Raw genomic sequence first — 60948 nt, 5'->3', positions numbered from 1 at the left:
GATATTTTAAAGTATATTAATTAAGTATATTAATTAATTATTATGTATTATTTATATATGTATATAACCTCTGACATGGAGAAGAGAGAAATCTCCTCACATGACCGCTACAGAACATCTGAACATAACGAAATAAATGCATATGATGGATTCTTCCGTCTATTCTGCAAAATGTAAACAAATGTAGCCTTTTATTTCTGCAACGTAAATATTGTGAAAATATCCACATTAATTGTGTCTAAGCAAAGGCATTCCTCCTGGAACTAACGCGGGTTTGGAGGGTATTAATTTCATACTCTGTGACAGCTTATTTAATGAATAAATTCTGGATTGTATTTAATGTATAAGGTACATTTACAAAAAACTGGTAATACATTCTATATCTGGAATATCCTTCCTGCTAATGTTCGGAGTTTAGACACACGCTCTCTGTTTAAATCTAGATTAAAGACATTAAAGATCTCTTTAGCCAAGCATTAAATATAATGCATCTCATAATCTTGTACTGCAGTTATATCAAATGCACATTATTATTCTTTAGCTTGGGTTGAACAAATCATTTTTACTTGGTTGGAACAGCAGCTACGCTAATTATGTCTCTTATTTGTTTCTCTGTTTCTGCCACGGGATGCCAACTAGGAATTACACAAGCTTCAGTCTGGATCCAACCCTTAAAAGATCTGATATGACTGAACACCTGAGAAGAGATGATGCCAACCCCTCAGAGGACCTCCCATCTGAGCGTAGCGCAAATTAGTGTAGTTGCGAATAAACAATAAAGAAATAAAGAATCCACAATGCGTTGAAACGAACCAGAGGCCAAAACTGAAGGGTTGCGAGAAGTTATAGAGCTGGTACACTGTAAAAAAAAAAGTTGACCTAACTCAAAAAAATAAGGTAACCTATCACACTCAACTTTTTACTGAAAAAGTAACTTTTTTTTAATTAAACCATTAAAAAATAAATAAAATCATGCAGCAATGCATGCTGGGAGCCACTGATGAGTTTTGTCCTATACTAGTACCCAGCATGCATTGCAACATGATTATTAGTTTATTTTTATTTTTTAATGGTCACCATTGTTGAGGGTCACAAGCTGATTCTTGATGTCTGTGTGAGTCTAGCTGCTCTCATAGATTAAAACTTTTTTTGTGGACAAACTGTTTGGAAAGTCCTTTATGTTAACTGACTCTCACAGAACCACTGGCTCTTAATCGCTTTTACTATAATCAATACAACATCCAATTAATCAGAGATTAGACACACAGTGAGTCTATGTTCACTCTCAATGATATCAGTTCACTAATAGATGATTGTCATTATTACCAAACAACCAATAATAAAAAAGAAGAACCCCCCCCCCCCCCCCCCCCCCACACACACACACACACACACACACACAAATGTCAAGGGTCAAAGCCCACCTAAAGCAGATACTGATGTCTAACATGGTTACTTCAAATGAAAATAAATCAACATCTAAACCTTGGTTAATTCTCAATAAGTTCTTCTTTAGATGTCTGACAGAAATAAAGTCAGTCTGGTTATTAATATGTGTAGCTGGTGATGCTGGTTGTTTAGATCTTGAGATTTAATGTATTTTATTTCAGTTAGTTGTTGTTCTTGTGTTTATCTTTCTGTCAGTGATTCTGTTTGTTAACAGCAGGTGTTCATCACTAATGCTCAATCAGCACTTAATTAATAACTTAATTACTTAGTGAACTCAGCTGAAATAAGTTCAGAGCACTCATAATTGTTAGTTTTAAAAACGTAAATGGTTTAAGGCAACAAGTTTCCTCAAACGGTTAGAGTTACTTCAACTTGTTGGGTTTTACAATGATATGAACTCTGATCCACATGACAGCTAACCAACAGTAACAACAGCAGCAGTAACATAAATTAAGCCAGCAAAATGTAAAACAATGATAATATTTTAATAATAACTAACATAAAATGTTTTCAAGCTGCAATGCATGCTGGGAACTTGTGCAATGTTGTTCAATGTAAAATTGTTTGTTCAGATGGATCTTGAAGGTCTGTGTAGACCAGTTGGCAGAGCTATTTACCACTATTTTCGACCACTCACTATTACAGTCTGCTGTCTCCACCTGCTTCAAGTCAGCGACGATCATCCCAGTTCCAAAGAAAACCACAATGAACCGCCTGAATGACTATTGTCCAGTTGCTCTAGCCTCTATCAACACCAAATGTTTTGAGAGACTCATACTCTCTCACATAAAAAGTGTCATCACTGCCGACTTCGATCAAAACCATTTTGATTACCGAGCAAACAGATCGTCAGAAGATGCAGTCATCAAAGCTCTCCACATTGCACTTACACACGTGGATGACAGAAACACTTATGCAAGAATGCTGTTTGTGGATTTCAGTTCAGCTTTTATTACAGTCATCCCCCACAAACTCATTCAAAAACTGAGCAGCTTGGGCCTAGTCAGCTCACTGTGCACATGGATACTGGACTTCCTGCGCAACAGACCTCAAAATGTCAGGATGGGAGGTCACACATCATCAACTCTCATCCTGAACATTGGCACACCACAGGGATGTGTCCTCAGCCCCCTCCTCTACTCGTTTTTCACCAAAGACTATAGAATACCCAAGACGTTTCACTCGTATAGTTTTGAATGGGGAAAGATGCAACACTCAATATGGCTGCTCAATTGCAGGAAGCCCCGCCTTCTGAATGAAAGAGCAATCGCTAATCGGTAAAGTCAACGTGTGACTGCAGCTGCAGTTAGAAGTCCCGGTTGCTATAGAAATAGTCAGCGTTCTGAGACGTGCGCCTAGGACTGCGCATGTGCACTGGCTGGTCTAGCCTGAGAAATAAGCTTCTTATGCTATGCTATTTGAGCAAAAGAAACAACATTTATGACACAGTTGTTATCAGATTTCTTTGGTGATTTCAAATATGAAATTTAATCGCATGCTTAGTGAACAATTTTGGAGAATTTGATGTTTCCCCATACAAAGAGCCTTCTGACCTACTGCATCACAGTGTGTGTGGTTCAGCAGCTGCACAGAAGAGAAAAGACCTGCAGCAGGTGCAACCTACCAATCCAGTAGTATCATAATGGACCCCATTCATCCTGGACATCACTCGTTTTCCCTTCTGCCCTCTGGGAAAAGATACAGAACAGATTAAAGAACAGTTTCTTCTCACAGACAGTCAAATGCATAAATCCTCCTCCTTCCCTCCTTCCCTCCTTCTGCTCGCAAGCATTATCGAATAATAAACCAATGTCTCAGGTCTACAAGTGCAATAGTACACATGCACACACACCACACTGGAATTTTGAAGTAGAAAACTTCACCTTTTGGAATACCTCTCTTCTTGTCTATTTTATTTTTTATTTGTTCAAAACAATGACAAAAAAAATCTATTCTATTCTATTCTATCATTTATCTACACACAAAATACCTTTCTGCTACTTCGAATGACACATAACCTTTCTCACTTCCCTTTGTAAGTTTTGTGTCATTGTCACTTTTCACTGAAAATACTGAGAGGTTTGGTTATCACACTACCAAAACCACATGGAGGTGTCGTGTCTTTTCTTAGCATGTAACAATGATGACTAAGGACTTGAATTAAACCAAAACTAGCTGTTTACTTAAGTCAGGGTTGTCCAAACCTGTTGCTGGAGGGCCACTGTTCTGCAGAGTTCAGCTCCAACCCAGATTAAACACAGTTGAACCAGCTAATCAAGGTCTTATTCGGCATAGAAACAGGTGTGTTGAGGCAAGCTGGAGCTATATTCTGCAGGACAGTGGCCCTCCAGACTTACCCCTGACTTAAGTTTTTGAGCAGTGTTTTACCATCCATCATTCCATCATTTCTACAGTATTCGGGAACTTCTCTTCCTTACGGCACGCTCACTTCACCAAAGCATTATGAGAAATCTTAAAGCATGTACTGTTTCTTACCTTCTTACCTGAAGAAACTGTAACAAATGTGCCTCTTTATTCCATCTTAGCTCTATCAAAACTAACACAATAGCTTCTTCCTCAAGATAAATGTGCGGCTACTGTCATCTAGTGGTTAGTCTATATAAATGTAGGCTACTCTCTATTATGACATCTAAATAGCAATCATATCAAGGCAGCTTAGACAATTTATTATTAAATATTTACTACTACTATTATTTTAATTCATAACAGGGGATGCTTAACGTGTGCATGTCAGGTATTTGCGGCATGCAGCTGCATTTACTCTTCTGATATACATATTTGTTAAAGATACAGTGTATCTGGTGTGACTTAGTATCAAGAATTAATTAACTGATGTATTTGTATCTGCAGATTCATATTTCCATCATCAGCATTTGCCTATCACAAAACAAACCTGTTTTCTGGTAATGACATGACAGGAACTGTCCTGTGTGAAACCACATATAAACCAGACTCTCAGAGGTGTTGCATTTTGAAGAGCTGGCAAATAAGCTGACCATGATCACACTTCACCTATTGTTTCCCGCAATGCACACAGAAAGACATTTGTAATTATATAAATAACCTTTCTCATCACTTGGTTTGTTGTCTGTGAGCGATTGACTTTTCTGATCTTCTCCTCTCGTCGTTGTTCCTGAACTTTTGAAAAGTAAAGTTAAACAGACACAATATTCTCAGGTAATTTTGGGGTCAGTATAGGTCAAGGTCAATATATCAGTGAACATCACAGGTTTAATTGCATATTTGGCATGATTTATTGTCAGAATTTGATGAACACTTTTATTGTGCAGCATATTACTGGGATAGATTTAGTATTTGTGAAATTCTGTTTCTTGTCTTTCAGCATCTGTTCTTCACTAGATCTACTAGATCATCTGAGGGATGTCTGAATCAAGATGCTGCTGATCATTGAAGCAGCTCTTCTCATTTTAGCTGCTCTAGGACAGGCAAACTTGTGTTCTAGTATGAATATTACATTATTATATGAATATTATGATTATTATATGACTGATGATTGAATACTGATGATTGATCATTATGATTCCTGTTGCTGCAGGATCACAGAGCAGCTGCTGAAGGACAGATATTTTCATTGGATATGGCAAATAATTCAGTTGATGATCAATATAAGGTCTGTAGAGAGAAAATGGCAGAACTGGTGGAGACAAAATATATGAAGCAAGAAATGTCTAACCCTGAATCTAAATTTGCAATTGCTTGGAAACTTGCTGAAAAGAATTACAAGCCACCAGGAGATAACTTGACAAAGAATCATTCATTCGCTATTTATGTGTATACTAACTCAGGTCTTGGGGTACATAAGGAGTTTAATGAAGCTGATCGTAATGATAAGAAAAGATACAAAAACAAAACATACAAATGGTATTCACTTCACTTTCTGTTAACAGATGCGATACAGATTCTGAAGAAAACACAAAAGAAATGCTATTCAACTTGTGGTACAAATCTTAAATTTATAGAGAATGATCAGAAAAAGTTCCTTTGGCTCATTTACTTCTTCCTCTATTAAACGTAACATAGCAAAGTTTTTTTGGAACTGTATCTTGTTTTGAAATCTACACTTGTGAAGGTGCTGATCTAACAAAATATTGTAAGCTTCTTCATGAGAGAGAAGTGCTGATTCCTCCATACGAGATGTTTGAAGTCACTGCTGTTAGGACAAAACGAGATGAGAAAGATCTCTGGTGTGACACTGTGTTCACTTTGAAAAGCTCTGGTAAGAGAAGTGACCTCAACTGTGCTCTATTCAAGAAACAAGAAGCCAAGACCATAACAAAATACTATCTTGAGCATTGAATAGTGCTTTAAACTTCCACATGAATCAGTGTAAAGAATTTTTTCCTCTCGGTTTAGTTCGATAATCATTCTTTGTCAGAAAACACAATTTGTTCAAAATAAAGTTCTTTTTAAGTGACCCAATTTAGTGGCCTCAAAGTGATTTTATATGTGTCTATTAAATTTCTTAATTTATACTTAAGTCTTTTTGAATCACAATAATTGAAAAGAACCTATTCATTGCCATTAAAGTGAGATTACTGAACCTACATATAGGAATAAATATTATAAATTAATAAAAACTCAAAACTCACTTTTTTCAGAGCATATGTTTATTGTCAGTAGTATTTTTACTTTGTGTGTCACTCAGGTTATCCCTACTCAGATCTGTCCTCCAGCTCGCCAGGTTCATTATGTAACCACAGCTGCCATCGAGAGGTTTAAGACCTTATTTTCTGAATCTGACATTTTTGGAGTTCTTGATGGCTCTTGTGATGTAAATGCGGCCTTTGATATATTAAATTTTACCTGTTAATTTTTTCTAAACTCTATAGCCCCGTTAAGGGCTAAGAATGGTAAGACTAAATCTGATCCTTGGTTAAACGAGGATACACAAAATTTGAGACGAGCTTGTAGGAGAGCAGAGTGTAGGTAAAAGAAGGATAAGTTTCAGGTGTCATACTAAATTTTACAGGATACTTTAGTTACCTACCAGAATGCAGTAAAAAATAGCTAAAATTAACTATTTTGCTGGGTTAATCTCGAGGTATAATGGGAATTCAAAAGTGTTGTTTAATACGATCAATTCTGTACTAAATCCTTCTCCCATCTGTTCTGCTCTTCCTACTACGGTGTGTGATGATTTGTTAAACTTCTTTGTTCAGAAAGCTATCGATATTAGAATGGAGATTGTGCCTTGTTCTTTTAACTCTCTGTCTACTAGTTGCACGTCTGTGATATTTAATCAATGTTCTCCTCTTTCACTTCAGTCTTTATCAATGATAACTGGTCAGTTGAAACCTATAAATTGCTACCATGATATCATCCCATCAAAAATTATTAAAAAGACTTTTGAGATGATCGGCCCAAGCCTATTGACATTAGTAAAGAAAAATCTTACATTAGGAGTAGTTCCTGCAAGCTTTAAACATACCATCGTAGAGCCCCTCTTGAAAAAAAGTCTAATTTAGATCCGAGTGTTTTATCAAACTACCATCCCATTTCTAAATTACCTTTTTATCTAAGGTCCTAGAAAAGGCCGTTTTAAATCAGTTACAGGCTTTTCTACTTCAAAATTATATCTTTGAAATATTTCAATATGGATTTAAAGCAAACCACAGCACAGAACCACTGCTCAAAGTATTAAATATCATTTTAACTCCAGTTGACTCTGATGATTCTGTGATTTTAATTTGACTAGATCTAAGTTCAGCATTCGATACTATTGATCACAATATCTTTATTACTCGTTAAGAAAAGACTGTGGGTATCCGAATCATAGCTCTTGAGTGGCTCAGATCTGGTTTCTTTCTAATAGGACCTTTTCAGTTAATATCAGTGTCACGGTTGGTGGTTGTAGAAATCGGAGCGCTCGACAAAGAATAACAAAAGAGATTTTATTTAGCATCAACTCACATAAACCATTGATAACTTAAGATCCGACAACTAAACAAGGAGAACTGAGGACTTTTAAAGTGAGAGGAACAAACAAGGAAACAAGGTAATTAATCGAACACATGTGATGCATATAACTAATTAACAGAACTAGGTCAGAAACTAAAACAGGAAGAACCAAATAAGGACAAAAAGGAAACTAAACAAACAGTTCTGTTACAATCAGGTAATCTTATTCTAAATCTGCTCCATTGAATTGAGGTGTTCCCCAAGGTTCAATTCTTGGTCCAATCTTGTTCTTACTGTATATGCTGCCCTTGGGTTCTATTTTTCAAAGGCATGGAGTTTCTTTTCATTGTGTTGCTGACGATACTCGGGTATATCTACCTTTTCAGAAACAGGATAAGAGAACAATTACATCTCTAAAATGTCTGCATGAAGTTAAACTATGGATGTCAGCAAATTTTGTAAACGTAAATGAAAGTAAGACCGATGAAATTTGGTTTGGAGAGTCTCAAGTCCTCTCTGATTTGGGGAACTTGGCTCCTTTCTGTATATCGGTAGTTAAAATCTTGGGGTTCAGTTTGATGTCTCTCTGAAATTTGAAAAACAGATAAACACTGTGCTTAAGTCTTGTTTCTTTCATTTGATATTACTAGCTAAGGTAAAACTGTAATTCTCTTTATGCAGGTGTGAGCCAATCGCTGTTAACTCGCTTCCAACAAGTGCAGAATGCTGCTGATAGATTATTGACTATAATCAATTGATTATTGATTATTGTGTTCGTAAACACTAGCATATAACAACATTTTAGCTACTTTACATTGGCTTACAGTTCACTACAGAGTCGATTTTAAACTACTTATCTTAGTATATAAAGTCTTACACAATCTGGCACACTCTTATTTAACTGATCTTTTAGATGTACACAAACAAAGGTCATCAAACCAGATGATTTTAGATGATTTTCCCTAGGACAAGATTAAAACTGAGTGGTGACCAGACATTTTCAGTGGTGGCCCCAAAGCATTGGAATAGCTTGCCTTTATATCTTAGACTTTTACCTACCTTGGGTTCTTTAAAAAAAACTAGGCACTTAGAAGCTTTTGCATTTGGACTCTTCATATAAATATATATGAAGGGTTTGGGAGCTAAATGACCAATAGTTGCTAAAAATTGTGCAATGAGATGCATCTCTTCATGTGAGGAGTGTCTGTCCATTACATTTAGGCAAAAATGTTATTGCTAGCGATCAGTTACATGTAAATGGAAAAGACTTCAGTAGTAATTAATTGAGAACTTTAATTCAGTTTCATAAGCAAAATGTTAAGTTTAAATGAATTTTTCTAGTCTTGTGTGAATTTAATTGTGTAGAAACCATTTAAATAAGTTGATAAAACAATTTTTTGAGTGTAAGATTTTGAAATATGTAGGTTACATAAGTCTCCTATTACTCATCTTAGACAGACAGACAGGAACTCAGAGTTTGTCCTGCTTGAAACTACAAAGACCCTCACAAGTATTGCATCAGATGAGCTTGATGCATCAGGATTAATTCAGCTCTACTTTGATCTCACAGTGCCTGAAATATGTTTCGAAATATTAAAATTAACTTTGTGGTACCACAAATCTGAAAATCTGAATCTGAACAAAAAGTTTCATTTTGGCTTATTTGCATCATCGTCTCTTGATCGTAACAGAGTAAAGTATTTTGAATCTAAATATTGTTTTGAAATCTAAGGAGCTGATGTGGAAAAATATTCTAAGCTTCCTCATGAGAAAGAGGTGCTGATTCCTCCATAAGAGAAGTTTAAAGTCATTGCTGTCAAGAAAATAGGTCAGAAAGATATCTGGTGTGAAAATGTGTTCACTTTGAAAAGCTCTGGTAACCTGAACTGTGTTCAAGGAACCAACCAGTACAATAACAAAAGACTGGCAATGAAAGTCCTGAAAAAAGTGTGTTGCATCTAAGATATAAGTACACAAATTCCAACATTTGGCCCTCTTGGTTTAGTTTAATAATTCTTTGTCAGAAAACACTATTTGTTTGCATAATTTTAACATTATTAATTAAAGTTACTTTTAAGTGGCCCAATTCAGTGGCGTCAAGAGTGATTTTATATATGGCCCTAGCCTCAGGGGCGTAGCCATCATTTCAAAAGTGGGGGGGGGGGGGATGTCTAGTGTTATACCTGTTTTTTTTTTTCAGTTAACCCTTGTCTAATTGACAGGTTTTATTTTTAATCATACCTTTTTGCTTAATATGCTTTATGATTATATTATTATATATGATTATAAAACAGAAGGAAAGAAAGAGAGAAAAAAGAAAAAGAAAGAAAGAAAGAAATACAACAGCTTGTCACTGGGACATTACCCTTAAAAGGATATCTTTGTACCTTATTTACCCCAAAAAGTTTCATAGTCGTACATATTGGTACTCTAGGGTACTAATATGCATCTTTTTGAGTATAAGTTACAAAGATGTCCTTATAAGGGTACTATTGTTTACATATTTCAGATTGTATTTTGTGTGTGTTGTATGTACAGTACATGGCACACAGTAATGGATACTTGCACATTCACATACTCCTTTATTCTGTTCTGTTCTATTATACATTCGTCTGATTAGTCTATGTTAAAATAAATATCTTATCATAGACAATGCTGTAAATAATCTTTACCTCTGAAGCCTCACTGAAACTGTCTGCCTCATTCACTCTCAACTCTGTATTCACTTCTGCCTCCGTCTATAGCAAATAAAGCAGTGTTTGAAACATGTACATACAGGGAATAGTGACATACAGAAGAAAATAACACATTAAGTACACTGCTGGACAATAACCAATCATTTTTATCCTAAATTATTATTTAACACTTTAGAATGGGGAACACATATTCACTATTAACTATGACTTTTACTTCAATAAACTCTTAATTTACTGCTTACTAATAGCTTGTTAGGTAGTCGCTGTAGTTGTTAAGTTTAGGATTATGGGATGCAGAATATGATCATGCAGAATACAGAATTAATATGTGCTTAAGTACTAATAAACAACCAATATGCAAGCTAATAATTACATACTGTAGTTAAAAATTATGAGTTGTTCATCATACTAATGTTATTTTTTTATATATATATTTGACTAATTATGTGTTTTTTATGATTGGTCCATATATAATACAAACACTTGTGTATTAATAGATTTTATACAATGTAAAAACAGCCAGGTGTTAAAAGCCACTCTATCAGTTCTTCTCACCTGTGAAGTGAGTTTTTCTTGTGTGTCGTCCTGATTCTGCTCTAACAAACCTAGTATTACTGTTTCTTGTTCATTCTTGACAACACATAAAAATGTCAAATTAGTGCAATAATGACAGAGCACCCCTAAATGAAGATCGGTCCATCTAAGGGATCAAGATGCTGCTGATCATTGAAACTCTTCTTCTCATTTTAGCTGCTCTAGGACAGGTAAGCTGGCCGTTCTGTGAATATTACAGACATGAATACTGATGATTGATTATTATGATTCCTGTTGCAGGATCACAGAGCTGCTGTTGAAGGACTGAAATTGGATATGGCACTGAAATCTGTTGATGACCAATATAAGGGCTGTAAATCGAAAATGACCTGGTGAAGACAACATATCTAATGAAAGAAATCAATAACTCGGCTTAATTTAAAATTGGTTGGCAAGTGGGTGAAATGTTTGTCAAGTTCCCAAAAGATTATTTAACAAGGAATCATTTAATCGCCATTTATGTGTACAGTCATAATAATATATATCAGCATTTCAATCTTACAATCGTTACGGTAAAAAACAGTACAAACACAAGATATACAAATGGTATTCACTTTACTTTCTGTTAACAGAAGCAATACAGATCCTGAAGAAAACACAGTATGGATGCAGGTTAACTTATCGTGGTACTAGTGTTGAATTTAATAAGTATGTTCTGATCAAAGAGGTTCGCTTTGGCTCATTTACTTCATCTTCTCTTGATCGTAGCATAGCACAAGGATTTGGATTTAAACCTTGTTTTGAAATCTACACTTGTGAAGGTGCAGATATTACAAAATATTCAAGGTATCCTGATGAGAGAGAGGTGCTGATTCCTCCATATGATAAGTTTAAAGTCACTGCTGTTAGGACAAGAAAATATCAGCCTTATCTCTGGTGTGATACTGTGTTCACTTTGAAAACCACTTCAACAAGAAGTGACCTCAACTGTGATCTATTCAAGAAACCACCTAAGTACAATGTTATTTACTGAAAAAATTTTTACACTTTAACATTTTATTTTAAGGGGTCAGTGTAATATAAATAGGACACCTTAATTTAAATACTGAGTAATATTAATTAACTACATGTACTCACTATATGGTTAGGCCAGGGTTAAGATTAGGGTTTGGTTTAGGGTTACTTGCATGTAATTTTGCATAATTTGTTGTTTTCATAATAGTAAGCAATTTATCAGTTCCATGCAAATATTTTTGCCTCTCTCAGCTCTTTCCTCTTCAATAATTCTTTGTCAGAAAACAGATTTTGTTTACATAATGAACATAATTAAATAAAGTATACAGACACTGTAACAAAAAACATTTTTGGTCATTTTCTTTTGTTCATTTGTCAGCCATTTGTTCAATGTCTATGTTTCTCGACCCTCTTTCATCGAACTGTTTTGCCCCCTGCTGGTCAGATTTGACAGCTGTTACCTCACAAACAACTTTACATTAAGGACTGCTATCAATATCAGATATCAGATAAAGAAACGAGATAGAAACCACTGTAACTTGTTGAGTAGGCTATAAAGGCAAATAGACTAAAGTACAAACTAACGTTACCAGCATAGGCCTAAACACTGTTTTGTAAACCATACATAACAAATGTGATGCTGTGCAAGCTAAAAGTAGCCTACATCTGAATTTGTGATTATTATTGGCTCTGTCGCTCTCTCTATTTGATTGCAAACTCTTTATGGTTCGACGTTCATTTGTTGTGGCTGCCAGTTTGTATATGTCCTCCTTCCACTGCATTTAGTAATAACCTGTCCATCTTCAGGCCTATTTACTAATATCTGGTAAACACGCATAGGAATGACAGAAGTATGCAATTTCGTGCGAAATCCATCCTGACAGCTCATAGGCTTACCGTAGTGATTTAGGCCAGGGCAAAAATACAATTATTGTAATATTTATGTTGTATTCGATCATTATTTAACATTTGCTCAATTTCTACCAAAAAAAGTTGCATAGGCTGGTTATATTGTAAATAAAAATGTGTTTAAGGTCAGACAAAAGTTTCAGTCTAATTTTATTTTTTAAACATTATACTTGTTTTAATGCTGATTTATAAGCATTTATATATATATATATATATATATATATATATATATATATATAGTCATACCATTTATGATAAAAATATTTATTTCTAAAACAGACATTCCTATTTCAAACTTATAACATTTAGAATAAACTGTACCTGTATGAAACATCTAAAAAATAATAATTCAACAAACTTTTGCTGTTTTCAGGTTTTCATATTCCAAACCAATGAGTATTTTACCACACATTTCTACAGATGGTTCGATTCTGTGCTTAAATAAACAGAAATTCAAAAATAACAGCACAAACTAGGTCTACTGATATTTATTTTCATTTCATATAAAAAAGACAAAATTACTGTATACAATTAAATAAAATGAAAAACATGGGAAATTTTATTTTTTACATCTCTGGGAAGCTAAAACAGTTGTGTAGAATAAAATACATTGTAGCCCAAAGTATTTGGACCGTGAAGTCCAGATTTTAGCCATTTATCAGACGTTCTCCACCTTAATGATGTTCAGCTCGGGCTCGGGCGAAACTGGAAGACTAGAGGACTGGTTAGGGGGGCTACAGGCCTGGAATGACCCGTCTGCACTGGTGGAGGGCATGTCTACTGATTTATTATCCATCCCTGTAAAGGAGTCTGTGTGCGGCTGTGTGTACTGGGGTGCAAATGTTTGAGTGTGGGTTTGCGTGAATGTTGGCGTGCGGGTGAACGGGGGCCCGCCGGAGGTTGGGCACTGCTGAAACCCATTCATGCTGGGTGGGCTGAGCTGGTCTAGAGAAAACACCTCAATGCTCTCTAGACCAGAATCATGGATTTCGTTGTATCGCGTCTGAGCTTGGCTGCACTGAGCATAAGCACCCTGACCGGTCACAGTCTGGCCAAAGGGCGCAGAGGAGGCCAGGGAACAAGATGCTGGTAACGCTGGCGCAGATGTGGACGGCAGAGGCTCGAATTTGGATGCGAGATCTTGCAGGGTGCTAAGGATCTGCTTTTGGACTTGAGTCTGCTGGGCTTGTTCTCTCTCCAGTTGGCCCTGATGGTCCACCATCATTCTCAACGCCAGTCCCAAACTTCTCAGCTCAGAGCCCAACAGGTGGATCTGCTCCTGCAGGCCGCTCAAGGATCCAGGGTCCAGGCCGCTCCGCTGAGGAGGAGGTGAAGGCTGGTTGCTCACGTTTTGGACCCGTGCAGGGGGGGCTGGATTTTGGGATGTCGTCCCAGAGGTGGATGGGTCGGGAAGGCGGATGCCGACACGCGCCGGGGGTTGAGGAGCACGAACGGGAACGCCAACCCGCTGGTGCAGCCACCTCCTCTGAGGACTGGCTCCTTGGTGCAATGATCTCTGGGAAATAAAGATTTAATTAAGCCCTCTTTCTATATAATGATGAGAAATAATAATAAATGAAACATTAATATTACATTTATATTTTATTAAATTATTTAAAAATCATTCTGCATATTGGTTATGGGATGGTATACTTAAAGTCACCATGAAATCAAAATTGACAGTTCTTTTATTTTTATAAAATATTGCACTATTTATTATAAATCATTTATTCGTAAACATCATTTATTTTTATTAATGTGGCCTCGTATTCAACTTTCTTTCCCTCTTCAGTGACATCTCTTCTCTGATGACATGTTTACTGGCATGAGGGAGGGATCAACCTGTCACTCACATCATGAGATCCACCAATTGCAAACCAATTAATTCCCCATGGACAAAATTAAGGCCCGACCCGTTTCTTGTTCGAGAAGCCGTTTCACTTGATTTATGTCACAATAGGGAAGAAAAGACAAATTCCAGTTCATGCCGACTTTAATCAACAAATAATTATTATTGGTTATAAAAATATATTTTTATCTACCTCTAATAATAATAGTACTGGATTGTCATAACTTACTATGTTTGGAGGTCTGGCTGTAGTCAGGTCATAAGATGATGTCTGAGGCAAGGCAAGCTTTCTGCCTTCAGATCCAGAGAAACAGGATGGGTCTCGTCTCACTGACAGCGACACCTGCTGGCCGCTCTGAGGAACGCTGTCTCTGACCTTCACAAATCACATTATGGTAAAAAACTTAACCACAAAAATGAAATATGATTAAACTCACAAACACACACGCACACATAAATAATTAATAAACAAATATATATATGAATGACATAGTGACACTTTTTTTAATTAACTGCATTATCCTGAAATGTGCACATTTTAATTTTAATTATTGCAATAGTAATTTTTATTGTAAAGAAATGACATAAATAATTTCATTTTTAAAATATACTTTAAAGCAATTTAATAATCCCATAATGAAAAAATGCATTGCAATTTACATTTTTTATATTACTGTAATGCACTATTACTATATGTGACTTCGTATTGTTACTGTACTGTATATATTACATACATTACTGTAATGAAATTTGTCATTAAATAGCTTTTTTGCATTACAGTCATGAGAATTAGAGGAGTAATGTGCTTAATTATCATGAAAATAAAGGTACACTTTCAGCATCATTCAGCATTATCCAGTCTTCAGTCACATGATGCTTCAGAAAACATTCTAATATGTTGATTTGCTGCTCAAAAACTATTTTTGATTATTATCAATGTTGAAAACACATTTGCTACTTCGTATTGTTTTTTTGGAAACTGATACATTTTTCTTCCAGAATTCTTCGAACAGAACGTTCAAAAGACCAGCATTTATTTAAAATTTAATTTTAATTTAAATTTGTATTATAAATGAATTTTGTAACATTATAAATGTCTTTACGGTCACTTTTGATTAATTTAATGCACCCTTGATGGATAAAAGTATTAAGTTCTTTGCTAATAAATGTAACGCAAACGTTTGAACAGTGGTGTATGTATATGTAATGTATATCAATACACTGCACCCACCCGTGCTCTATGGAGCAAAGCCTTATCCAGCAGTCGTTTGCGAGCCACTAGCACAGGATTGGCAGGTGAAGGCGTGTGTCGTCGTCTTACATAATTGGCACCACTCATCGCTCCGGTTCCCACTCCTGAACGCAGTCCTTGGACGCCAGCGTGCTGCGTACCCTGTGCCAACGACGTGACGCTGACAATCTGGATATCCTCATCTTTTTCCCCACTTTGGGTCTCTCTTATGCCAGCCGAACCAGTCCCAGACGACTGCCCTCCTCTCACATCCAAGGACACCCCAGCCTGCTGGGAGGCAGCGACTTGAGAAGCCTCTCTGAGGAGGTTCCTCAGCTGCTGATCGCTCCAGCCAGTCGGCCGTGTCTCAGAGCTGCCCACCTCCCTCGCTGACTTCGGCACCGAATGACTGCTGTTAGCAGCTGCTCCATCCTCCTTTCGAGCTCTCCCTTGAAACTCCTTCAGGAAAAGGTAGATGGCCTGCGCAGACACCTTGATGTTCTCCTGCTCCAGCACGGCTTTGATCTTACGGAAGCTCAAACCTGCTTCCCGCAGCTCCACCACCTTGCGTTTGGCAGCGTCATCCAGTCTACCCATGCTGGAGACCACAGGGCTTACACTACAAAGCTGGCTGGTTCAAGCAGATCCTGAAATCAATGCAAAAACAAAAGTGATGTTCCCTGAAAACATTATATTTGATGCTGTTTACGTATCCCCTGCTAGTAGTTATTAGTAATATATATATATATATATATATATATATATTCTTGTAATTTGCAGATTTTTAAATACACACACGTTTGTTTCTGTGAATTGTGGTGACTTTTCATAGACTTCTATTACTTTTATTCTGACCAAACGATATTTTCTATCCCCTAAACCGACCCTAACCCTAAACCTACCCCTTACAGAAAACCTGTTTGCATTGTTACACTTTCAGATAGACATTATTTACTATTTTTAATCTTTTTTTGCCCTCGTGGGGACCACAGGTCGGTCTCCACAATGTCAAAAAAATTTAGGTTTTACTATCTTTGTGGGGACATTTGGTACACAACAAGTACGCAGACACACACACACACACACACACACACACATAATAAATTAAAAAAGTAAGAGGGGTTTTGTTGGATTCAGGGTTTAACTAAAGTCAAAACTGAAACTATTATAAAAACCATTAAAAACATTTTTGGTACTTGAAATAATGTTAACAGGAATAAAATATCATACAGAAGTGAGTACACCCCTCATATTTGTAAATATTTTATTATATCGTTTGATCATGTGATAACACTTAAACAATGTAAAGTAGTGAGTGTACAGCTTGTATAACAGTGTAAATTTGCTGTCCCCTCAAAATAACTCAATACACAGCCATTAATGTCTAAACCGCTGGCCACAAAAGTGAGTACACCCCTAAATGAAAATGTCCAATTTGGGCCATTCTCTCTCCTCGGTGTCATGTGACTTGTTAGTGTTACAAGGTCTCAGGTGTGACTGGGAAGCAGGTGTGTTAAATTTGGTGTTAGCGCTCTCACTCTCTCATACTGGTCAATGGAAGTTCAACATGGCACCTCATGGCAAAGAACTCTCTGAGGATCTGAAAAAAAGAACTGTTGCTCTACATAAAGATGGCGTAGGCTATAATAAGATTGCCAAGACCCTGAAACTGAGCTGCAGCACGGTGGCCAAGACCATACAGCAGTTTAACAGGACAGGTTCCACTCAGAACAGGCCTCGCCATGGTCGACCAAAGAAGTTGAGTGCACGTGCTCAGCGTCATATCCAGAGGTTGTGTTTGGGAAATAGATGTATGAGTGCTGCCAGCATTGCTGCAGAGGTTGAAGGGGTGGGGGGTCAGCCTGTCAGTGCTCAGACCATACTCCGCACACTGCATCAAATTGGTCTGCATGGCTGTCATCCCAGAAGGAAGCCTCTTCTAAGGTTGATGCACAGGAAAGCCGCAAACAGTTTGCTGAAGACAAGCAGACTAAGGACATGGATTACTGGAACCATGTCCTGTGGTCTGATGAGACCAAGATAAACTTATTTGGTTCCGATGGTGTCTAGCGTGTGTGGCGGCAACCAGGTGAGGAGTTCAAAGACAAGTGTGTCTTGCCTACAGTCAAACATGGTGGTGGGAGTGTCATGGTCTGGGGCTGCATGAGTGCTGCCGGCACTGGGGAGCTACAGTTCATTTAGGGAACATGTACTGTGACATACTGAAGAAGAGACTGGGTTGCAGGGCAGTATTGCAACATGATAACGACCCCAAACACACCTCTAAGACGACCACTGCCTTGCTAAAGAAGCTGAGGGTAAAGGTGATGGACTAAACCCTATTGAGCATCTGTGGGGCATCCTCAAACGGAAGGTGGAGGAGCTCAAGGTCTCTAACATCCACCAGCTCTGTGATGTCGTCATGTAGGAGTGGAAGAGGACTTTAGTGGCAACCTGTGAAGCTCTGGTGAACTCCATGCCCAAGAGGGTTAAGGCAGTGCTGGAAAATAATGGTGGCCACACAAAATATTGACACTTTGGGCCCAATTTGGACATTTTCATTTAGGGGTGTACTCACTTTTGTGACCAGCGGTTTATACATTAATGGCTGTATGTTGAGTTATTTTGAGGGGACAGCAAATTTACACTGTTATACAAGCTGTACACTCACTACTTTACATTGTAGCAAAGTGTCATTTCTTCAGTGTTGTCACATGAAAAGATATAATAAAATATTTACAAAAATGTGAGGATTGGACATAGACACACATATGTACACACACAGACAGACAGACAGATAAGATATTTAATTTTAATTTAGTTTTACTTGATGTATTAAAATTACTAAAACTGAACTAAAAATAAAAACAACACACACACATACATACATTACATTTAGTCATTTAGCAAAGCTTTTATCCAAAGGGACTTACAAAAGAGATACACACAAACACAAACTAATAATAAAATATAAAAAAACACTGATTGAATTTAGTTGATAATTATAATTTATTATCATATTTTGATAATACTCATTGATATATGAACATGATTGTTCATAATGGATTCAGGGTTACATTTAAATAAAACGGAAACTGAAAAATGTAAATAAATAATAAATAAAAGTTAAATAAAATATATATATGCACAAACACACAGTTCTGACATTTTTATATTCATTATTTGAATTTCATTATGAAAATACATTTTTTTTTCAAAGATGTCATACCATATACCAGTTTGAAACGTTATAGCATACACATTATATATGTATATGCTTACCGCCTATTATTTGTTTATATTTCAAACAGTAATGCTACAACGTTTCAAACTGTTTTTTAGCTGGTCTGCCAAGTCCCCCAAACCCCAGGAACACAGACCACCAGGATCAGCTTTTTCACCAGAAACCTTTTTTCAAAAGGGTTAAACCAGCTGCCATTTTCCAAAAACTACCAGCTTACGATTTTCTAGCAGGGAGCAAGTTGAGATTCATGTAGCGACAAGGAATAGGGATCTAGTGCATTAAAAACACAATGGAAATCAAGCATCTCTCACCTACTGCGACTTTGCTCTTATTTATGTTTAAAGCGACGATCTGCTCCATTGTAAAGTCACATGGCAAAGCTCGCGTGCATATCCGTACGTGCGTCTGATACTGTCAACACAAGTTACACAACAACATGTTTCGCTGAAACGCACACATTAGTGGTTTACTTCATGACCATAGAGTGGTGGAACTATGATGTCACTTTGTAGGCGAAAACCCGGAAGCGAGATAGCATTTTAGCACTTCCGGTTCCATCATCCCAGAGTCAATGGGTTTTTTGAATGGGATTTTGGTTAAATCCCTTAAATAAGGTCCGTGGTTCACACAGGCTCAAAATACTTTCACCTTTTATTCTACGACATAAAACACACTAGTTACACCCCACTCGTAATTTTTTAAAGCTGTTACGTTTCTTTAAAAAGACGGTTGCTAAAAAGTTGCTAAATGGGACTACAGGCGCTGTCGGAGACATTCAACGTCATCACGCCGAACAGGAACTCATTCTAACCCGCTTTTACAAGAATAAGTTACCTCTCTTTTCCAATCTTCCCAAAAGTAAAAGAGGGGTACAGTTCCTCTACCGAGTGTGCGCTCTTAGCTGCCTTTGGTTTCTTGTGCCTTTTGGTTCATGTGGTTTCTGTGCAGCTGAAATTGGCAAAGATATAATGATATAAAGATAGCTAATGCTGCTGCCTGACTACATTTGTAGTGTCCACGTGGGCATTCACATTGTGGGGACATGCCTTCATCACCTGTAGAGACCTGTGTCATGGCAAGATTAATGTTAATTGTTGACAGAATATAATTTATTTTAATAAAACTATTTTATGACAATGTGTCAGTTTTTTTACTTATGTATTTTTTAACATTTGAAAATACTGATTGCTATAGTGCATTTATTAATCTCTGGTCAGCTCTCACTAATACAAATGTGTGGTAAAGGCTGAATTTTTATAAGCTGCTTGTGTTATTATACCACTGGTTCTCATGTTTAGGGGTGTGGATAACCAGTCGAAAAATAGAAAACAAAATAATATTAAAAAAAAAAAAAAAACAGGAGAAAATATATGAAGAAAACAAACTTTAGAAAATATAGTTACTGTTGGGAAAATAACTTTGTTGATGATATTGGCCTCAACTGGATCATTTTAAATGATTATATTAACCTATAATTCTAAGTGATTGTTCATCTTGTTTAACAGCCTTTTATATATAAATTCAGTTATACACATTCAACACGTGTAACTAATTATTATAATTTATTCCTCCCTCCCTGACTGCACTTACCCACACTTGATAGACTTTGTCCCTCATGCTAGCCCTGACAACTCCGCTAAGTAGACCAGCGTGTAGGCTGCAACGCTCTACATGCCCAGATTTATGATTCTCGCCCCTCTCTATGCTCTTTTTATCATCTGTGAAAAAGGACATGAGGCTGGAAATTGACAGAGCCATAGCTAGGTTTCACAGAATTTTAGCTTCAGAAGAGGTAAGCGTGCTAAGCAGGAGTACGCATGCGCGCCATAAAATCATTCATATATGCATTATGATAATAAACTTAAGGATCAATTATAAAACATATGTATTTTTAAACGTTCATAACAACTGTAAAGCAAAATAAAAATTATATTTTTACCCAAAGGAAAACTATCTAAAAGCGCACGTATAAACATGTTTTTGTTTTTTATATATATATATAATGTAATGTGGATTAAAATTCATCCAGAGTAAATAATTATCATGGAAAATGTTTCTAAAAATAAGTTTAAAAGTGGTCGGAAACATGGTGGTGGTGACGTTGAAGGTGAGCGACCGTGGTGCTGTAGTTCGTTTATAGCCTAATGTTAGCTTTTTAGTTCTGGCGCATGTATTTAGGCTTCAAAATTCATAAAATTTGTATTACTTTGTAAAGATTATCTCGATGGTCAAAACGTGTAAGTTTCATGAACTATGATTGAACACAGAGCTTATTTTTTGCGATTATCCAAAAGCCTATGGGAAAATCCTATTGGGTTTTTGTCGAGGGAACCAGTTTCATGCTAACAGCCGATCCGCCTACAGAGTGACGTCATAGTTCCCCCACTCTATTGCATTGACACACGCCCCGCCTCTCTTTTTTTGTTCACTAACTTGTTCATTATTTCTATTTCTGTTATCTCTCTAAATGCCAGGGGTTTGAGAGATTCTGTGAAGCGTAAAGCTCTTTTTCTTTTTGGGAAAAAATACAATACCGACTTCTGTTTCTTTCAAGAGTCTCACTCAACTGTTAATGACTGTAACTTCTGGAAATCACAGTGGGGAAATGATGCATGGTTTTCTCATGGATCTGAACGTTCGGCAGGTGTTTACAGTCTATGGCTGTGTCCAAATTCAGGGTCTGCATCCTTCGGAGTACTCATTTGAAGGATGTTACGTCACAGCGCCGCGACGAAGGCTGTCCAAATTCGTAGGATCCTTCAAATGCGGCCCACAAATACGTCCTCCTTTTCCCCGAATTGGAAGGATGGGTGTGGTGGATCCTTTCCCGTCCTACCTATCCCATAATTATTTTCGGCAGAGCGTAATGGCGGACGAAGCGAGCGGTAGCGGAGTGGGAGAGGAGTTTCTCTGACAAAACAAGCTAAAGTTTATGCTTCGGCTCAATGAATTTGTAGGAGAAATTAGTAGAATACTTAAAAACAAATAAAAATAGGCTATAATGGCTTACCTGGATGTGACTGTCTTGTAGTCTGATATAAAAAAACTCTCCGACAACGAGCAAAGAAAGTATTTAATTTATTTAATTGCTTTATTTCTTCCAAAATAATTAAAATGAGGAGAATAAGTCTTTGTTTGTCCATTTTCCTGCTTCTTGCTTGGCGCTGTCACGGTTGCTAGGCGACAGGATATGAGCAACGGGTAAGGGAGGGAACTGAAAGAAGGGTAGGCTGTCCAAATTCACAAATACCGACTTCCGGGTTTTGCGGACGTCGGAGGATCCCTCCTCCTTCAACCGGGTAGGAAGGATCCTAAGGAGGATGCAGACCCTGAATTTGGACACAGCCATATGATTGACACACGCCCCGCCTCCGTGCGCCTGTCGCAGGATCAGCGTCGTCACGCTTGCGTCGTCACGTAAACGTCGTAAAGACGCGACGAGAGTTACGCACAGCGTTGAGTGTGTAGTTCTTGCCCGTTCATCATGTAAGTTTGACGCTTTATTTTGATAAATATTTATAACATGGAACTAGTTTTGTGTCGTGTATGAGGTTGAGTGCACGCAGAGAGATGCTAGCGGCGTTTATTATTATTAATTTTCGATATTTTGCGTAATCGGGTTGAGTATCGGCGGGATTAGCATTAGCTCAGCGCGTTGAATGAACCGAATCGATAACATTAAACGTACTTTCTGGAAAATAAATAAAGCCATCAAATGTTAAGGATTTATATGTAGTAAAGTATATATTTTTGTCCTTTTTTAGAGAACGTTAGAAGTTTCCATGAAGTGCATTTTTTAGTCTGCACAGTGAATGCTTTTGGTGAATGATGTAAATGCTTGATATTTACTAACGTTACTTGATTTAAAAAGATTGCTTTGTATTCTTGAATTATTCTAAACAATCTAATTTGGATTTTTATGATGTGCACTGCATTGAAACAAACAAACAAAGTAATTACGATGGTATTCTTGTCATTTTCTTATGGTTGTTTACTATGATAATTCCTTTTAGAAGAACTCTCGATCACTCACTCTTTTATGAGACGCAGGCTATTTTAAATAAATATGACGCTTTTTCACACAGGGCTCCATCACCGACCAAGCGCAGGGAGCGTTCGGAGGACAAACCCAGGGAACGAGGGAAGGAGAAGGCTGCTGGAAAGGAGGGAGCGGAGAAGGAGCGAGGCCGAGACAAGATCCGCAAGCGCCGCAGCAAATCCACCGGCAGCAGCAGCAGCAGGTTGGATGGGACGGAGTTCAGGGTTCATGTTTGTGTGATACTTTCACCCTTTTCTAATCATGCACATCTCATTCGACTTCAGGTCCAGTTCCAGCTCAAGCAGCAGTTCTGGCTCCAGCTCAGGCTCTTCCAGCGGATCCAGTTCTTCCTCTGGTTCCAGCCGCTCCGGGTCGTCCAGTTCCTCTCGTTCATCTAGTTCATCTGGGTCCTCTGGGTCTCCCAGCCCGAGCCGCCGTCGCCACGACAACCGACGCCGCTCACGATCAAAGTAGGTTCTGGGCTTTTTGACCCAAACACTTCATTCATGAGAAATGAAGCATGGCACTTACTTAACTTGTGCTTTTAACCAGGTCCAAATCACAAAAACGGGCTGATGAGAAAGAGAGGAAGAGGAGGAGCCCGAGCCCCAAACCCACCAAACTTCATCTGGGAAGACTCACCAGGAACGTAACCAAGGTACGGTTCAAGATCTGCGCATCACATTTCTGGTGTTTCTTATTCAGTCACCTTTATTGAATATTCACTATATTCTTTGTATATTATATGTTGTCATGATCCAAAACATTTTGTCATTAGTACCAGTGAAATGTCATGATTGCTTAATTTAATATAAACAAATTAAAGAGATGTATGTGGCAGTTTTATTTAGCATTTATTAAATTTTTTTTTATGGGTTTAAGTGTTTATTTTATTGTACTTTACTTACTTTAGCTTTCACACTTTGTCTGTAGATTTAAGTTTGAAGTCTCCATTTCTGTAGGCTACAGAAACTTTCTACTACAGAACATGCTACAGAAACTTTCCAGTTTTATTCCTATCTAGATCCTTTTGGTTCTTACAGAGGGGTTTCTTCATATCATTCGCCCAATTTTTTTCCCTAAAAACATGGTGTTTGACAGTATTCTTTCATTTATGTGGTGATCAAGTGAAATCCAAAATTCCCTTGTAAAACCTTTAGCTCTAATGACAACAAAACCAAACTAAAATTCCAAAATTGGCTTTATATAATGTTCAGAAATGTATGCAAACTGGTGCATAATTGAAAATGCCTCATTTGCATATTTAAATGTATAATTTCAGAAGATCTGTGTAATACAAAACGGTTGTCTTGGTGTATGTGATTAATCAGCTGGGGAAAGAATGGTGATATCTATTAATCTATTAGTTACATTATTTTCTATTCATCTGGTGTCTTGCCTTATATTAAGTATTTCAAAACATTTTTTTAGGTGTCTAACAGCATCATAAAATATTCAAGACACAAATATTTAAGAAATGGGTAAATTAAAAGTTTCATAAATTAATATATAAAAAAACTACTTTATTACTCAAATATTGCAAAAGGTACAAAAACAGCACACTTAAAAGCATGTTTACACATGCATTTTAAAATGATTTATTTAAATATGTTGAGGTATTGGTGTACCAGTACTTATTCTTACTTCATTACTCATTTCTGCTGTATTGTGTTTTGGCGATCTGCTTCTGTATTTGATTTCCTGTAGGAACATATTCAAGAGATCTTCTCGACTTACGGCAAGATCAAGATGATTGATATGCCCCCGGACCGTTTGCACCCGAATCTGTCAAAGGGTTATGCTTATGTGGAGTATGAGTCTCCAGAGGATGCCCAGAAAGCCCTCAAACACATGGATGGAGGTATGTGTGGGGGGGATAAAAAACAAAACAACTGAATTAAGTCAATTGCAGGGTTGTTACTGTTAACTAAAACCATTAAAAAAACATGTTAGTTACTTGAAACAAAGGTTAACTAAAACAAACATTTACAAAATGATAACACTTTCCAATATGTTTCATTAGTTACCATTAGTTAAATAGATTAACATGAGCTATCACTTAAAAATGTCTAAAACATGATTAATTTTAATGTTGTTTTCAACATTTACTAATACATTATTCAAATTAAATTTGTATCTGTTCATATTGTTTAATGGACCTGAGCTAACTTGAACTAACAATGAACAGTAGTATTTTAATTAACTAACCTTAACAAAGATTAATAAATACTGTACTGTAACCGATGTCTTGCTTTTTTTTTTGGTGTTACCCAAAAAAAAAAAGTTTTGTTTAAGCAAGGCCACATTTCTCATTTTCAACTTGTTTACCTTGGTGTATTAAAATGGCAAACTGAAATAAATTAAAAACTAGATTAAAATTAATATTACTGAAAGTTTAGACACTAACAAAATCAAAGAATATAAAAACTAATTAACCTGAGTATTATGTTAACAGGTGACTGCAGTTCAGTTCACTGTAAGGGATATTTAACACTATTACTGTCCTCAGGAATTTAACTTTGGTTGTTTGTTTGCTGGTTTTTATTGTATTTGTTATACTTGTATTTTTGAAATTGTGTTTGCCATGAAAATAGCCTAAGATGCTGACATGGCATTAAATAAATATATACTACTACTACTGTCCTCAGGTCAGATCGACGGTCAGGAAATCACAGCCACGGCTGTCCTGGCCCAGAGGATACGACCTGCCCCGAGAAGACCATCTCCTCCACGCCGAATGCCTCCTCCGCCTCCCATGTGGCGCCGCACACCACCTCGCATGAGGAGAAGGTTGGCTTTTCTAATGTATTTTAGTCCTACTGGCATGCTGTGTTTTTTGTGCAGGTCAATGGGAAGCAATCCATCCAATTGTCTCACAGGCCTAAATTTCATTTTAGTCTGCACTTCACGTCAGTGTGCGAATATCCAATTTGTCCTTTCACCTCGTATTTCTGTTTATTCGTCTTCATGCTTCAAAGAGAAGACAGACTTCCTTTTATGTGTCTTATCAGGTAATTAGTGTCTGTGCGTATGCGATGCATCTTTGTCAGAGCTGACAGTTCATCTTTTTTGCAGGTCTCGGTCTCCACGGCGACGCTCGCCCGTGAGGAGGCGTTCTCGCTCCAGGTCTCCGGGTCGCAGGCGACATCGTTCCCGCTCCAGTTCCAACTCGTCCCGTTAGCTAGACGCTCCATTCTCACGAGTGGCTCTTATTTTTGTCCCGCTCATATTTTAGTTGGAAACGACAGATAAATAGTCCAATTGTTTTCCCTTTTCTCTAGTACCTCAGGATTGTAAGTAAAAGAGCTGTCTTGTAACATCGATCGTTTTTATTGCTTCTGTGTTTGTACATTCCCTGGGTTTGTGCTAGATGCTCCATTTTACTGCTTTTTTTTTTATTTATTTTTTTTTGTAATGTGCTTTTGTTTTGAGAAATCCAACTTTTTACTGCTTTGTTTGTGGGATTAAAAAGCAGAATTTTTTTATCCTAAAGTTAACATTTGTTCACTGAATTGCTTTTGTTAGTTACATTAGCGGTTCCACAAAATTCATCTCAAGATCGCCTTCTAATCCTGTAAGATTGAAAACGGGAAATCAATAAACCAGTTTAACAAAAATCCTCAATGCTGTCATTTTCTCACCCTTATGTTGTTCCAAATATTTTTGACTTTATTCCTTAACACAAATTAAGATGTTTTCCTAAATGTTCAGTTCTTTCAACCTTGCAAAGCCTGAAATATGAAATCATAGTCAGAACAACATATGTTTATAAATGGAATGGTTTAATGAATGTTTTATAGAAAATGTAAAAGAAAAGGCTTTTTCTTGTGTCTCATTTGATACATCAGCCTTTTCATATGATATGAAGAAGTAGGGGAATATGCAAGGGGGGAAGGAGTTATAAAAACACCTAAATTTAGTTTAGCGACTCAAAATGAGCTAAAATATGTAATTGATTGTGTGCAATAGATTTTTTAGCAAAGCTTTGCTTATGTTGATGATTTAGTGCGTCTCATATATGATAAAATAGGCTTTGAATTCACCAGTTGTAAATATGACATGAGATACCATTAATGTCTAATTTCTGATTAGAAAATTCTCATGATAATTCTGATAGTATGTGAAGCTCAGGTGATGAACTCAAAAAACATCCTTGCAAAAACTTGATGCATCAGCCATTAAGATGAATGGGAATGCTGAAGTCTATTTAAGATCTACTTAGGAAAAATATGTCCTCCAAAATAATTGGGTCACTGGTAAAACCATAAAATACAGTGACATTCGTAAGCTAAACAGCCAAACCTGCTCAGCTGGGCTTCTGTGCCATCATTAACATGGACATTAAAACAGCACTTTATCAGCAGCTGATCCCTGGGGCTGACAAGTCCAGACGGTCATGTTAGGAAATGAGCTTCTGTATTTGTGGCCTGCTGGAGATTGACTCATATGTGTCAAGGGTAATGAGGCATGTTGGGTCACAAGCTTGTGTGTGTCAGGCACAATAAACAGTAAGCAGTAGTGAGAATTGAATTGTGCCTGGACAAAAAGGGCCTTTTCAGCTGCAGACGAGGTTTAATGTGAAGTGATGGATTGTAATCCACATCACATTGATTTTGTTGCTGAGTTTGCTTGTGGACCAGTTAAATGTACTAATTACTTCCAGCAACTTAAGCATTGTACCCAAAAGCACTAACATTTATTGATCAGGAAGGTGATCTAACTACTGGTGTGTTCTTTATTGAGTTTATTTGACCAAAACTGTCAAGCTCATATTTCACCTTAAAATTATTTTTTATTTATCCAAATTTTTTTTTTTTTTATTATTTGTTTCTTTTTTAATATATGAAAAAAAAAGAACTTTTTTTTTTCATTGTGACATTATTTTGTACTATATATATATATATATATTAGATATAGGTTACACACTAATACACTTCTTCAACATAGATTCACCACGTTGGTACTTTTATTAATAAGGCTTATATAAGTCGCCTGTTTATAATCATAAACTTCAGACATTAAATGTAAGTAAAAGGTGATATATTTTTAATGATTAATGTGTTCAAGAAAATATACATCAGAATAACTTGCATGCTATTTTCCATAACATACAGTACATTCACTGGAAATCTGGAAATACACAAATACATTCACTTGGCCTACATATAGAAAGATTCACTGCTGATCAGCCAAACATCTTAAAGAAACTGTAAAAAGGTGGCTATATACTGGAAACAATGCAAATATGCTTAATATCTGATCACATACATTCATTCTTGTGCACATATCAAAGGTTAACAGCTTCATTGACTTAAATAAAATATGTACATTATTGTTCAAATATGTGCTCAAAAATAAACACGTTAATGTCTCTTAGGCCGCATAAGCAGACATGACCCTATCAAAAAGATTAAAGGATCATAAAACATATATATATTACCCCCTTATTTGTTATTTTTTGCATGAAGACTGATCGTGGCTTTAAATGATCTGTCGTATCAATACATTGGCAGTAATGTCCAAATATATAAGCTTTATGATTGTTCAGAGAAAAGGAATAATGGACATGAAAACATTTATTATTGGTTTTTGATTGGCCCTTCATGTAGTGGCCTCGAAAAGTACATGAACACAGAAGTCACACTTAAAAATTTACAAACCTGTTTCTGTTTACATCATTTTTTGCAATTTATTCATAAATATTCCCTTTAATAGTAGTGTGAATAATCTGTGTAGACAATCTAAGTGAAAAAGGACAGAGGCAAATATGGTATAAACAAATAAATAAGAAAGAATAAATATCAGTTTGGATGATATACAGTACAGACACTTTAGCAGCACCTTGACATTCTGGTCTATAGTTTCGCTTAATTTGTATTCTGTACATATCTAACATACAATATTACACACTTTTAACTGACATGATAGAGATCTCACAGGTTAACTTTAAAGTAACCAGTAACAGGGCTCCTATTTCCTGAACGTTCTACTGACTGAGTAAAATAACTCAGATTTGGTAAGACTTTACATTACAGGGTCCATATTAATATAATTAATTACAATAGCAAGAACAATCAATATGCATAATTACAGGCTGCTCCACAAAATAATTGCATATTAAGAGCATTTTGATTACTGTTACACACACTTCATATAATAACATTTTTAAAAACCCATGAAATCAAATGCAAATGCGCTGACATATTTCCGATTAGGCCGGATTGTTTGTTTAATTTGTTTTGCGCTTAATTTACATCACAGGCTGGCAAAAGCACAATTTGCTACTTTGCTATTGCTAGTATGGTGAAAATATTGATTCAACTGAGTGGATGAGCTGAACAAACGGGATCATCAATTTCACTCTGATTCGTTTGTTCAGTTTGTTCGATAAACAAGTCTTGTTCGGTGCCACTTTGAATCTTGCTCGGGTTCAAAACACTCACTTGTTCAGTGTATTGATTCAGTAGGTTCAATTAATAAAATTATGCACTATCAGGGTATGTACAGTGCTGGGTAGTAAATGATTACATGTAACCTGGTTTACGTAATCAGATTCCAAAAATGTTGTACTTATAATTAGATTGTATTATGATTTAAAATGCTCATAATCAGATTAGTTACTTTTTATCGATTACATGATTACAAATTTATTGTTTCTTCCTAGTTCTTTTTTCTTTAAATGAAAAATTTTAACACTATAAATGTTTTCCTTTCTAAAAAAAATCTACTTGCAGGATAATTTAATACCATGAGTATTCACAATATGCAACCTGAATTCCAGAAATGTTGGGACGTTTTTTTTTTTTTATTTGAATAAAATGAAAACTAAAAGACATTCAAATCACATGAGCCAACTATTTTTTTCACAATAGAACATAAGGCCCTTTCTCACTGCAGGAACCTTTTCATAGTACCTGAACTAATTGTGGAACTACCCACTTTTTAGCATGTTCGCACCGCGGGAACTAAATTAGCTCCTACTTCAGAGTAGGGTCTAAAACAGTTCTAGGAACTATCCGTGACGTAAGTGTACGTTGATTGGCTAAACGCGTACAAAAACGCCCTCACCCGCCATGATTTAAAACGCTGTGTAAACACATACTGTGTAAACATTCCATGTCCATTATTGTGACATGATTCTGTCATTGACATTACTAAATGGGCCCAGGAATACTTCCAGAAATCACTGTCGGTAAACACGAATTCCTGTACTTCCTCAACAGACAACGAAACAGCCATTTTTTGGTTGTTCAAAAAGGTGCGCTCATTCAAAACAGCTGCGTTTGATCCATCGCTGGCTGTGCTGATTTAAATCTAGCGGGTCTGTTGTGTATCGTGTCGGAAGTCCAGTGACGCAGGCAGTGACGATTCTCTCAGACCAATCAGTGATCAGAAGCCAAATTCCAACACCAAAACTCCAGTACATCTCAGTCACATAAAATATTAACTTGAAGTCCCCCTGAGATTTAAATCCAAACCTAAATAATTCATATGTAAAATAAATAAATAAATCACATATGAAGTAATTTAACATTATGCTTGCATGTTCTCTGATGTTGATTAATGGTATTAATATATTTTATTTCTCAGTTTAAAAAATAAATAAATAATAATAATCCCAATTAATTGAAGTTAGGTCAAAATAATCTGAAAGTAACCCAAACGTAGTCAGAATACATCAACTAAAATGAGTAATCTAAATTACAATACTGTCTACAGTTTTCATCATGCAATTTGTAATCAGTAACAGACTCTAGTGTGTAAGTAATCTACCCAGCATTCTGTAGGCGTGTTATAGACTCTTTCAAGACAGAAAAATAGTCACACGTTTCACTTACATGTTTAAATCCATGTACAGAAGTGACCCAGAAGGAGCAGAATTGTTAAATTATTCATTTTAAAAGAATGGATAAAATTCATTATAAAATAACTTATTTTTATGGAAGAGCATTATTGGACAAAAAAAGTTCCATTACCCTGGAATTGAAAGACAGAACATTTTAAATATATAAATTAACTTCATCAACTTTAAGGAGTACGCAAGCATACGTACCTCAAACTGCTCCTCAGGGCTTACAGACATGAACTAAAAGCCACAAAAAAGCCACAGTTTTTAAAATGGACGCTGTAATGGAAAGTGACCATTTCAGTTCTGAAAGAAACACTTTTTTTGTTTTACATTTCACCACCAACACAGCATTTAGCATTCATAGCTCACCGCTGTAATGAGACAGGTGAATACAGCCTTGTCTATGACAGTGATCATACATTTTTAAGTTATCTAGCTTATCTATGAACACGTTCCCCGCTGTATAGTTTAAATATATATGCACCACAGTTAAAGCACTTCAGATGGTAGCCTGTTACTCCATGCCGCAGTGAAGATAAATGAATGTGGTTTCCTCCAATAGCTCACTCTGGAGATTGATTTTATTTGAAAAGCATTCTCTTTTTCGCTTTTTTTTTTTTCTTGAGGCTGCCCACCAAAGATAAATGAGTGTGTGTGTACGTGTGTGGCAGAAGTTGAAAAGTCTTAATTATTTAGTGTTTGTCACTGTGATAGAAAATCTGTTAATGTGCTGAGCAATGAGTGTCGATGTTGCTTAGAATATTGATTTAACCGATAAAGAATAATTCTTCTCTAAAGTTTTTGTTTTTTTTTGCCTTAATTTTACACTTAACAGTCAGTTGCACCAGAAGCTTTTTGCTGAAGCAGAAGTCTTTGCGTTTTTGTAATTATTCTTCATCAGGCAGCAATAACATAGCAGGTTTCCAGCACTGAGCATGTCTAAAGACTTGATTCTTTAATAAGAGCTTGTGCTGTTTGCAACTGGCCCTTGGAGACCAACAGCATATTAAATGAAAATGCCAGCATGTTTTTTTAATGTCACAAAGGGAGGGAGTGCTCTGTCTCTCTGCTGAGAAGGTGAGAGGGGAAAGGTGGTTGACATACAGTAACATTTCGCTGGCTTCGGCTTTGAATCCTTTTTCTTCTTGTAAAATGTAGCTTTGGTGCACATTAAACTGAAACCATGCTTGAGACTATAGGGCTGGGCGATACATCGAATATTGGAGATATTATCGCATTGTCTTTGCTTACGATAAAAATGTAGGGAATATCATGCATACCATGATAATATTAAGAGTTTAGTTTATATATGGCGAATATGGCTGCTGTTATGCAGGCTATGAAATGCTCATATGCCCATATGTGTGAGTGCTTTGAGAAGAGCATCAAAGGTTTCTATTTTCAGCATTTAACAACCTTGAGCCTTGTGGCCAATAAGCACTGACCAATCAGAGACATGAAAGTCACAATCCATTCATTAGTGCTGTTTTTGTTCAACCATGCTTACTTTCTTTACTCTACAATCTCACAAATAATTTATGGAAGCCAGTTTCTACCACTGAATAACTCAATTTGAACTGAACTCACAATTGTTTGAGTTTATATCTCACAATTCTGACATTTTTCTTGCTATTCTAACTTTTCTCACAATTGTGAATTTGTATCTCACAATTCTGACTTCTTTTCTATAAAGTCCAATTCTGAGGAAAAAAGACCAACTTTGATGTTCTTTTTAAACAATCATGTTTATTTTAAACTTACAATTGTGAGTTCATATCTCACAATTATTAAAAAAAAGAAGTCAGAATTGTGAGATAAAAAGTTGTAATTATGTGGCGGAAACAGGCTTCCATAATAATATGATAACTAGCAATGTGTAAACGCGATGTAAATAAGAGATTCATATAAATAAGATAAATAAATAAGTTTTTTAAACTAGTGTTGATTTTGCAGTAAACTATTTTCCATGAGGGCCAAAAAGCCCACATTTTTTTAATTTATCAAGAGAAAATGCAAAAGAATTGACAAATTAACTAATATCGTTTATTTGAAAAATATTGATATATATATATATTTTATATATATATATATATATATATATATATTGCCCAGCCCTAATAGGGACAAACTCTTTAAATCACATCAATATAATTAGCCTAATTGGACAGTCATTGCCTGGAATGCGAGCAAGCCTTTCATGAATTCTCTTGACTTTGAGACTGAGTCTTTTTTTTTTTGCATTAATATCCTGAAAGGCGTTGGCATGTTATAGCTTAATGACCATTCCTGCTTGTTTTTTTTGCCAGAGAAAGAACCACATTTTGGCCTTAAGATGTCTTTGACCCTGACACTGGATCTTTCGTTGAGGCACTTTCCAACAAACCGATCGCCGCCTTCTGCTCATCACTAGTCGGGAAGGACTTTTCCCAAGCTCGCCTGACTTAGTAGCCAGCATTACACTGGTAGGGCATGATTTGATTTGGCATTCAGGAGGATATGCAGACTGGTTTGCCATTCTTGTCATACTGGTACACCAGCATCTTGATGCAGTGTGAGTTGGCTGGTGAGATCCAAGGGCTGCTGGTGATGGAGAAGTTGTGACTGGCATAAAATGGCGGCGGCTGCTTCCTGCATCGGAAAAGGGCCTTTAGCACCGTGCCGGCCATCCTGCGGAAACGCTTGCTGATGAAGCAGTACAGGAAGAAGTTGACGCCAGTGTTGAGAAGTGCCAGCATGTTCGCCACATCTGTGACCAAATGCAGCAGCCTGGCCGGTCCAGGCATCGCAGGTTGGGCCGTGTAAAGGTGGTAAAGGATCATGAGGGTGCGTGGCGCCCAAAGCACAGCGAAAACTGAGGTGATGGCCAGCAGGATGGCCGTGGTTTTTCCAGTGGAGTAGCCACGCAGACGGAAGCAGCTACGGCGGCAACGGAGCTTGCGTACGATGATGGCATTGAGCGAGAAGAAAACGGAGCAGGGGAGCAGGTAAACCGTTGCACAGTGGATCCAAACCAACACATGCTGGCCTGCACTGCTACTCCGGCCACCAGCGCTCGCTCCCGGCAGCCCGTGCCACAGCTCCGGCCACCAGTAATATGGGACACTGGTGATCAAGCAGCCAGCATACACCGCCAAGATCACTTTGCGAGTTCGGGCTGGGTAGGAGATGGTGTGGTAGCGCAGCGGATGGCACACAGCGATGTAGCGGTCCACGGTCAGGGGAACAGTGATCCAGATGGAGGTGTGGATGGAGGAGAACTCCAGAACCTGCACCGCTTTGTTAAGGGAGTTTGGAAGAGGCGCTCCGAGAATGAAGTCCTCCAGCAGGAAGTCCACAAACACGATCAACAGCAGGACCAGGATGTCGGCTACAGCCAGGGCCAGTAGGTAGTTATAGGACGATTTCTGTCGCCGTAGCACCAGCTGAGAAAGGATGATCACGGTGAGGATGTTTGCTGTGGAACGTGAGAAGAAATGGAGAGAAAGCAGAACATGGTGAGAAGAGAGAGGAACTGGTGGGTGAGAAAGCGTTGAAGTCAGTCTTGCCAGATAATGGGACATACAGGTGAGAAAATTGCATCTTTATTCAATTCGGGTGTAAAGAATGAGTCATACAATACTGCATTGGAATTGCAGTACCACAAATAGTAACAAAATTTAGCGAAGCCGAAATCAAAAGCTGCTCCATCTTTCTTACCCACTGCACACACTCACAATGTCTCAAAGTGTACAAATCACATGAAATGCATACACTTATCTTAACCTGCGCACACACAAGCACACATTTACATGCATTTACAACATTAACATGCATGCGCTCATTAAAGCATGCATTCATTTTCATCCACATTCTTTCGCATGCGCAGTCACACTCACTCATGCATTCAGATATATGAATGCTCACATGCATGCATTCACACACAAACACTAAAATTAACATCCATATTCACCATATCACATGCACACATTCATATGCATACAAGCATATTTGCATGTACGTGCATTTAGACAAATTCACATACACAAACGTGAATTCACACAAATGCACAGTCACATGCATACATTCACATACACGTTCAGATGCATATACATATACATCCACATGAATACACATACAGCCACTTAAGTTTGTACACATTGCAGCAAATCAGAAGCATTTACACATACATTCATTCACACACAATTTCAGATGCATACATTATCATTCAGGTGCATGCATTCACTCATACACACTCAAATTCACACACATGCACCTGTTCACACGTTGTACACTGTACACGTTGTACCTGTTCACACGTTGTACACGTTGACACACATGTACACTGAAATTCAAACATGTGCGGCCATGTATACAGATGCATATCCAAAGGCATGAGAGAACATGACCTTCTGAGACTTGGTCATTCAATTTGTCCCTCTTCTTCCTGCCTGCCTCTTTTCCTCCACAACTTTCACCTCTGTCTCATTGTGATCTTCAATAAAAACTGAACACGCAGCAGCAACATGTGCAGTTACATCCAATTGCTGGTGCTTATGTGGAGCTCTACGTCCATGTCACAGTGACGCAGGAAAAAGGCCCAAGGATACGCAGACCCTCTAGCATCCACTCTTTCCTTTTCTAGACCCTTTCATTACCTTGCTTTCATCCAAACCTGTATTGTTTGTGGGTTACGCACAGGCAGCGTGAGATGTACGGGCAGAAGAAATGACCAGTGACTGTCATGACCTCTCACTGTGATAAAAAGAGCATGCACACAAAAGCCCTGTCTTTATTTAAGCCAAACAATTTAACACACTGGTAGGGGAAGCATGGAGGATAAAGCCACACAACAAAAGACCTCAGGAAACATTCTGGGAATTAACCTCAAAAAGTAACTCACCAAAAGTAACAGTAAATTTCCATGCTTTTCTTACCATGCTGCATGCAACAATATACTGGATGAAAACTTCAAAGTGTTTTGCACCCATGGTGTGTCTCTGCCTGTCTGACAGTCATTCTGGGCTGCTAATAAAGATGGAATTGGATTACATATGCCAGTCAGGAGTCTGGAGAATCACACTTCACAGTTCCAGAACATCAGCTGATTACAAATTACAAAGACTCCAGTTTCAAACTCACACATTTGCATAAACACTGGCAATCTCAGGCACACAAGCATTCTTTTAAAGATGTATAGACAAACAGAGAGACAGACAGAAATAGGTTTGATTGATTCATTTGCATCACGTTTGACGAAAAGATGCAAGTTTTTCCTTTTCAAAACACACACACACACACACACACACACACACACACACACACACACATAAAAAATGCAAACAAAGCTGTCTGTCTATTTCTCGGTTGAACTCACAAACATTTTAGTGCTCTGAGGTTAGTCTTTCATAGCTTAACTTTTTAGATTAGAAAAATAGAATATCAGTATGCTCCCCTTATTTTTTCTGGAGTATACAGTATATTGTGCACAGCATGTACATTTTCTGTATGCATGAATATCCACATGACCTATAGGCTACTTGCAATGTGCTGATTGACTATCTATTTCCCATGTGACGATTGTGATTACAGCTGTGAATCTCAATATCTGTGATCCCTTTTTCCCCCCAGGAGGATATGTTAATTAATACTGATGAACCCATTTAAATGCAAGACTTTTTTCAAATATATAGACATATATATAGACATACAGCACAAACTGAATAAATCTTGCAGAGTCATTATAGAAACATATATGGGTAGTTGACAAATACAAAATGGAATGTGTATGGAAATGGAAATAGCAAAAATTGAGAAAAAATAGCAAAAATTGAGAAAAAAAAAACCATTAAAATAACATAAGAAAAATTTATCTTCATTCTTAGAGTTACAAATAGCATGAGAGAGGTTCATCTTCCATGTTAGAGGGTATTTAATTTTTATTTATTTGTTTTTTCCGTCACACTGTAAGACACATTGATACGTCAACTACCCATATACCTATTCCATCTAACATCTAGGCCTGCTCACTACATAGATAACCTTCGTCCTCTACTCCTTATGGCAAATTGTGTGTGACTTTGTGCGCAGACTCCACCGCAGGAAGACAAAATAATCGCATAACAGGTTCAGAATTATTGTTTAGGTCTTTAATAGATTATTACTGTCAAATTATTTTACACAGCTCTGAACTAATGGTCCATCAATTCGAGGATACAGAACCTTCAGCTCAGTTCTACACTCAAAAAAATATTTAACCCCAAAACTTATATATTATCAATTAGACGTAAATTTTTCATCTAATTTAATTACATAAATCCAACGTAAAAGTTAACATTTATTTCAACTTAACCCTGTCACGTTCAGTTGACATGAATTAATTAAATAAATGTTATGTAATCTGATGAACTGTGATTTAAGCTTGTGGAATACATAAACTTTATTCTTTTCCAATAACTTATTGTTACTTGCTTTATATAATTACCTTAGATTTTCTCAATTCTATTAAATAAATGGTCAAAAACATGTTACATTTTCAAACATTTATCGTGTTGCAATTGCTCCATTAATTGCTTTAACATCAAACATTTACACATTTTCTAAGTAACATTGTTATATCATTGCATAGTAAACAATTTGTACTTTCTCCTGACCTAACGTGAAACACAAATGTAATGGTCCCTCCCCTTCCTAATTATTTGTTAGAACAATTAAACAACCAGAACCCTTGGGGGGAATACAAAAAAGGAAAGCAACTATTATATTTTACTTCACATATTACATTTACATTTAGTCATTTAGCAGACGCTTTTATCCAAAGCGACTTACAAATGAGGACATTAGAAGCAATCAAAACCAACAAAAGAGCAACAACATGCAAGTGCTATTACAAGTCTTGGTTAGCCTAACGCTGTACATGTAGAAAGGTTTTTGTTTTTTTTTTTTTTTATAAAAAGAAGACAGATAGATAAAATAAAATTAGAATAGAGAGTGCTAGAGTTAGAGGGTCAAATAAAGATGGAAGAAATGTGCTTTTAGCCGTTTCTTGAAGATGGGTAAGGATTCAGCTGCTCAGATTGAGTTGGGCAGGTCATTCCAACAGATGGGAACAGTTAATGAAAAAGTCAGTGAAAGTGATTTTGTGCCTCTTAGGGATGGTTACATATAACTAGTGATGACAGTTTAAGCACTTCTACACTTAAAAAAAAAAATAAATACAAATAAAATATCAGATTTTGTTTTTTTTTACATTTCAACATTTAGGTCACCAAAAAGTGTCCTAATCCTTGTGGTGTGATTTGTTGCATAGCTAAAGATCTCCTCGTCTTAGTTTTGGTGGTGGAATAAGTAGCATTCAGTTCTTTGAAGTTGAATTTCATCAAAACATGAAAAACGAGGAACTACAAAAACCTGAGGCCAAGAACTGGTTCTTGACTCGGGATACACAAGACAGTCTCAGCGCTGCTGGAAAACAAGTCATCAGATAAATTGATTTCCTGGTCTGAGTCAGTAGAACTAGTGCTAACATCTCCCATATCAAAAGTATTTCAGCTAGAGGAAACAGAAAGGTGCTTTAGGTGCAGTCTCTTCCATGCTGGAGTTAGTGTCATCAGTTTGTAGAATCTCTTTCAGGGTATCCTTGTCATGTCTTTAAGCTTAAAAGTTTTCAATATCCCTCCAGTTTTTGGAAACATGTCCTATGTCCTATTGACTGAAACATTTAAATTTGAAGTGCTTGAACCTTTGAGGAAAGCTCGCTGCCATGCAGATTTGTCAGTACTTTCTGGAAGAATTCAAATGTGAATTTGAGACTCTGAGGGTAGATTAAGTTGAGAGCGTAGATTAGTCCGAACAGCATTACTAATCCAAAGGAAATAGTTGTGTGTCCAAGTGCTGTAGCAGCTTCACACCATCGATCAAAACTCCAACATCTGGCTCATCCGCAGCAGCTTCTTTGGAAAGTGAATAAAGAAGAGTGAATTCAGGGTTGCAGTCCCAAGGCATTAAAAAACAACAACAACAACAACAACACATTGTCCAGTTTCACTGAAAAAATGACAATATACAGTCTGGCAATGTTTAGGTCCATACAAAAAAAGTATATATACTAACCTGGAATTCTTTGACTATTGTCATGTCCTCATTGAGGTACACACACACACTGTCGTTTGATGTGTGTCACCACACTGAAATTATGACAACATTAAAAACATATATATTAAAAATGGCACAATAATAAAAACTGATAAGTTCAATCATTGTAATTAGTCCTAAAGAAATTAAATGAAATTTACCACACCTTGTCTGTAACTGACAATGTCTGAATCTTCTGTGTAGAAACACCTCCTTTGCTGCTGAACACTTTATGTAGATTAGCACGTTTCCAATAAACTTTTACATGTAGCTTTCATACCTAAAAGTCAAAAAAGAGAGAGAAAACATCAATACTTTTGAAAAGAAATGAGTAAAGTTTAGTTATATAACAAAACAAAACAAACAAAAAAACTTATACATACCATAACTGAGTGATTATCCCACACTGGAGTCAATGTTGAAATGATATCATGATGACAATGTGTCTGAAATAGTAAAGATGACATATTGTTTGAGTTTTACAATGCAGCATGAAATGAATGCATATTCCACTTCATTAATGCGATTTGTTGAACTTGTACATGCATTTTTCATACACGTGTTTCCATAACTTTTTTTTTTTCATATTTGCAAAGTGAAATCGAGATGACAAAGCTATCTTAAAAAAAAAACAAAAAAAAACGAACAAAAAAAAAAACACGTAAGGCCGTGTTCACACTTGGCGTCTTTTTCGAAGCTGCCAGCGTCTGTTTTACATTATAATCCTATGGAGTAAACCGTGTTTTCAAAAAAGTCCTGAGCGCTTTTTAAAACGCCACCACCGGCTTCTTTTTCTGCAGCTCAGAGCGTTTTTTCGAGTTGAAAAAATGTAAACTTTTCTGAAAAAAACGCCCTACGTCAAGCGCCTTTTTGACAGCTGACCAATGACAAGCGAGTAGCGAGATCTGTCGTTTCCATAACAACAAGAAGAAAAATTGAGAAGGTGCCGGTAGATAGACTGCTCGTACTAGTTTCGGAGCACAAGGAGCTGTATGATATGAGCACAAAACTCTATCATAATATTGGTTCCTTCCCCGTATAATGTCGTGCACCCACAAACGTCGTTGTGAATCGACATTTTCTTTCCCGTTAACTTCAAAAGCCAACGCAAGAGCCAACTTTTTACTCTTTCTTGACATTTCTGCAGTACACAGCGCTAGGCTACTGTCTGTTACAGCTGTTGCTATGACAACAAAAGACGCTCTCAGCTGCTATTTGTAACAGACGCTGCCAGCTTTGTTTTTCATTAAAAAAACGCTCTTGTCAACTTTTTCTAGTCAAAAAAGACGCCAAGTGTGAACACGGTCTAATTTGTCTAAAAAGATGCACAGTCAGTTGAAAATGATCCCAAGTTACAAATATTTGTTAACAGATTTGTTTTAAATCTCCTCGAGATGTCAAATCTGTTTGAATTCTGTGTTTTAAAAACAACACGCAAAATTAATCTGCCTCAATGCAAAAATGCTGCACATAGTCGACAGTATATCTTTAAAATGATCAAAGAAGCAGGGAAGGCCGAATGCCTAACGTTAGTTCATTCGAAGAAAGTGTAGACACGGCGAAAACTAAGATATTTATTAAGTCAAGATAGATTAAATCATAAAAATAGATGATGTTTAAGTCTAAATCACTTACAAATAAAGAAAATATCTTACCTTGTATAATCTCCACAGTCATTCTTAACCCTCCTTATCGCTGAGTCGCAGTCGCGTCTTTATCAACTTGTTGCCTTCAGGGTTGTTTTTTGTTTGTTTTTTTTTATCTAATATACATCCGCATTTGCGCATTAAGGCAAAAAATTAGGTATAGCCTAGTGTATGTAATTTGATGAGGTTTGTCTCAGCTATAATACATTAATGTTGAGAAAGAGAAATTATGAACAATAAAAGTTATTTTAACCCTTAGTAAATATACTTTATTTAAATTGTTTGCTTAATTTCAATTACTGGCAAGAATCTTTTTTTTTTTTTGAGTGTAGTGAGCTAGATTGAGCTGTAAAATAAATGTAGATCAGTCAGATTATTTGGTTTTGGGAGAATTTGATGAGACATGATTGGCTTTATATCGAGATCTTTGACTTTTGATGGCAGACTTTGGTATTTTAGCAAATCCGAGCACAATTGAGAGCTGTTCACCCATATACGATTTCTGGGGTGGGAAAATCCTGAGAGATTCGAGACAAATGTCTCTTTTTGATGCCATTGCTTTCTAAAAGAAACAATTAAGATCTCATTTTAGATTTGTCTTTCCTACAGGCTGCACAAAAAAAGCTTTCCAGTGTCAAACTCAGTGTTTTTTGTTCAGGATCACTAACAGGAAAATGAGGTTATTTTTGTGTCTGAGTTGAGTGACAACAGCCTGAACTCTATTACAGCTGAACTGAACACATTACTATTAATTGCTTCTTGCTATAGTAATGACATTTATTATGAAATTCAGTTACTCAATTCTCTCTCATTTGCATCAAATTCTGCAGTTTTCGAAATTCAGTTTCCAGTGCTGGGAAGATTACTTACAAATTGTAGTCCATTACTGATTCCAAATGACATGAGACAAACTGTAGATGATATATTACATTACACATTTTAGATAATATAATCAGGCTACTTTTAGATTACTTGTGGCCTAACTTGATTATCAATAGGAAAATCCATATTAAAAAAGAGAACAAAAATATATTCCAATCATTGTTATTAACAACTTGAAAATTACATTAAACATTTTAATGTGTTTGAAAGACAAGCTTTCCGAAGACAAAGATTTGTGTGAATAGTACTGAATAATACATAATCATGTAATCAATAAAAAAGTAACTGCAGTCTGAATACAAGTATTTTAAAATGTAATATAATCTAATTACAACTACTTAATTTTTGGAATCTAATTGCTTAATCCAAATCACACATAATCAGTTAGCTAGCACTGTCAGTTTTAGATGATTTATTTTTTCTAGTCTTTTTATGTTGTAGTATTTGTTTAATTGCTAACGATTGTTCCAGGAAGTCTTAATGTTATTATTCATCTATTTGAGAATGAGGAATGAGTTCTATTAGCGGTTTGTGTGTGTGTCCTTGGCTCTGTGGATCAGTTTTAGGTCTTGCATACAGCGTATGTAAGTGTGTTCATGTGTATCAGAGTGTCACTATGACTGCAGTCCAACATAAAATCCACATTCACCAAATCCCACTCCCAACTCCCTTTGTTTTACTTTCCTTATCCTCTTTATTCTTCTTTTTCATACTCCACTGCCCATTCCAATTTTGTTTCTGGATTTCTCTTTCACTGGATTAATCTCTCCAGATGCCCCGCTGAGAACGTATTTTTATTTAGACAAACAAAGGGAATCCATTGTGGCCTGGAGGTTGTACGTTTCCTGACATTTCCATTTAGCTGTGTTCAACACCATAAGCATATTGATTTCACTTGACTCCTGTCTTTGTACAGGTCTCTGAGGCCCAGAACAGGAGCAACCAATTGTAATGGCTCAGTTTGCTTTGAATCCACATGTTTGTGTGTGTCAGACTGGAATATTAGAGTATTGTTTACAGTATATACTGCAATCTGCATGCTATTTTTCATTATGAAAAATAGCATGCAGATTGCAGTATATGTATGTATATATATATATATATATATATGCATACAGTATTTGGCAAACATTTAACACAGATGTATACTACATTGTTGCCACAAGACCTTTCTGTGTTGGAGTTTTCCAAAATTTCTAAATTTTTGTCAGTTCAAATAAATAATTGGTCAATAAAAAGATGTTGAATTTGTCTACTGTGCACAATATGCATATTGTATACTGCTAAACTGGAAATATTATACATTTTTTAATTTAATTAAATAATTCACAGAGAGTTTCATAGCTGATTAAAAAAAAAGGAAGGTAAATTTTCTCAAGTCACCTGCCATTAGCGTTATACTTTTGCTCAAGTCTCCAGCTTCTCAGATGTATTTTTTATTATTTTTATTTTTTTTTTGTGAGGAAAAATCCCCAATAAACTCTGTGTCACTTCTAGAGTTTGAGATCTTCATCTGACAAAATACTGCAACGAAACCTGCAAAACGTTTTTCTGGGTTCAGCAACTAACCCTAAAAGTTTTGCCTGACTTGCTGATCGTCCTGAAACAAACACGAAAATGCTCACAAACACTTTCTTCACAGAGGCGGTGAGCACTCAGAGTGCCCTGGATCATTTACCTAAATTGAAAATCATTGGCTCCACCTCTTAACTGGTGAATAACACCACCAGGGTAATGCAGAGGCGGTGAGAGGATCGTTACTGTGGATCTGTGACCTTCCAAAACATGTGATGTTATAGGCAGTCTCTGGATGAAAACCCTTCATCTTCAGTTGAACCAAAACACATAAATTAAACAGTCATTCAAAGTACAGCCTTCAGTGCACAAAGTCAATGAAATAAGACCAGCCTCTTCCAATTAGTGACCTTAATGAGCTTAACCTCCAGCGATCAATCGAACAGGCATGAGCTCATCTGAACACACTCCTTTCTGTGGTTTCTACTCTTATTTTCTGATTTAGCGAAGTTGGGAATATACAATGATACAAAAGTCTTCAAATTTCATTAAAGTGTGAATAGCAGGTTTTTACAAGTTGCCACGCAGTTCACAGCTGTGCAGTTGAATATGAAATGTCACAGTAATATATTAAAATGCATTATTTTAATATATTTCTCAAAATTATTTTTGGTATGATTTAATAATTGGGTTGTATTTTCTTTTATTTAGTGTTTTTCCCCCTTGTTTTTAAAGGATGACAAGCAACCTGTCCCTGTTGGCATGTGTCTAATTGCTTAGCTTCTACAACAACTGATTTTGCAACTATACATAATTAATTGCATTTTATTATTTGCATTTAATATTTTATTTGTTTTGTTTCACAACAAACCTACTGCTGTTAAACTACAAAATGTTTCAACTTTTTTTTTTCATTTTTTAAATTTCTTTCAAATAATCATTTGCATGCAATTTAAATTTTTTTCAAATAATAATTTGCATCTACATGTAATATTTGCATTTTAAAAACATTATCAGGACTCTTTAGGTAAATTGCAAAACGGTAGGTAAAAAATACTTATCAGCCTCTAACATGTATGTATATATAATATTATACATATATGTATATAATATACACTCATTGTCATAAAAATTATTTGTCAACTACTATAAAAATACAACCAAAAACTATCACTCTTCACCTCTTTCCTCTTTAATCACACCTGCTTTTAGTCAACCTCTCTCTTTTCATTCTCTTTCCATCCATTCTCTATGCTTTTCTCACTTTCTGTGTACAATGCCTTTGAGAGGTTTCGCTTCTTCACCTCCTCTCCATTTCTGTGTGTTTTATCACCTCTGTAAGATATCAGAGACTGAATCAGACAATTTTAAGATGCATCAGAACATTGAAACCTGAGGAGCTGGAATGCAGAGAGGTCTTAAGGAAACAGGACGTCATAAATCTAGTTTGAAGCAAGCAATCTAACCAGCAAGCCTCTTTCACAAAACAGCTTGCAACATTGAGACAAAAGAACACTTATTGATAATTCCAATTCAGGAAAGAGACTGTCAAATTTGGGGCAAGGAATCAAGACTGATGTTCAAAGAGATGGCCGTCGCATGTAAACCTGTGATAGGAAATCACCAGCTACAGACTCTCTTGGGCAGGTCTTCCCCCATACAAGACAAAACAGACTTGAATTCCTTTCTCTAAAGAACACGCCTTCGTTCCCCATAGAACTATACAAAGACTTTATTTTTCATATGCACATAAAATCATCCTAAAAGGACATTTCTATGCAGAACCCCATATTATGTTTGTAAGCCACATATTATAGACTATCCATGTTTTAATCACTCATTGTGTATGTCTTGCTTTTAATAAGTACTGAATAGCTTAAGCCTTAAAGGGTAGTATTCATGTTTAGTATGTATGAGTTTGAAAATTCATGCTTTAAATGTTTCTCCCAATCAATTCTTTGTCAAATACATCATAGTCTTGTTATAGAAATCATGTTCAAAAGTATACTTTGCAAGAGCCTGTAAAGTTCAGACCTCTGACTGAACAGATAACAAGTTGATTTATGATTTGGTGGAGAAACAAAGCAATTCCCAAGCAAGGACAGTATCTAATTGGTCAAGACATCCAGATGGGACGGTCTGAAAGCCGAGTTTAAAAGCTCAGGACACCATATTTTATTTCTCTTACTTACTTTGCCACCGCGTGCTGCTCTTTGAGCATGCTCTGGCCCACATGCCAGCTGCTACCGCGATGGAAAGAAAGCCAACCTAGTCTCGTTACATCCTTTTATTTTTATTCTTTTACTTTAGTTTCTTTTCTTTCCGTGGAGTTTCGTGTTCTAATGTAAGTTTGCTCCAAAGTCCAGCTCCGACTGCACTCGCTTCAAACTTCGACCAGACCAACTCCGCATCCTCAGCCAACACCCAAGACCTCACTTCAAAGACTACTGAACTCTCAACCAATCAGACACTTCGGGGAGCCCCCTGTCTGCAACGACGACACAACCCCGTTACAGTACACCTCCAGATTCTAACTGAATCAGGTGCAGTTAACATAAATTTTAGCCTCATTGAGAAACTCAAAGCGAGGGTTAAATAAGTGATTGATGGTTGTTCAGGTCTATGCAATTGAACATATTGCTGTAAACTTGGGATTTCACATTTTCATTCTCTTAAACTCAGCCTTTCCTCACTTTCTGTCTTTCTGCAACGTGTGACTGTGTGAATGCTTGTGTTCATGTGTTAGATTAGTTTATGTCTTATATAAATAAAATCTGATTTATATTGAAAAGAGAAGTATCTTGTGTTTTCTGCTCACAAGTTAATGTCTTAATCTGCCGATCTAGTTACAATGCTGTTTAATAGTGTTTTCACTATATTTTGTATTTTAATATCCAATGCAGAGTTTGTTATACGGCTCGTTCAGTGAATCGCAGTAACACTGATTCTGTTCAAATCCCTATAAAATCATAAATTATTCCCTTTGAGCTAAATGAAACTATTTCTTTAAATTACATATTAATATTACTTGTATTACGTTTACACCTCCATCTACCCAAATCACTGCCAGGTGTGATGACTTTCACACAGTGCTGAATAAAGACTCAAATCTCATCTCATCACGCCCCTATTTGTCCCACCAATCCGTGTCGAGCTGAAATTCAAGCTGCTATTTAGCAATTGAGCAACAAGAAGACTGCCTGCATTCGAAAGCAAATTAAAATATTTGTGTAAACAGCTCAGGCTGAGTGCTTCGCTCAAGGGCACAGCGATCTATCTCAATCTGACAACGAATCATCCCGCTGAAACTGTGCCACATGGCGTCCGACCTGAGAGAGAAGCTTCGATTCAAATGTTCAGCACACCTGAAAATAATAACATTACTTATAAATGAGCAATCAACCTACAATTGTGCAGGGACAAAATGTAATTTTAGTGTCCAGGAGCATTAATATTAAACGCTTGAGGCCAATTAGTACGAGGGCTACTCAAGACATCTAATGTATCATCTGTCTTGCTCCCCAGGTCATTCCTGTTAGAGCCGGATGTAATTTCAGCATCTGTGGAATAACAGGTATTTCTTGCTGATATATGATGTGAGACACTGAATTCTGAATGTCACCGATGACCTTTGGAAACAGTGTTTTCCTTAGTTCTGATGCCAATATGGCTGTGTCTCACAAGGTTACAGACTATTTGGTCAAGGATGCTAGTAAATAATCAAGATTAAGTGGGACAAGACAAAATTGTAATAATCTACATGAAAAATCTCTATTTAATCTCTATGAGACAATAATATTACGGCGATGCATTCACCTCAGCCCAGTGTATTCATAAATACACAAAGTCATGCAATAAAACATGCATTGTAACTAAATAATCTTTTTTTTTAAGAATTTACATGAAAAACTGTATGTACAGGTACAAATGTGAATATATGGGGTGATGCACTTCTCTCACTCTTATGCATGTCACACATTCATATACAAATCATGCATAAAAACATGGATTGTGCATGAAATAATCAAGATTAAGTTGGACCCAAGACAACATTTTAGGAATCTACTGTATCTACAATGAAATACTTGCGTTGATTGACCACAAATGTAAATTCTGATGATGATACACTCGCCTCAACCCTGTGCACTTCATTGAGTACTAAATAATAAATTTTGCATGAAAAATCTGTACTGATTGGCCACAAATGTGAATTCTGGGGATGTTGCACTCCTCTGACCCCTATGGTCTTCATATATGCACAAAACATGCATTGTGCTCTAAATAATCAATATTTTAAGAATCAGCAGAAACAACCTTGATGGGCACAAATGTGAATATTAAGGGTGATGTACTCCTCTCACTTCATGATTACACAAAGCCATGAACAAAAACATAGATTTTGCATTAAATAGCCAAGATGTTAAGTATCTTGTGAAAAGTGTGAATGTGAATATTAGAGACAATGCACTTCACAAATGCACAAAGTCATGCATAACAGCACTAATTAATCAAGCTTTTAAGAATCTGCATAAAAATCACTACAGATCGGCCATAAATGCGAATATTTAGGGCAATACCCTATCATGCATAAAAAAATCATGCCTTGTGTACTAAAGAATCCAGATGTTAAGCATGCATGAAAAACCTGTAATGATAGGTACGAATGTAAGTTAACATTTTTCACCCCTATGTACTATACACATTCATATGCAAAGTCATGCATAAAAACATGCATTGTGCCCTAAATTATCAAGATTAAGTTGGACTAAAGACAAAATTTTAAGAATCCACAATGAAAAACTTCCACTGATCAAACACAAATGTGAATGTTGGGGACAATGTACTCACACCTATGCACTTCATATATGCACAAAATCATGCATAAAACATGCATTGAGCACTAAATAATCATGATTTTAAGAATTGGTTTGGAAAAACTGCAGTAACAGGTATACAAGTGAATATTGGGGATGATGCATTCCTCTCACCCCTATGCATTTCACAAATGCACAAAGTCATGCATGAAAGCACTAAATAATCAAGATATTAAGAATCTGCACAAAAAAATCTGTACAGACTGGCCACAAATGTGAATATTTGGGGCGATACACTCCTCTCACTCCTATGTACTTCATGAATACACAAAGTCATGTGTGAAAACATGCATTGTTGCATTGAAAATCTTTCTTGCATCATTCTTACCAGGCAGGCCGAGGCACAACAAGGAACTGTAGTAGATGACAGGAAACTGTCCGAGAGGGCAACCGCGAGGACTCCAGGAACTGGAGTTGGTGGACAGCACGGTGAAGATGTGGCTGTGCTCCATGGCCTCTCTGCCCTCCTTCAAGCTCCAGAGAGAAGAAGAACCACAGCCGGACCGCAGGACACGCAGAGGAAGAGCCGGCTGACACGTGTGGGAGCCGGAGGATGACTGCGTGGCAGAGAGGCACAGACGATAAGAGGCGAGGAAGCAGGCAATGTGATGGGAAGAGAGGTAGTGATGTGAGGAAGAGTGTGTGTGTGTGTGTGAGAGAGAGAGGGAGAAAGAGAGAGAAAGGGGTGGGGGGTGTTGCGAGCTGGTGGGAATGAAATCTGGGGAGGCATGAACGCAAAAACGGTGAAAATAAGTGACGGGGGGGGGGGGGGGGGGGGGGGCGTGAAGGAGAGGAACATTGGGAGAGCGAGAGGCGTTAAGTGAGGAATAGACGATTGGTGTTCACACCACTGAGAGGTCTGAAGGGCAACCCAGAAGTAAATAAGACCTCTAGCATGACTCAACTAGTTCACACCAGTTGCACATACAGTACGTTCACTGCACACATGGTGGACATGATTCAGATTACTGATAACTGTTAGGCTATCTTTGCATTTGTAATTTTTTAAAGAATATTGGGTTGAAATCAAAGAAAATGAAAACTATTAGAAACCTAAATGAAAACTATTCTACTACTTTTACTGTTCATTTTATTGCACATTTTATCTTAAAATAATGATAATTATAATAATTAGTATAATAATTAGAGATGTCCCCATACCATTTTTTTCAGAATTAATTTACATACTTGCTGATACCGATTACTTTGTAATCTAATTGCATATTTTTTTAATATATATATATATTTTAGGTAGAGAAACCGAAGGAATATTAATCATACTAGGTCAATTTTTTTTGTCATCCTTTAGTCAATTTCATGCTTAATTATGCTTGTTCAAATGTATTGTACGAACTTCTGTTACTTTTATCATTCATTTATATTCTATCGTTTTTAATAAAAGGATTAAACTAATAATCAGAATCAGAATTAGTTTTATTGTGAGGTATGTTTACACATACGAGGAATTTGTTTTGGTGACAGAAGCTCCACAGTGCAACAGAGAGACAGCAACAGGACAGGACACAGATAATACAAATTAATAATAATAATAATAATAATAATAATTTACAAATATACAAAATGGACAATGTGCAAAATAGCACAAACACAATATACAAAATAGACAATTTAGTATGTACAGGTATGTTAGGTGCAAATTTGAAATGTAATAAGTATGTGCGTTAAATAAAAAATAAAATGTATGATAGTGTTATTTGTTTCATGTTTATTGTTAAGAGTTCAAATGTTCATGAGATGGATTGCCGGAGGGAAGAAACTGTTCCTGTGCCTGGCTGTTCTGGTGCTCAGAGCTCAGTAGCGTTGACCAGACGGCAACAGTTCAAAGAGGGAGTCCAGAGTGATTTTGCCAGCCCTTTTGCTTACTCTGGATAAGTACAGTTTTTGGAGAGTAGGGAGGGTTGTACCAATTATTTGCTCAGCAGTTCGGACTACCCTCTGTAGTCTGGGTCAGATTTGGTAGCTGAGGTGAACCAGACAGTTATTGAAGTGCAGAGGACGGATTCAATGATGGCAGAGTAGAACTGTTTCAGCAGCTCCTGTGGTAGGTTGAATTTCCTCAGCTGGCGAAGGAAGTAGAACCTCTGCTGGGCCTTTTTCACAATAGAGTCTATGTGAATGTCCCACTTCAGGTCCTGGGAGATGGTGGTGCCCAGGAATCTGAATGACTCCACTGCAGTCACAGTGCTGTTCATGATGGTGAGTGGGGGGAGTGCAGGGGGTTTTCTCCTGAAGTCCTTAATCATATCCACTGTTTTCAGTGTGTTCAGCTCCAGGTTGTTAAGATTGCACCAGACAGCCAGCTCTTGAACCTCCTGTCTGTAGGCAGACTCGTCACCGTCCTGAATGAGGCCGATCAGTGTGGTGTCATCTGCAAACTTTAGGAGCTTGACAGAGGGGTCTTTAGATGTGCAGTTGCTGGTGTAGAGAGAGAACGCAGCCCCGAGGAGCTCCAGTGCTGATCGTACGGGTGCTGGATGTGAGTTTGCCCAGCCTCACGAGCTGCTGCCTGTCTGTCAGGAAGCTGGTGATCCATTGACAGACAGTGGTGGGGATGGAGAGCTGAGTTAGTTTGGGCAGGAGGAGGTTTGGGATGATATTGTTAAAGGCCGAGCTGAAGTCCACAAACAGGATCCTCACATAAGTTCCTGGTCTGTCCATGTGATGCAGGATGTAATGCAGTCCCATGTTGACTGCATCATCCACAGACGTGTTTGCTCTGTAGGCAAACTGCAGGGGGTCCAGTAAGGGTCCAGTGATGTACTTCAGACAAGCCAAAACCAGTTTTTCAAATGACTTCATGACCACAGATGTTAGAGCCACAGGTCTATAGTCTTTAATTCCTGTTATCTTGGGTTTCTTTGGAACAGGGATAATGGTGTAGCGTTTGAAGCATGAGGGTACTTCACACAGCTCCAGTGATCTGTTGAAAATCTGTGTGAAGATGGGGGCCAGCTGGTCAGCACAGGATTTCAGACAGGCTGGTGTCACACCGTCTGGGCCTGGTGCCTTTCTTCTCTTGTTCTTTATGAAGACCTAGCACACTTCATCTTCACTGATCTGCAGTGCAGGAGGGGTGGAGAGGAAGGTTGCATGAGGTGTGAATAGTGTTTTTACAAACCTGCAGTAGAACTCATTCAGATCGTCTGCCAGTTGTTGATTCTCCACAGTGCTGGGTGATGGTGTCTTGTAATTGGTGATGTCTTTCAGACCTTTCCACACTGAAGCCGTGTCACTGGAAGAGAATTGGATCCTTAGCTTATCGGAATAATTCCTCTTTGCCACTCTGATCTCATTTTCCTCAGTGAACCATGGTTTGTCGTTGTTATAAGTTAGATGAGTCCTGGTAGGAATGCACATATCTTCACAGAAACTGATATATGATGTTACAGTCTCTGTGAGCTCGTCCAGATCGTTTGCAGCAGCTTCAAAAACACTCCAATCAGTGAGGTTGAAACAGGCTTGTAAAACCCACTCGGTTTCATTGGTCCATCTTTTAACAGTCCTTAATACAGGTTTAGCTGATTTCAGTTTCTGCCTGTAGGTCAGTATAAGATGAACCAAACAGTGATCAGAGAGTCCTAAAGCTGCCCGTAAGACAGAGTGCTATGCATCCTTTATTGCTGTGTAACAGTGATCCAGTATATTACTGTCTCTGGTGGGACATGTAACATTAATCACTCACGAGAATGAACAAGTGGAACTCCCGTGGCAAGTAGAAAGGCTTACAGTTGATGAAAATCGTTCCTAGATCTGAACAGCACATCTTCTTTAACACTGTTACATCTGTACACCACATTTCATTGATGTAGAAGCATGTCCCACCGCCACGCAATTTCCCCGCTGATTCAGTGCCGCGGTCCGCTCTAAACAGCTGAAAGCTCGGCAGATGAAGCGCTCTGTCCGGGATGGCGTTATTCAGACAGGTTTCCGTGAAACACAGAGCAGCAGAGTTTGAAAAGTCCTTGTTTAACCAGGAAAGCAGATGGGGTTCATCAGTTTTGTTGTGTAGAGAGCAGAGATTTGCCAGATGGATGCTAGGTAAAGGCATTCGAAATCCGCATTGTCTAAGCTTCACGAGCGTGCCGGATCACTTCCCCCATCTGCGCATCCTGAAGTGTCTGAACAACGCCGCAGCTCCGCCGACTAATATGTTCAGCAAAACATCAGAATAATTGAAAACCGGTTGGAGATTTTGTGGTGTGTTCTGCCGAATGTTCAGCAGTTCTTCCCTGGTGAAACTGATCGTGTTTGACAAACAGAAAACAGGAAAAACTTAACAAAAACACTAAAACAACTGGAGAGCCAAGCACAATGGCTGCCATGCGATTATTATTGCCTATATGGCAATTAATAATAATTATAATAATAATAAAATAATAATAATAATAATTAGTCTTATAAATAATAATCAAAATTTGTGTCCACTTGTGTATATATGATGTATGTGTGATATTATGTACATTTTCTGGCTTTATCAACTGTAATATATATGTTACGTGTGTGTTCTTCCTCAGTTTCCTGTTAGGCCCTTATTTGGTTTTGTTCCAGTTTCCCTCATTAGTTATCTTCAGTTTATCATTGTTAAGTCACATCACCTGTGTTTAATCAATCATCTCGTTTACTCCTTTGTTTCCGTTTCTTTATAAGCATTCAGTTTTGTTCTCTTCGTCCAGTCTTAACGTTATATGGATGTTCATTTCTTATATTTTGGAAAGCTTTGATTCATTAAAAGCCTGTATTTGCTTTACCTGCTGTTTCCCGTATTCCTTGGAGGAGCATTACATAACAGAAGACAGGACCCTCACCGAAAATGCTTATGGCTGAGGACAAGCTGTGGGCCTTGCGGCAGGCTGGCCGGAAGCTGGAACGGTATGTGGAGGATTTAATTGAGACTGTTCACCAGCTGAGCTGGCCTGACGCTGCTTTGGGTGCGTGCTTTCAGCTGGGGGTTTTTTTTTTTTTTAACTGATAGAATCTTACATTTAAAGAAACTTTTGTATCTAGATTTGTTTTTACACATTTATTGTCCACTTCAAAAAGGACTCATTTATGGCCGTAGCACAAACTATGTGGGATGAGTTAATATTATGGAGTGTAATAGCATAACTAATAATAATATGAAATAATTATAATAAGAACAAGTTAAATGTTTAACACGTAAATGAATAACCTTGGTGTTGTAAAATGTGAGCACAAAGCAATAACACAGTACGTTAAATTTCTATCATTCTTTTTGCATAAATAATCATTTTATATACCAATCAAACGCAGCAGTAATAACATGACATTGACGGAAAGCACACTCTCTCCATTGCTGTGGGTCACAGAGTGCATTTCTGCGGCACCTGTTTACTTTGCATACTTGATCAGTCATATGTGTGATGTGGAAGGGAAAAGGCTGATTTTTCTCCATGCCGTCCTTCTCGTAAAGTCATTTTCCTACAGCCCAGTAAATGAGTGTGAAGTGATAGAGAGAATATGACCATATAATAAAATATAGCTCAGTGACTCGCATTGATTACCGAGAGCGACAGAATGGCAGGTCTTTCCTCATGTTCACACAAAGGCCTGAGGCTATAAAGCACACACACACCGCTCTGCACTCAGTGAACTACTTTACTGATACTCTTTGCTTCTTTGACTGCAGAACAGATATTTAAAAAAAAATAGTAACTGGTATGAATTTATTAATTTAATACTGATTTGACTATTACTCACTAGATGAGACTATATTGGATCACTCTAACAAAGCTTCCCTTTTATGGCACAAGTTCATTTCAGAAAGAGATTCCATCTCTAACAGCATTATCCATCAGCTCGGCTCGAAGCGACAGACTGAATTAATAATGAATCACAAGCTTTAATAGCAGCCCGGTATGCATAGCATAACTGTTAAATTAGATGTTTGATTTTGGTAAAGGGGTGAAAGAGTTCATACATGCTTTTTCATTTCCCTGTCGTCTCTCTCTCACTTGCATTCACCCTTATAAGTGAAAGGTGTGGGCTGAAAAGATTCAGTAAAGAAATAAACTAGAATTCCTGCATGTAGAAAATGACAAGTGTGTGAATGCCAACTAGACCGTGAGGAGAATAGCATCACACCTGTTACTGTGTTAAAGTGGTGTGAAGATTCAGCAGAGCGAAGACTCTCACTCAATATCACTGTGTAATCGCTCAAAAACAGATATGTGTCTGAACCTGTCAGAATCCCAGAGTGATACTCCAGCTCTGCTGCAAAACCTAGTGAGCTGCCTATTTGCAGCATTAATGCTTTACAGGGCTGCAAATGTTGTGCCAAATGTAGGTCAATTTAATTACACTGCACATCTTGTTTAGTCAAACACTAAGGCAGCGTTTCCATGTAATAAAAAAAAAAAAGTTCTACAAAGAAAAATCCAAGATATGAACCAATTTAAATAGAGAGATAAATGAAAAACAAAATTGTTTTTGTTATTCTTGTTTTGAAATGTGGACTTTATCCATGTTATTTTTTTCAACAAGGAAGTAAATTGTCCCTTTAAAATTAAACGTGGTTTTACTACAAATAAAACTATAGTTAAACCATGTTAATCACAAATTAACCGGTTTTGCTACACTAACCATAGTTTAACTATTTGGAGTAAAACAAATAGTAATCAACATGCCAAAAAGCCATGTTTACACTTTTACTATATGATTAATTTTCGAGATTTCCGCCTCTATAGCTAAATGCAGTAAACATTTTGCGCTACAAACCAATGTGTTTATAGTTACGACAATACATTAAAATAATATTATATGAAATCAAAGATATTCACCATTCTTAACGATGGGAATGCGACTGAAGCACGCATGCTCTGTAAGAAATTGAACTCATGTGACCTGTTCACTCAGGTAGGAACCCGCCAATTCTGATTTGAAAACAAATACCGACCGATGATGAGTCACGATTGATTAATACACCTCTTGGATCTACGTTAATTCCAGGTAACCATCATATAGGCTATCTAGAAGGACAAAAGCGGAAACGATATGTAATGACATTAGTAATTCACTCATTTGGGGAATAAATTAAATTTACACAATGATTCATGAAAACATACCATGGTATGTGAATGCTACATTCACAAAAAGAATGCCACAAAAATGCCAAACCATATTATTGTTTGATAAAACTAGGCAATTTGACTTTATTTACCATCTTAAAAATCCATACATGGCAGAGAGATCCAGAGTAAGGTAGGCTTACTGTAAAATGCCATATTAATATTATTGCATAATATCACAGAGTCAGGACCTTGGTTAAAAGGGGTCATATGATGCGATTTCAAGTTTTCATTTCTCTTTGGAGTGCTACAAGCTGATGGTGCATAGATAAGATCCCTGAAGTTGCAAAGACTAAAGTCTCAAAACCAAATATATATTCTTTATCAAAGTTAAGACTCGTCCACGCCCCCATAAAACGGCTCATTTAAACACACCCCCACATGTCTACGTCACGATGTGGAAATATTTGCGTAATGCCACCCAAATATTCACGCTAAGAAAGAAGGCGTGGTTTCAGTAACCGCAGTAGTGTTGATGCAGCCATGTCAGGGAGACGTGTGTGTTTCTATGTGAAAGCAAAAGCACTTTATTTGGCCTTCCGAAAGTAGATGCATTTAGTAATCATTAAGATTACTTACAACAGAACAGCAATGCATTTTATGGACTACCGTTTCACGAACCTATGACAATCTGGCGCTTCTGAATCAGAGACTGTACTTGCTATTGACTGTTCAAATGCGGAGTTTTGTGTGTGTGTGTGTGTGCATGTTTATGTGGTTTATGAGGACACAAATTTGTATAATGACATGGGTATGACAGAGGTATTACAATATGAAGGTGGCTTATGAGGACACTACCTATGTCCCCGTAATTCAAAAGGCTTAAAAAAACATACTAAATGGTGTTTTTTTGAAAATCTAAAAATGCACAAAGTTTCCTGTGAGGGCTAAGTTTAGGTGTAGGGTTGGTGTTGTAGGGCAATAGCACACACAGTTTGTTCAGTATAAAAACCATTACGCCTATGGAGAGTCCTGATAAACCACAAAAACCAACGTGTGTGTGTGTGTGTGTGTGTGTGTGGTGGAATCAGCGTCCTTAAAGGCAGGGCAAGCGATTTCTGGAAGCCAATGTTCATATTTCAAATCACCAAAACTAACACTCCCCTATACCCCAAAATGGTCTCGCCCCTATTTTGATAGATCTGCCCCACAAATACGTAGCCTACACAACTCTGGCAACAATTACTTCTGTGAAACTTAAGGCGCTTTTCCACCAAAATTACCTGGAACAATATGTCCCAGGAACTTTTTTTTTTTTTTTTTTTCCCAGACCTTTTGCTGTGTTTCCATCGCGGTCTAAAGTACTGAGAAGATTAGGCAAATAGTCTGGAAATGTACCGTTAGGTCTGTGCGCGTTTCTCAATACCAAGTACACAAGTTTCGGACTTGCATCCTCTGTAGTTCAGACTTCACGAGCTAGACTCTGGAGTGTGAACTCCCGCGGATGGAACAACGCAAGTCCAGTAATTCTGCAAAGAGCAGTGTACTTCATAACGTCAGTCAGCTCGCCTTGGCTGCTGCAATCTTCCTTACTGTATTTACAGACGAAATGTATCAAACACCACTGCCTCTTTTCGTTTTCATTTAAACATATTAATAGGCACAGAAATGTAGTTCAGGGAACGTACATGCATTACAATGAAACTAAATATTATATCAAACATTGCCTATTTTCATTTTAACATTAATAGAACAATAGAATAAAGACCAAAGATTACCTGTTAGATTTACCCAAAACAAAATATATCTTATTTTTAACCACTACAGAGACATCAGAGCCAGTGGCAAATGTCAGAAGGACTAGCCGAGGTTATGCTCCTCTCGGAATACATGAGCACTGAGCTCCCGGTGATCTCGTCAAGCTCACATCTCCGAAATCGGCGACACACATTTTCAAAAGGCACTTTTTTCATAAATAAACCGCAGATTTGAGTTTAAACCCCTACATTCTCGCCTGAAATACACGTGTCCAGTGTAGGCAGGCTTTAACTGTTGCGGCGCGGCGCATCCGTTGTAGACGCGGTGTTACTCGCCTATCGGGAAGAAACAAAACAAACTCGGCGTCCGATCGCAAGCCTTCTGCTCTATCCTCCATATCACGAGTACACACGCCCCTTACTGCTGATTGGCTACAAGTTTGTTTTGGTACTCTGCCCCGACTCGTTTTTGAAAAATTACATACCCCACCTTTTAATAATGTTACGAGCTTCATCACTGTGTCTGTGATGCGACTCTGTTCACCTTCGGGTTTGAACTGATGGTAAAACTAAGGACACTTGCGATTTATAGAAAGGGGTGTTACATTTCTGACGAGTGCTTGCAGTGTTCGGCCAATCACAATGCATTACGCCAGATGGCCAATCAGAGCAGACTGCCCTTGTCTGAAGGAGGGACTGTAGAAAACGACTTGTTTGAGAGAGGCGGGGCATAGAGGACCTACAATATTTTTTTTTTAAATGTGTTTTTTTAACATTAAAGCATGTCAACATATTGTTACACCAAATACACAAAATTATCTTTAAAAAAGCATCATATGATCCCTTTAACATCTCCTTTGAAGGACACTAGTTGGTGCGTTGTGATTTATTTTCGTTGCACACATTCATTTATTCATTAATTCATTCTGAACTCTGTAACTAAAATTGAAAATGAAACTGCATCATATTAAACTGCACAGATCACAAAAACTATATCAACAATAAACAGTTGGCCTTTTTTTACATTTATATATTTTAATCAAGCATTCGGTCATTCCAATAATGGTTTAAATATGGCTAGATTGCTAGTTGTTCCTATCACTTAACATAGGATTTTGATATACCAATAAGGATAATCAGTACACTTACAAGTATACTACTAGTACACTATTTCAATACTCTTTGGGACTAAATTGGCCCACTTTCTAGTATATTAAAATATAATTAAGTATAACAGTAGTAAACTGAGTACACAACTAGTTTGCATGTATACTGATAGTTTACGAATTAAATGCTTCTAATAGCATTTTTAGAACACTTTGAAGAATAGTCTCCATAAACTACTGGTTTAGTAGTTTTATACTGAAAGTTGAAAGCTTTTATTAAGTGAACTTTACATCATACTTTAATGTCCCTATTTAGTTATTAATTTGTATATATTTTGTTAAATGAATATCTGAACATGCAAAACATCAAAAGAAAGAACGGAGTGTCTGCTTATAAGCTATTCATAATTTTTCTCTACCTCATATTGCTGCTATTTAAGTACCCTATACAACTTTTTTGCACTTTTTTTTTTTTTGCACATTCCTCTTTATTACTCTTAAGTCAACAACATACTGACCTACACATTTATATTTATATTTTTTTTTATCTTTTTTTATTCTTTTTTTTTCTACTTTGCAATTATATAGAATACAAATATTAAGAATAAGAACTGTCCTTGGAGCGGACCTGATCTACATTTCACTGCTGGTTATACTCTGTATAATTGTGTATGTGACAAATAAAAATCTTGAATTGAAACAAAAACATTTTATTCTACCCAGACAGCAACATAGTTTTGGCCCAGATCCAGCCGTCATCTGGCCTGTGTGAAATCCATGTGGGCCAAATCTGGGCCGAGACTGCTTGCTGTCTGGGTAGCTTCATGCATTTTTTTTTTAAACACTTGAATGTGGGTAAATTTCATAAATTAAGAAATAAACAAGATTTTGAATATGAATCGGATTCAGAATAATCAAAACGTAGATGGAGTCAATCAACACCCCAAAGCTTGACAGTCATTATTACCTCTACATTGGTGACATTTTATTCCATAACGTTACACAGTTTTGATGCTGTTTTATGTCTGATGATCACGTTAGATTACATGTGGAAGCATCTGTTGTTTCGGTTTCTTCTTCACTTGTGTTTTTTGGAAATTCTGTAAAGGTGTACTAGTGTCCCCTACCATATAAAACACGGATTCTAGGAGCACAAGTATAGCTCAAATATATTTAGACTTTTTCTAAGTATAAGTAAAGTATATTTAAATGTTATTTTAAGTGTATTTCTGAGAAGTACATAAAAACTAGACTATACTAATAGCATACTTGAATAAACTTGTTCGTAAGGGGATTGTTCTATTTGTTTGGCCATTTAAGTTACCCATCTAGAAGTCTTTATATGGTGAATTTTTGTAATTGTTTGTTGAATTCAAGTGTAAACACTAGAATGTTGTTGGCAAGGTTATTGGTTTGATCCCCATGAGATGCATGCATTGACAGAATGTAGGCTATACCTTCAATGCAGCAAAAGTTGGTTTGGATAAAAGCATTTTCCAAATGCATGGATGTGGATGTAAATAATGAAGGGGTGCAAGCTCTATTTGAGCCCTTGCTTGGAGTACTTGATTAAAGAAAGAAATGGATAGATAATGTGAACTCATGGAATTGATTTTTGCTTCACATTGGGAGATGACTATTTATAATATGAATAATATGAAATATGAATATTTATAATAAGTTGAGCACACAGCCTGCATTTGTTGGGACTTTGTGTTCTTGGGGTTCAGTCTGCAGTGTCATCACGACAGGGACCAGATCTGCTGTTTCAAAAGACACATTAGGCATTTGTCAGACACTGCGCCTGCACATTAATTCCTCATGGTTGTGTCGGTGCATATTTAGGGATTTCCAGGGCTCTTCCTGATTCACATATCAATTTCAAAAGCAGTACACCGCATGAATATGCAGAGAGAAATTAAGAGCTCCGTTTTGTTGAGTCTATGACGAGCTTTGCACTTCAAACACGTTCCCATCTGCTTCTCTCATTAATACCATTCTTTCAAAAGCATCAAAAACCTCAGGAAGGGTTGGACCGCTTTTATGCTCCTTTATTAAAAAGGAGGAGTGTGAAACCTTAATCCCTAAACCTTCAGAAGTGTTTATTAAACCATTCATCTCCTCACATCTCCCTTTATTGCTAGTTAGTGCGGTATTAATGATTGTTTAATGTATTCTGTCTCTCTCGGGCTCTGTCCTGCTCGTTTCTCTCCCTGCGGCCTTGATCTATGTGAGCTGTGTCTGAATAAATACAGTTTTAACACCCTGGACAAAAACCACTTAATCTGAGGATGCATCTACAAAACATCCTCAGTCAAAAGAGTCAAGATGACATTTATTGAACCTGAGTGAAGGCCACCAATAAACCTTCAAAGAGAGACTGAACCAAGTGCATTTATTTGTGCATTTGACAACAGATTTTTTTTAATTTTTGTTTACATTTGTTAACCCTGGGTCTAAACCCTGTCCATTGATTAACAGAATCTTAAGGTTATTTTTACCTCCCTGTTTTACACTGTTTATTAATCCTGCGTATTCAGGTTTCACACTATACCACTGAAAATACTTTTCTGTTCTTCACTTCAGTTAACACTTCTTAAAGTTTCTGTGATTGTAGAAAGAACATGAATGCTTAAGTCAAGTGGTGTTAAAGTATCATGAAACCCTAAAACACATTTTTTGAGATGTTAACATATATGAACAGGTTGCACATCAGTGAAAACAACAATAGCACTCATTATGTATATTATTAAGAGAAAAGTGGTTGTTTTTTCATTTTTGGAGCAATTTCGTTCTTCCGGTTCAAAAACAAAAGTTGAAGCAACATCGCGAAAAGTGATGTATATGCATTAATTTGTTGTGGTGATTGTCGGCCATGGCTGGAGAGTACATGTTTATGCCATCAGTTTTCCAAGCTTTTCTCTGTATTATTCATGAGAACGAACTCTTATGATCCAATCACTGCACTGCATGGAGAATTCAAATCTGTTAAATTCAAATCATAGTTCATGTTCGGACCGTAGCAAGCGTGTTTCATTCATATTTTAAATTCTCTCGTGCTCCAAACATGAACCAGCACCATGTCTGCACAATGCGCACATCACGTCTTCTAAAAATAAAATATGCTCAAATAAGGGTGCTGATACAGCAGTACGTCTGTTCATGAAAGCGATGACGCAATGAATTATACATGATACACCAGAAACAATGATATAAAGACTGAAAATTCAAAGAAGAGTAAACAAAACGTGACTGCCTT

At 37.0% G+C, this 60948-nt stretch overlaps 3 protein-coding genes and 2 pseudogenes across 5 annotated transcripts; 3 read left to right on the top strand and 2 right to left on the bottom strand.

Moving 5' to 3' along the window:
- Nucleotides 1-4865: 4865 nt before the first annotated feature.
- LOC306858684 (NAD(P)(+)--arginine ADP-ribosyltransferase 1-like) lies at nt 4866-5787 on the top strand (annotated as a pseudogene). The gene is made up of 2 exons: nt 4866-4916; nt 5027-5787. The product of its transcript is annotated as an NAD(P)(+)--arginine ADP-ribosyltransferase 1-like (transcript).
- Nucleotides 5788-10798: 5011 nt separating this feature from the next.
- Nucleotides 10799-11652, top strand: LOC306858678 (NAD(P)(+)--arginine ADP-ribosyltransferase 2-like; annotated as a pseudogene). Its single transcript has 2 exons — nt 10799-10849; nt 10920-11652. The product of its transcript is annotated as an NAD(P)(+)--arginine ADP-ribosyltransferase 2-like (transcript).
- Nucleotides 11653-12904: 1252 nt separating this feature from the next.
- Nucleotides 12905-19399, bottom strand: LOC306845926 (uncharacterized protein). Its single transcript, XM_079378944.1, has 4 exons — nt 19178-19399; nt 15623-16269; nt 14621-14767; nt 12905-14058 (listed from the first exon to the last, which is right to left on the bottom strand). The coding sequence occupies exons 2-4, from the start codon at nt 16217-16219 to the stop codon at nt 13201-13203; spliced, it is 1602 nt and encodes a 533-aa protein (XP_079235070.1). The 5' UTR covers nt 16220-16269; nt 19178-19399; the 3' UTR covers nt 12905-13200.
- Nucleotides 19400-22117: 2718 nt separating this feature from the next.
- Nucleotides 22118-26527, top strand: LOC306844752 (RNA-binding protein with serine-rich domain 1-like). Its single transcript, XM_079377133.1, has 7 exons — nt 22118-22352; nt 22952-23107; nt 23190-23375; nt 23458-23563; nt 24613-24766; nt 25554-25695; nt 25981-26527. Coding segments are annotated over exons 1-7 (852 nt in total). The 5' UTR covers nt 22118-22350; the 3' UTR covers nt 26087-26527.
- Nucleotides 26528-33240: 6713 nt separating this feature from the next.
- LOC306857674 (putative G-protein coupled receptor 139) lies at nt 33241-48232 on the bottom strand (the record flags this gene model as incomplete). Its single annotated transcript, XM_079397716.1, has 2 exons — nt 33241-34208; nt 48109-48232. The coding sequence occupies 2 exons, from the start codon at nt 48230-48232 to the stop codon at nt 33241-33243; spliced, it is 1092 nt and encodes a 363-aa protein (XP_079253842.1).
- Nucleotides 48233-60948: the final 12716 nt, after the last annotated feature.

Source organism: Barbus barbus (assembly GCF_936440315.1).
Source record: "Barbus barbus genome assembly, chromosome: 3".
NCBI classification, from domain to species: domain Eukaryota; kingdom Metazoa; phylum Chordata; class Actinopteri; order Cypriniformes; family Cyprinidae; genus Barbus; species Barbus barbus.
This window is presented reverse-complemented; position numbering and strand designations above follow the sequence as displayed.

Bases quoted from the DNA above. Each gene is read 5' to 3' on its own strand.
- LOC306844752 (XM_079377133.1), top strand. The intron at 23,564-24,612 runs GTACGGTTCAAG...GATTTCCTGTAG, and splicing joins TCACCAGGAACGTAACCAAG to GAACATATTCAAGAGATCTT. The intron at 24,767-25,553 runs GTATGTGTGGGG...TACTGTCCTCAG, and splicing joins CCTCAAACACATGGATGGAG to GTCAGATCGACGGTCAGGAA.
- LOC306845926 (XM_079378944.1), bottom strand. From the start codon at position 16,219: ATGGGTAGACTGGATGACGCTGCCAAACGCAAGGTGGTGGAGCTGCGG. The intron at 14,768-15,622 runs GTGGGTGCAGTG...TGATTTGTGAAG, and splicing joins CTTTGCTCCATAGAGCACGG to GTCAGAGACAGCGTTCCTCA. The intron at 14,059-14,620 runs GTAAGTTATGAC...TTTATTTCCCAG, and splicing joins CAGCCAGACCTCCAAACATA to AGATCATTGCACCAAGGAGC.